A 61,376-nucleotide genomic window follows, 5' to 3' on the forward strand; every position below is an offset into this window, starting at 1 on the left:
TTTTCAATATTTAATGTATGTTTGAGTAAATCTGTCAAGTTTTTTATAACAGCCACCATTTTAAATGATAAAGTTAATTAAAACTTTATCATTTAAAAAAAATCCTTGTGTGTGTAATTTAAGTGTTTGTATACAAAGTAATTTTAACCTTCAATATTATACTAATGTAGTAGGCTACCAACTGACTTTCTGCATACTTTACAGCATTAGTAAAAAATAATCGATATTGAATTAAAACGAATTGAATCAGAATCGAATCGTTACATTTGTGTCAATAGTATAGCCTACCCAGCACCACATTTTATCATCTGCCAGGTTAAAATCATACTTCTGGTCAGTTAGAAAACCAGTTGTACATCATTCTCTCCTCAAGAAGCTATGTGATTTGAGGTATCATTCATGTCCGTATAGCACAAATGGTGTGGGTTGAGTTACATACCAAAGTTTAATACTTAGGGTTAGCTAGGGGTTTATTTTCAATTCAATAACCCTATGAGTAATAGTGAAATAGAGAAATGCGCTCACTATTCCACCGTTCGTTCATAGGTGGGTCTGGAAATATAAAGTGGCAGTCAGGCTAATAGTGAAGGTCACATCTAAACATTTATGCGTTGGTCACTTGGGTTAATTAATCTTCTGCGAATGGATCAAGTTAATGTGAGGTTTTACAGCCATGTCTAGATCTATGTGATCCCCTCACCCACCCACCCCTACAATGGCCATAATAGCCTTAAATGGGCTTTCAAGGCAGAAAACGGTGAATAGAGGTTTTTGAGTGGATCTTTGACAAGCACAACTGGGGTTTGGACTTCAGGCAGATTGGTTGCTATGGAGACAGCGCCCCTGCAGCACACTAATGGCAGGCCGCGTTGCTCAGATAAGCACAGTGCTAATCATAGACTATTGTCCTGAAATGCGTTGTGCGTCTCCCATGCCCCTGTGTGACGGACCTCGCCTGCCAAATATCTGCTGGTCTCCTCGGGTACATTTAAATCCCTCCCTCCTTAAAATTCTCCCCTTCTGCAGTTGTTTTCTTTTCTCGACCCCACAGAAATGCAGAAAGGAAGTGGAGAATTGAAAAGCAGAGATGACTTGTGCAAAGCAAGGACGCTGAGAGCCCTTTTTGGCCTGAAAACAATACAGCTATTAAATTATTAAAAGAAGTCTAGCCTATCAAAAACAGTGTATATCTGAGGGGGTGTTTTTTTTAGCCAATGAAACATCTAGTCACAGTGTACCCTCCGGAAACACACATAGCATATTCTCTGTGAGATTCATTGTACACCTGTTGTTAGGATGGCTCAGGAAAGCACTATTATATAACATTACCGTCATCATATTGAATGCAGTTGTTCGAATCACAAAGAACAACCTTGTTTACGCAGTTGTGAAAGGCTAGACATGATTAAGCTTCCTCGTCTGTGAAATAGATGCTTTTTCACTGTTAGAATGCCAATATCGTTCAACGCTTTTCTTTAATGTTATTGAAGGCAAGTTCTCGTAGCTACGCTGACAAGGCAAGAGGGATGTTAAAAATGATTTCAAAGAGAAGGGAAGGATATTAAACTTGTACGTCCCCTTGAAATTCACATCATTTCATCTTCAACTCTCTGTAATCTCACAACACACTCAGACCGCCTGGAGCTTTGGCTTTTTTCAGTCATTTTGCAGGAACATGTAGCGGGCCCTGTGGAATACTGAGAGGTATTATTCAATCATTTAGGCCAGATGTGATGGGCAGCCCACTACAGCGGGAGCAAAACGTCCTCATCTATCTCATTACATCTCTCATCACTTTCATTACGTGTCGCGGGTCGCTACCGTTGGAACTCCATCCAACGAGAAAACGCTGCAAGGACGGTCACATTATGTAGATGACGGGGCTAAAAGGATAAACTGAAAAAGAATACCGTAGTTCACTTCTGGCCCCGCTGAAAAACAAGATCCTTTCAAACACTTAAAAATATAAGTGTAACTTTAACTTCATTTGCATGAAAAATTGAAAAGATGGTAACAATGCTATATGAACACTGTAAAAAAAAAAAAGAAAAAAAAAAAAGTTTTTACGCACATACTGTGGTTAACTGTGTATAGTAAGCAAATTGTGGGACAAGACATTCTTGTAGGAAACATGCACACAATACACATAACCTAGTACATTCACCAAAATATGTGTGATGTGCAGCAAATCAAATTCGAATTACGGGAAGACAAAAGAATTACGGGAATACTGGATTCTAAACAACAAAGAAATGCCACAATTTATAAAGACCTTGAAGCATGAGGGAGAAACACAAATACCTCTTAAGTGCTGCTCCCAGTAAAAAGGCTTTCCTTGCCATTAATGCTTGGATAGCCCGCCTAGCTCTTTCTATTAAAAATAATGGCTAATGCGGTGGCTGGGATATACTTAAACCAAGTAACAGCAGTTGCCATGATTTTTGGAATGACTAATCGCGAGAGGAAAAAATTACTCGCATAACATCAGTACATGAAAACGCTGTCGTTTCGCAAAAGTTTTGCGCAAATCAGTAATGGATACATGGCTACAGTCATGTGACTAGTTGCGTCGCTTCACTGCCATTCATAAATCCTCTGCCGTGGCCTCATGGGATAGTAAAGTGTCCATCAGATGCACACTTTGCGCATATTTTAAGAATTCTTTGAATTCGGACATATTACTCTGCTTTTCGCCTTATATAGTAGGGAAGTATGCAAGCCAGAGCTGAGTGGGTGGCGGCGTGGCATATATATAACTTGACCTTCCATTTCCATTCTGAAACACTAAATGTGAACCATTTCATTGGAACACCAGATGTTATGACCCCAAATGTAATGATAAAAAAATAAAGACAATAACATGATGCTACTCAATGGCTGGTGTCCAAAATCGCATACTCTCTTGAATAGGTACTTAATTTTAATAAGTACAGTACTTCACGGCCGCTAAAAAAGTTTGTTCTATATAGTATAAATGTGTGTAGTATGAATGTAATCCTAATGTACTACATTCGCCATGTTGTCACTCTCATGTGACCTACCAGCATCAGCTTCACTGCCGTTCACAAATCCTGTCCTGTGGCCTCATGGGATTGTAAAGTGTCCATCGTATGCTCATTTCAGAATCTCGCAGGAAAAAGTAGGTCATCCGGCTACTTTTTGCTTACTCTTTTGTGACAACTGACATACTTCTGTTGTCACATACTTTTTTTTTCGGGTACGTGATATAGTACTAGGGAGGTATGCGATTTCGGATGCTGCCATGGAATGATGCATGCTGTTTCACTTACTATTTAAAAACACAGTAGGGAGTATACTGTATTCAGTATGTAGAAAACTATCAGTCCATTATCATTCCAACACAGACAAAGGGTTACTTTAAATCTACATAAAAACACAAGTCAGACAAACAAAATTCCCTCAAATATTGTTCTAACAAGTCTATTTGTTGTCTGAGAGGTCTGAACAAACAAAACTGTTGCTGTGTTTGTGAGCACCCAGCATGCATTTCCACATGAATAATTTATTAAGACAGTTGTTGAGTGAAATGAAAAATTCCAGTGCATCATGTTGCCTTGACTTTTGACTTTTCTCAATCCCTTTTGTACAGTTCAGTGACATTGTTAAATTTCCAAGTCAAGTCACCTTTATTTATATAGGGCTTTAAACAATGCAGATTGTTTCAAAGCAGTGATGAACAGGAAAATAATGCATTTCAGCTGAAGTCAGTTCAGTGTTGATTCAGTTCCGTTTTTAAGATCATCAATTATTAAATTAGTTCATCATGCACAAAAGGATGTCATCGTCCAGTTCTCTCACAACAACGTCAGCACAGTCAGATCAATAATATTGTTGAATAATAAATGTCCCCAACTAAGCAAGTTAAAGGCGATAGTGGCAAGGAACCCAAACTCCATCAGGTGACAGAATGGAGAAAAAAGACCTTGGGAGAAACACGAACACGGTGTGATTATGATTCAGGCTGCATCACACCTAAAATAAGTGAAAAAATAAAGCACGTTTTTAAACTGCAAATATAAATGACTGCCAGACTGGCAAAATACAAAATATCTGCAGTGATATTTTTTTTTCCCACAACACCACAATGTCTAACAACTCATTGGAGCAATGCACAGAAAATAAGATCGCCCTCAAATGTCTGTGTTGCATTTTCCTTGCTTTCACAGTCTGCCTCAGCAAATGTCAGCAATTATGTGCAAATTGGTCACAACAGCTCACTTTCTGGCTTTCTTGTCAGGGAAATGAAGAGAGAGGAAAAAAAAAGCATGCAGAAGGCATAAATGACCCACTTAAAGCATTTTTCACATTCATGAAAAAATGTTTTATCTTGTGATGCATTGATTATAATGACTTTCAATATATAGCTACATATAAACAAATTAACATGTGCTTGTAATGCTTATTAAACGATTGCAGTAAAGAGGAGAGAGAACTGAATGATGAATTCTATGATGCTAATAACCATTAGGTAATCAAGACTGAAGTGTTGTTTTTGTTTTTTTGGTCAAATGAAGAGCAGCCTTAAAAGCCAATTTGCTCAGCCATTCTAAACTTAAATATTAGCATAGACTTATAGATGTAATTCAAAAATGTGCAATCTGTATTTTAATTACCTACCTACTTTAATTAGTAGTAGATTAAGAACCAGAAACTACAAGACTTAAAACACTATATGAAAATAATAGCAATATATGAACTATATCGTGTAGGACTGTTCACAATTTTACATTTATAAACCAGATTTAATAAAATAATGAAGTTGTATCTTGAATATTTGAGGCAATTTTAGTAGAGAAATTCTCTTCTTTTTTTAATTCTCATCCTTACAAACAAGTGACCTCTTGTGGACACGTGAAGAAATCACAAGAACAGCTACACTTCCTGGTGGGAAGTCAGACCACCGTATGTGACATGATTTTGGCAGTTTAATAACACTCAGAGTAAATTAAAGCTAGAAGTCTGTTGTGAAATAAAACTGCAGTACAAATAGTCTCATCAATAAAGGGGAAGCTACGGTCAAAATTACATTTTTATAAAACTGATATAAACTTCCAGTCAAAGGTTTAGACCTATATTTTTATTGTTAACTAAATCGAAGACTATTTAGACAGTTTTCATAGGTTAAGGACACAGGAAACAAATCCAGTAAAGTGTGTCCACACACTTGTGACCAGTGGTGCACAGAGAATTGAATGAACCTGAATTAAAATACAAGAGGCAAAGTCAGAGTAAGCATGTTTATTAGGTGGAACCGGACTAAATGCAAAATGTACACTCCAATAATTTACGGAAATTGTTTGCTAAAATATTGCGTCCCACACCAGGAGGACAGGTTACATCCCCTGTACTTCTTTGCAAAAAGACAAACATGAATCAACAAGGTCTCTGGAGTTCTGGGATGTGACACATTGGCTCAGTGAGGAAGCTCGTGAGGCACTAGCTTGTAATGAGAGCCGCATGAGGGACAGCGCTGGGCTTCACCCTCGTGGAGCCAGAACCACACCACAGCAGTGTTGTCCTCCTCACCTGGACACACACACACACACACACAAGTATGTGCTTAATATATCCACCAAACAAAACAAAAAAACTATGGTGTGTAAAGTGTCAAGAACAGAGATGGGCAGCTTCGGTCCTGGAGATCCACTATCCTGCAGTGTTTAGCGCCAACCCTAATCAAACACACCTGAACAAGCTAATCAATGTCTTTAGGATTACCTGGCTGAGTCTGAAATCACCCCCATGCCCTTAATTAAGGCACTATTTGAGGGGACAGCCATTTGTAGTTGTGTCCGAAACCATAGTGGACATTATCGAGTGAACTCATTCAATCCCATAATGCACTGCAATAGCGAGTGTACAATCGGTGTATGCTCAATAGCTAGATAATACCCATAATGCACTGAGGGCATGCACAAATGAAGTCCTGTCACACTGGAAGATGGCGCCCGCAGCTGAATCATCCATCTATTTTACAAACTGCTGGTCTAATGTGGCTACAGTGCAATATAATACAGCTATAAATTCCTGTTTTATTTAGGTTTATACATAATTTCCATGATGGAGTTCAAGATAAATCTTTTCATTAATACTGGAGCTGCCAATTTACTAAGTTTCAAATGAGTATTAAACCGCAAGCACAAACTATGCAAAAGCAGCAGCCCTTCCGGTGCACTCAGTGTCCGAATCATTCACTCGTTTTCATTTCCTTCCTCAAGTGAACTATATTAGTGAACTAATGTAGAGAATCGTGAATGAGGACATAGGGGGTGATTATGAAAGCTACAGGCTGGTGAGTTTGATCAGGATTGGAGCTAGGCTCTTGCTGGAGAGTGGCCCTCCAGGACTGAAGCTGCCCATCCCTGGTCTAGAATCTAGAGTTAGAACTTACAGACACAGCCAACAACTCTTTTGTTGGTGATTGAAGGTACAAGATGGGGGTCTGACTTTGACCCTGCATACTCCTTGGGCTTCAGCATGCTATAAGGATCCTGGGAGAGGAAAGACGACAAGAACTTGAATGCAGCCATTTTCCATACCAGGAAAATACATTCATTTTATTTAGTTTGATGATGATAATAATAATAATATAAAAGAAGAGGAGCTTGAGTTTGTTGCCCAGCTCTATTTGTTTTGTGAGCAAGAGGCGTCTACTCTCACATAGGCTTATGCTACTCCGAAGTCATGCGTCGGGTCAGATGTCACTCTTCCAGTGTCACTGAAAGCCAGTGATTAGTTTATAAAGTTATTAATATGGATATTTTTCTTACAAAAACGAATCACTTTGCTTCAGAAGGCCTTTATTAACACCCTGGAGTCGTATGGATTAATTTAATTTTATGATGGATGCACTTTTTTGGGCTTCAAAATCTAAAGGTACCATTTAGTCCCATTATATAGCTGGGAAAAGCCAGGATATTTCTAATGAAACCGTGTTCGGCTGAAAGAAGAATGCCATATACACCTAGGATGGCTTGAGGGTGAGAAAATTATGGCATAATTTTCGGTATCAATTTGGTCACAACGTCTTTCTTCAAGTTGATACATGAGAACCATAATGTAATTTCATAATGACATTAACCAGAACATGAGACCATCGAAATACAACATATTTTAAAGTCAAATGGACAACTTATGTCTTTCTTGGAGTATGACAGACATGACCCTGAAACTAGTTGTATAGAAATAACTGTTAAAATTCTTCAAAACTCACTTTTTGTGAGGAATTTTAACAGCATGTGTGTTTGGATCAAGGATAATGATGACAGAACTTCATTTTTGGATGAATTTATCCTTATATCTATGAAACCGATGTTCTATGCAAGCATAAACATTTAGTTTGACAGCTTTGACGGTTTGTAAGACCAGAATACATACTGAGCCTGTTTTTAGAGCATGCATAATCTTCTTCTCGAGTCCAGTTGCCTGGTCTTCGTCAGATGGAATACCTGGAAGAATAAAGGTCACATTTATGTTAAAAGCCTTTTAAAAACTCCCTTGCAGACCAGCAATTCACATTAGTCACGTTTGTGTTTGGAAACTGCTAAATGCCAACACAACACATGTATGTGATTTCTTTAATACTACACAGATGTCAATAACACGCATTCAAACACTAAAACAATACAATTTCTTAGAGAAATCATAACTAAACAACTGTTTTCCTGTTTAAACTGCCGGTGCGGTCAGAGCATCGACCTCCGCGGAAGGCATTGCGTCCTTGGCACGCGTTCAAACTGACTCTCAAATGATGCTACGGCGCGTTTCGGTTATTAAAAACAGCCTGAGATAAAAGACTGACCTCCCGCCGCCATCCCTCTGCTCAGAGCGGCCACTGGAGACGGCCTGCAGGTCGTCGCGGCCCGTACGGCGGTTCTCAGCAGTAACCTTGCAGCCATATTTCCTCTTCCCCAAAACTACCAGAATCGGGCTGATGACGTCGAAGAGGCGCTTATGTAACCGTCGAGTCGCGTGCGTTAGACGTCATCCCCATATGTATTCCATACCATGGTGTGTGAAGTGGTTTTCTTCAAGCATTTAAAAAAAAAATTTGGTGTCAAGTGGATAGCGATGAATATTGGACAGAAAAGCCTTAGATACAAAAATGGTACATTTTAATTTTAGCTTTGTCCAAATTACACATTTGCTACAGCTATTGTTACTGTAATAATCATAAAAATAATTAGAGATGTTCTTAAAACAAAATAATTCTTTAATGTTTTTCAGTAGTGTCAGTAGTAGTGGCTAATTATCAGTTTTGATGTAGTAACAAATACTCTTTTTTTATATTTCATGGTTTTGGCAAGTACCTTGTAAATACAATGGTACATAGTAATGATTCAGTACCTTATGATCTGTAATTTTAGTGGAAACTGATGTTACCTTGATAAATGTTTGTGAGGAAAGTCATTACGTTTTGGTGCACCTAGGTATAGGAATATTTTCATTTATTACAATGCTGGTGTTTATTTTCTGCGCTTTGTTCGATTTGCCTTTTTGAAACAACATGAAAAGAACATTAAAGAGACATAAAACTTTTATTGAACATTATTTAGACAAAGTACGAATTTAGATTTTACAAATGCCCCGTAACATCATTAAAGCACACTAACAAACCACAATCTTTTTGTCACATAGCATTGCGTCTGATTGGTTACTGTAGACTTAAAGAAGCTCCACATAATTAGCAGGAAACATTCCGTTGAGCCCATCAGGACTGTAGCCCCTCCACCAGCCCTCATCGATCATCTCGATCCCTGTGATGATATCATCCGGGTCAAAGGAGATCTCGGTGTCATCCACTAAATGGGAAGAAAATATAATGCATAAATTGATACGTTTTCAACACCATATCTTCATTGATCATAAGAGAGTATGGAATATTCTCAAGTTCTAAATGTACAAAAATATCGTAAATCGCCACTTACACTAAATTAAATCAAATCAGAATCATTCTCGCGGTTTGGTGAATCACTAGGTTTTTTGTTTTGTTATTGACGTTTTAACCAGGCTATTGTATATTTCATGCCTCTCTCTCTCTCTCTCTCTCTCTTCCTTATAATTTTTATTATCATCAGAGCAATAGCTCCAGATATTACAGCTCATTGCAGAGATCAAGACTTTACTGCATATTGATCATTTATTGCATGAATTTTTAGATAATACAGCAGAATTCAAGCGCTCACCAGCTTGGTAGTCATATAATGCTCTTGCACAGATGTTCTGGTTATGGCCAGTCTCATCTTCGCTAGCAGGGGTTTGGAAATCCTTCAAATAATAGGATAAATAATGGCATTTAGGTGACACAACCATTTATTATAATACAAAATATCTTAAACCCAGTTAAATCATTATGATTACTACAGAAAAGTATTCTTAAAAATGTCATAAAAGGTCACGGTTGCATGGTTTGGATGACGCATATGACAAGGTACCAACCTGGCTAACTTCATCATAGAGCTTTTGATGTGAGGGGACGTTCATATAGATGCTGTTTACATCTTCATTTTTTTGGTTCCCGGCAGCGGCGCTCAATTCTTCCTCATCTGAATCTGGACCAGGATACACAGTAAATCAGATTTCAGGCATAAATATGGCACTGACTGACGTTAATAAGCATTATTGAGAGAAAATATACCATCCCATTCATCTTCTGTTCCCTCAGCTTGTTCAGATACAAATGGATCATCGGAGAAGGGGTCTTAAAGGCAAAAATAAGGCAACTTATAACTTACTGTAATATGATTTTAAACCAGAGACACATAATGGATTCTTGCTTTTATTCACCTGCATTTTTTCCAAGGAAAGCCGGTGTTTCGCGCACAGGAGAGATGGGAGCTGGTACATGTGAAACCGAGGTGGCTGCCGCGGGGCGAACTGGAGATAAGGGCTGAGACTTGCTCTCACTGCGAGGGTTTTCTGCACTGACTGCTGACTGGGACAAAAATGGGCTTCTCAACTGACCTGAGGGGAAAATACATAAGTAATGAAATAATATTGAGATTAATGGCTTGAAACTGTGCATGTTTTATAAATGAGATTTTGTCGGATGTTCTGTGTGATGAACTGTTAGATAAGAGTTTTTTGTACCTGGTCGAGAAGGTGAAGCACTGTCGACCAAGCTTCTCTCCGTCTTCATGAACAGCTCCCTGGGATTGATGGAACGCTGAGAGATGATTGACGCCGCCTCCTGGAAAAAAGGTAGAACGAATATGCTATTTTTATGTCTACTATGACCTTACTTTCTTACTGGTCTTACTTTATCTTCAACATATAATAGAAGAAAATATTAGAATTCCAGAAGTAAAATCCCATTCATTTTCTCCTTAAAAAACTTTTTTCAGAAATTAATACTTTTATTCAGCAAGAATGCATTAAATTGATCAAAAGTGACATTAAAGATATTAATACTGTTACAAAAGATTTCTATTTAATCTAATATCTAAATAAATGCTGTTTAAAAAACAACAACTTTCTATTCATTAAAAAATCCTGAGAAACAATGCATCACAGTTTGCACAAAAATATTCAACATTGATAATAATAAGAAATTATTGAGCAGCAAATCAGCATAAGAATGATTTCTGAAGGATCATGTGACACTGAAGACTGGAGAAATGATGCTGAAAATTCAGCTTCGATCACAAGAATAAGTTACATTTTAATATACAGTATATAAATAGAAAACCAACATTTTAAACTGTAATAAGAATTTACAATATTGCTGTTTTTTTTACTGTATTTTGATTAAATAAATGCCTAAAATATACTGTTTTTGTGGTTATAACCAGTTACAAGAAGTCAACCTTTTATATTTATATTTATATTATACTATTGTTTTATTTTTTATTACATCTTTCCCAATGCTTCGTTGGAAGTGTAGTTCATTTGATCAGATGATTTTCACATACTTTTTGCTTCGAGCAAGTGATTCATCTAGGAGGATTTGTAAATGACTTAGAACTCTTTACTAAAAATCTTTTGAAATCTCTATGGAGAAAATCAATAAGAAATAGTCTTCAAGGTCCAAGGACACTCGTTGTGGGCGCTCTCTGTTGTGCTGTATTTATTTAGACTCACATTGGCCTTCTGCACAGACTCAGATCGCAATATCCCTGCTTTCACAGGAGACTGGTGTTCCTTCTCCACTTTCTCCTTAACAACAAGTGAGGCAATCAAGAGTGACTAACATTTTATTATATATACAGTGTACACACACACACACAGATATACACTCACCGGCCACTTTATTAGGTACCCCATGCTAGTAACGGGTTGGACCCCCTTTTGCCTTCAGAACTGCCTCAATTCTTCGTGGCATAGATTCAACAAGGTGCTGGAAGCATTCCTCAGGGAGTTTGGTCCATATTGACATGATGGCATCACACAGTTGCCGCAGATTTGTCGGCTGCACATCCATGATGCGAATCTCCCGTTCCACCACATCCCAAAGATGCTCTATTGGGTTGAGATCTGGTGACTGTGGAGGCCATTTTAGTACAGTGAACTCATTGTCATGTTCAAGAAACCAATTTGAAATGATTAGAGCTTTGTGACATGGTGGAAGTAGCCATCAGAGGATGGGTACATGGTGGCCATAAAGGGATGGACATGGTCAGAAACAATGCTCAGGTAGGCCGTGGCATTTAAACGATGCCCAATTGGCACTAAGGGGCCTAAAGTGTGCCAGGAAAACATCCCCCACACCATTACACCACCACCACCAGCCTGCACAGTGGTAACAAGGCATGATGGTTCCATGTTCTCATTCTGTTTACGCCAAATTCTGACTCTAACATCTGAATGTCTCAGCAGAAATCGAGACTCATCAGACCAGGCAACATTTTTCCAGTCTTCAACTGTTCAATTTTGGTGAGCTCTTGCAAATTGTAGCCTCTTTTTCCTATTTGTAGTGGAGATGAGTGGTACCCGGTGGAGTCTTCTGCTGTTGTAGCCCATCCGCCTCAAGGTTGTGCGTGTTGTGGCTTCACAAATGCTTTGCTGCATACCTCGGTTGTAACGAGTGGTTATTTCAGTCACTGTTGCCCTTCTATCAGCTCGAACCAGTCTGGCCATTCTCCTCTGACCTCTGGCATCAACAAGGCATTTCCGCCCACAGAACTGCCGCTCACTGGATGTTTTTTCTTTTTCGGACCATTCTCTGTAAACCCTAGAGATGGTTGTGCGTGAAAATCCCAGTAGATTAGCAGTTTCTGAAATACTCAGACCAGCCCTTCTGGCACCAACAATCATGCCACGTTCAAAGTCACTCAAATCAACTTTCTTCCCCATACTGATGCTCGGTTTGAACTGCAGGAGATTGTCTTGACCATGTCTACATGCCTAAATGCACTGAGTTGCCGCCATGTGATTGGCTGCTTAGAAATTAAGTGTTAACGAGCAGTTGGACAGGTGTACCTAATAAAGTGGCTGGTGAGTGTATATATATATATATGATTTTAAAATGTTCAGATTTATTGCAGGAAAGATCATTTTACCCATTTTCCTTGCTCCTGTTCTTTATTTGCTGCCTCCTGTTTCTTTTCATACAGCCTGTGAGACACCAAGTAGGTAGTTATTTACTTATTCACTCTCATTCATATCCACAAACAGTGATTGACTGTCTAACAACTCTGAATTCAATGACGTCAAGGCTGTAATGTGATTGGCTATCAAGGCACACATGATCCAAGTTAGCTTTCTCCAATAGTAGAGCCACGGACCCTCGGATCTCCCAAATAATAAGACCATTGCTGCGTCCCAATTCGCCTACTTATACTACGCCCTAAAAGTATGTACTCTTTTTGTGAAGAAAAAGTACATACTTTTGAGTGTGTAGCAAAAGAGTAGGCAAGCTTTGGGACATACTACTTCGTCATCTTTAACGGACAGATCTGTCGCGTGCATCCTGTCACCGTAAACTGCCCTGTCAATCATCTCGTCACAGTTAAAATCCTCCATTCAATCTAATTTAATTTCCTACCGTTTCGGAGAGAAATGTTGTAGCACATTGATCTGCCAGTCGAGGGTCTTTCATGTGGAGACTCTCCTCATGTGTTTGCAATTTGAATGTAATGATGCATTTAAAAGTTAATGGCTTAACGTATCTTTACAAAAGTTCACAATGCTGCTGCAGATGCAATATAATGTGGACAACATTGAATAAATACATTTTCGTCAGGTTAGATATCGGTACTGATAATTAATCACTCAAACCCCTTTCTCTAAACCTCTCTACATAACGGCCGGACTCGCGCGTCCTCCATATCTGTAGTTTTTTAACACTTTTCACTCGTGGTTGTAGTTCTAATCGAATCCTCATCCAACGCGCGATGGGTTGAGGGCAATATCAGCTGTCAGAGTGTGCATCGATCTGCAATAGTATAGTAGGAAATAGTAGACCATCCGGGTCACTTTGGAACACTCATTTCAACACACTACGATTTGGGACGTACTAATTCTATTTTCGAATACTATTTAGGACGGATAGTATGCGAATTGGGACGCAGCGAAATCGCCCTTTATACCCTTAAATAGGGCTATTTGAGGGAACAGCCATTTGTAGTGGTGTCTGAAACCATAGTGGACGTTATCAAGTTCACTCATTAAATCCCATAATGCACTGCAATAACGAGTGTATAACCGATGTACACTCAACGGCTAGAAAATACCCATAATACACTGTGAAGGTCGCGCCAAATGAATTCCTGTCTCTGACCAGAAGATGGCGCCGCAGCTGAATCATCATTTCATTTTCCAAACCGCTGGTCCAATGTGGCAACAGCAATATCATACAGGTATAAATGCCTTTGTAATTGGTTATTAGATAGTTTAATTAAGGTTTATACATAGTTTCCATGACAGAGTTGAAGATAAATATTTTCATTACTACTGGAGCTTCCAGTTTGCTAAGTTTCAAATGATTATTAAACCGCAAGCACAAACTATGCAGAAGCAGCAGCCCTTCCGGCGCACTCAGTGTCCAAATTCGTTTTCATTCACTCCTCCAAGTGAACTATATTAGTGAACTAATGTAGGGAATAGTGAGTGAGGGTATAGGGGGCGATTTTGGACACAGCCCATTTCTGCTAGTAATCCCTTGATTAGCTGGTCCAGGCGTGTGTAATTAGGGTTGGGGGTAATGTATATATGACAGTGGCCCTCCAGGAGCAGGATTGGACACCCCTGATATACACAGTTCAAAAGTTTGAGGGTCGGTAAGATTTTTTTAATGCTTTTGAAAGAAGTCTCTTATGCTCACCAAGGATGATCAAAAATACAGTAAAATAAGTAATATTGTGAAATATTATTAACATTTAAATAACTGTTTGTACTCCAGTCACATGATCCTTCATAAATCATTCTAATATGCTGATTTGCTGCTCAAGAAACATTTCTTATTATTTTCAATGTTGAAAACGGTTGTGCCACTATTTTTGTGGAAACTGTGATACATTTTATTTCAGGATTCTTTGAAGAATAACTGCATTTATTTGAATAAAAAACACATTATAAATGACTTTACTGTCACTTTTGATCCAGTTAATGTGTCCTTGTTGAATAAAGTGTACAAATCTTTCTGACCCCAAACTTTTGAACAGCAGTGTAGATTCTATTTGATGATATGAATGGGACAAACACAAAATCACCTCTGTTGGTTGATCTCTTTCTCTCTCTCTCTCCGCCTTCGCTCTCGCTCATCTGCCTCTCTAGCCTCTTGCTCCCTCTGCTCTTTCTCCAGACGCTGCCTCTCCTCATTTGCCTTCCTGCGCTCCTCCAGCCGGCGGTTCTTTTCATCTTGCTGATAAAGGAGATGGGAGAGAACATGTCAAGAGCAGATGAGAAGATAAAAGAATTGCGTTTTCCTGTGACGTTTCCTCACCTCAGCCTGAGCCCAGAAGTTTTCTCTTATCGTAGCTTGGATTTCATCTAAAGCACTGATCTTTTTATAGACAGAACCCTGTGAGAACAGAGGCATTGGAGTAATTCAGAAGGCAAACATGCAGAAATTCAAAGCCCCTTTAAATATGAGATATGGACATATTTCATCACTTCACTGACCACACGTCCAATAAGTTCACAATTATTGTTCTGGATTGATTCTTTGTGGATGTTGTAGTTGACGCCCGAGCCCTTGGCCACCTTCTCCATGATGGCAGCAGGATCAACATCATCATCTGATCGAGCGTTGATGGTCACATGGGCACCCTTTTATAAAATACACATTCAAAATTCAAAATGAAGAATTATATTATGACCATCTTTAATATATGGAAGCTAGTTTTCCGGCAAGGAATGAAAAAATGTAAAAGATAATTGTGACTTTTTGTCTCACAATTCTGACATTTGAGACGATCACTTTATATGATGAACAGATTGAATTTCGGCTTTTTTTAACATTCATCAACTCACACATCAGTCGTGGTAAACAGAAGCTCAAGCATGTTCACTTGACGTGCGAGAACCAATGAGGATCATTCTCATGTTACACAGCACATTTGAGCTTCAGCAAGAGGTTTGTTCTCGCACGTCGAGCAGGATCAGTTTCTGTTTATGTTCGCTGATAAATGTTTAATTGTGAATAAAAGCATAAATTTAATCCGCTCAAGTCATAATAGTTTTTCGATCTCTTTATTAACTTTTTGAAGCATCAAAGTAATAGTTGCGTAGCTGTCAATGGAGGGTATAGAAAGCTCTCAGATTTATTCAAAAAGATCTTCATTAGCAACTTACATATATTCTATTTCTACTCTATTCTATTCTAAATCGCGCAGGTCTAAAATAATAGCTGCAGTTATTAGTTTGATCGCACGATGCCGCTGTTCTCGTGATGTCTCTTTTTTCAGCAAGGATGCATTAAATTGATCAAAAGCGACAGTAAAGATATTAATACTGTTACAAACGATTTCTATTTCAAATAAATGCCGTTTTTTTTTAAAACTTTCTATTCATTAAAGAATCACGAGAAACAATGTATCAGTTTGCACAAAAATATTGAGCAGCACAACTGTTTTTAACATTGATAATAATAAGAAATTATTGAGCAGCAAATCAGCATATTAGAATGATTTCTGAAGGATCATGTGACACTGAAGACTGAAGAATGAGGCTGAAAATTCAGCTTTGATCACAAGAATAAGTTACATTTAAATGTCAATAAATAGAAAACCAATATTTTAAACTGTAATGATAATTTATATTATTGCTGTTTTTTTTACTGTATTTTGATCAAATAAATGCAGCCTAGGTGAGCATATGAGACTTATTTCAAAAACACTATATATATATATATTCTAAGAATTTTGCAATAAACCTAAAATATACTGTTTTTGTGGTTATAACCAGTTACAAGAAGTCAATGTTTTTTTTTATATTATACTATTGTTTTATTTTTTATTACATCTTTCCCAATGCTTCATTGGAAGTGTAATTCATTTGATCAGATGATTTTCACATACTTTTTGCTTCGAGCAAGTGATTCATCTAGGAGGATTTGTAAATGACTTAGAACTCTTTACTAAAAATCTTTTGAAATCTCTATGGAGAAAATCAATGAGAAATAGTCTTCAAGGTCCAAGGACACTCGTTGTGGGCGCTCTCTGTTGTGCTGTATTTATTTAGACTCACATTGGCCTTCTGCACAGACTCAGATCGCAATATCCCTGCTTTCACAGGAGACTGGTGTTCCTTCTCCACTTTCTCCTTAACAACAAGTGAGGCAATCAAGAGTGACTAACATTTTATTATATATACAGTATACACACACATATATATATATATATATATATATATATATATATATATATATATGATTTTAAAATGTTCAGATTTATTGCAGGAAAGATAATTTTACCCATTTTCCTTGCTCCTGTTCTTTATTTGATGCCTCCTGTTTCTTTTCATACAGCCTGTGAGACACCAAGTAGGTAGTTATTTAGTAGACATGTATATCCAAAGCAACTTTTAAGTATTTGGTGAACTATATACACCAGTGGTGTCCAAACTCAGACCTGGAGGCCCACTGTCCTGAAGAGTTTAACTCTAACTTGCCTCAACACACCGGCCTGGAAGTTTCTAGTCTGCCTAGTAACAAAGCCACCCTGCAAGATTAGCAAAACAAAACTGTAATGTCTGCTAACGCTGCAGGATGCAGGGAGGGAGACCAGATGTCGTTTAAAATAAATAAATGGATGTCAATGGAGGAGAGGCAGAGGCTGAATAAACTGCTTTTGTCAGAAAACAGCTTATCATTTAATGAATCGACAGCATATTTGTAGTAGTGTCTGAAACCATAGTGGATGTTATTAAGCTCACTCATTCAATCGCACAATACAACCAATGTACACTCAACGGCTAGAAAATACCCATAATACACTGTGAAGGTCGCGCTGAATGAATTCCTGTGTCTGACCAGAAGATGGCGCCGCAACTGAATCATCCATTAATTTTCCAAACCGCTGGTCCAATGTGGCAACAGCAATATCATTCAGGTATAAATGCCTTTGTAATTGGTTATTAGATTGTTTAATTAAGGTTTTTACATAGTTTCAATGACAGAGTTCAAGATAAATATTTTCATTACTACTGGAGCTTCCAGTTTGCTAAGTTTCAAATGTTTATTAAACCGCAAGCACAAACTATGCAGAAGCAGCAGCCCTTCCGGCGCACTCAGTGTCCAAATTCGTTTTCATTCACTCCTTCAAGTGAACTATATTAGTGAACTAATGTAGGGAATAGTGAGTGAGGGTATAGGGGGCGATTTTGGACACAGCCCATTTCTGCTAGTAATCCCTTGATTAGCTGGTCCAGGCGTGTTTAATTGGGGTTGGGGGTAATGTATATATGACAGTGGCCCTCCAGGAGCAGGATTGCACACCCCTGATATACACAGTTCAAAAGTTTGAGGGTCGGTAAGATTTTTTTAATGCTTTTGAAAGAAGTCTCTTATGCTCACCGAGGATGATCAAAAATACAGTAAAATAAGTAATATTGTGAAATATTATTAACATTTAAATAACTGTTTGTACTCCAGTCACATGATCCTTCCTAAATCATTCTAATATGCTGATTTGCTGCTCAATAAACATTTCTTATTATTTTCAATGTTGAAAACGGTTGTGCCACTATTTTTGTGGAAACTGTGAGACATTTTATTTCAGGATTCTTTGAAGAATAACTGCATTTATTTGGATAAAAAACACATTATAAATTACTTTACTGTCACTTTTGATCCAGTTAATGTGTCCTTGTTGAATAAAGTGTACAAATCTTTCTGACCCCAAACTTTTGAACAGCAGTGTAGATTCTATTTGATGATATGAATGGGACAAACACAAAATCACCTCTGTTGGTTGATCTCTTTCTCTCTCTCTCTCTGCCTTCGCTCTCGCTCATCTGCCTCTCTAGCCTCTTGCTCCCTCTGCTCTTCCTCCAGACGCTGCCTCTCCTCATTTGCCTTCCTGCGCTCCTCCAGCCGGCGGTTCTTTTCATCTTGCTGATAAAGGAGATGGGAGAGAACGTGTCAAGAGCAGATGAGAAGATAAAAGAATTGCGTTTTCCTGTGACGTTTCCTCACCTCAGCCTGAGCCCAGAAGTTTTCTCTTATTGTAGCTTGGATTTCATCTAAAGCACTGATCTTTTTATAGACAGAACCCTGTGAGAACAGAGGCATTGGAGTAATTCAGAAGGCAAACATGCAGAAATTCAAAGCCCCTTTAAATATGAGATATGGACATATTTCATCACTTCACTGACCACACGTCCAATAAGTTCACAATTATTGTTCTGGATTGATTCTTTGTGGATGTTGTAGTTGACGCCCGAGCCCTTGGCCACCTTCTCCATGATGGCAGCAGGTTCAACATCATCATCTGATCGAGCGTTGATGGTCACATGGGCACCCTTTTATAAAATACACATTCAAAATTCAAAATGAAGAATTATATTATGACCATCTCTAATTTATGGAAGCTAGTTTTCCGGCAAGGACTGAAAAAATGTAAAAGATAATTGTGACTTTTTATCTGACAATTCTGACATTTGACACGATCACTTTGTATGATGAACAGATTGAATTTCGGCTTTTATTCACATATAAACAATCATCAACTCACACATGTTGTGGTAAACAGAAGCTCAAGCATGTTCACTTGACTTGCGAGAACCAATGAGGTTCATTCTCATGTTACACAGCACATTTGAGCTATCCCTTTAATATCTCACAATTCTAAAGGGATAAAAGTGTAAGATGAAAAAGTTACAATTTGCTTTGCTTTCTTTTTTTATTCCATTGCACAAAGAAGCTTCCATACTAATGGCATTACATAGTCATTACATAGGTATTTTTCCTTGAAATTTCTCACTTGTGAGACGAATAAAGGCAATATCATCATCATCATCATAAGGACCCTAATGTAACAAAAATGTAACTAATTGAACTAATGAACGGATTTTTATAAGGCTCTATTTTGCACTCACCCTCAGAAAATTGGCCATTGAGTGAACATGATTGGCGCAAACACCCTTTCTAACGTCCTTGACTCCCTCGCCGGTCTGAAACCAATTAACAGTACTAAGATTATTTCTATAATGGATGTTGAGAGGTTAACACAATAAAGCCTTTTTCATTAGTACATTCGGTTATTTGTGTTCTGTTCATACCCAGTTAATGAGCACAAACTTGGGGACTCCAGAACTGGGGTCCAGCACTTTACAGAAGGCGTACATGATTTTACCGCTGTTCAGTTCCTCCACCATTTCTTCAAGCCCACCATCTATGGCACATTCACAGAAAAACAAACAAGCAACAGGCATTGTTGACAGCTGACTCATTAAATAGGACAAAAAGAATGACATCACTCTGTTGGCATTCTTATCTGATTTTAAAGCATTCACTCACCTCCCTTTCCTGCAAGCCGAATGTCATTACTGTTTCCTTCGTATGTGAACAACACCCTATAATCAACAAATATGGTTCATTTGTATGCAGGATCCTTCTCAAAATGACTGAAGATATAACCACAAAAACTGACCAGTTATATTCAAGTTATATCTATGATGCACAACAATAGTTACAAAATTCCCACGTAACCAGCTATTATCTTTTGAGCACATGAGTTATGTAACGTTAATATGCTAACTTACCTCGCAAGTCTCGAAAAGTAGCCTAGTAATTTGTATGTTATGAAAGAGTTAAAGGACCTCGGTCATTTTTAATGTTATGAATAATATTTAATATCGTAAATAAATATGATGTTTAGCCTGCAATTGATTAATTGTCATTCATTCATTCATTTATTTTCGATAATGATTTGCGATTCTTAATACGTAGATGTCTTACCAGTTTGTGTCCGTTTTCCCGTTCACCACGTCATTGTATGCGGCTGTAAGCGCGGGTCCGTTTTTACTCAGGTTTACTGCCATAGTGGGTCATGAAACTTGCAAGAACTTGTGGAGAACTTTAAATGGAGATGTAATCATAACCCCGTCTTCCTCCTCCAGTGAACCGTCGTGTTAAATACGCACCTCTCCGGTGAGATCAGGTTCGGCGAGTTTTTTGGGAATTGAAACGAGGAAGAGAAAGAACTTGTATTTTTCCAACAACAGTCTAATAGCCCTAACTTTTTTTTTTTTTTAAGAAACCAAATTATATGTTATATGTGGTTAGGCAAAATATATTACGTCTGTCTTTCTATCAATATCAACTTAGCATTAGGAATCATTTTAGCGAATCGGTTTGTTCGGACAGTTTCCTTTCGCTGAATCGGTTAAAACGATTCACTGATACTTTTTAGTCAAAAGTATTCCACGCACACCATTTTATGTTTAATTTTATGTTTAAAACGATAGATTGATTCAAATAAGTTGTTTTATTATTCAAACAGTATTGTAAACAATCTAAATGAATGGCAGTGTTGTTCAGACTAGTTTTACTGCTTAACAAATTCACCATACAAACAATCGGTTGGACTGAATCACGTTAAAATAAACGTTTGTTCGCGAATCAAACATGACTTGCATATTGATCAATCTAAAGGCATGTCAAGGAAGGTCTTACTTGGAACTAGTTGGACTAGTAAAATCACATTTCTGCAATCACATGAACTATAGACTAAACATAATGAAATGCTTATGCTTTGGTTCAGAGTTTGTAGCTGTAGACTGACAGAGCAAGAGAAACTGGACGATCTGACATACCAATGTCATGTGTTGAACATTCATTTGTACTAGCAGTTCATGTAAATTAACCATTATAATTCCGTGCCAAAATTCAGCATATAATGGGAGTCATGCTGTGCTGTATTAGTGCAATTATAGATAATGATGCCTCCATTTTGTACAGATACCAGATGTTATATTTTTCCATGTAGTTCTATAATTCAAAAACAAATCCAAACCTTTGATATAGGCCTGGCAATTGTATCTGCAAATGCTTTTGCTAAATTAAATTGTAATGTACCTTTTTTTAATTTGTTTTAGCAACATACATCTATTCTATTCTATTCTATTCTGTCTATTCTATTCTATTCTATTCTATTCTATTCTATTCTATTCTATTCTATTCTATTCTATTCTAAATGAAGCTCGTGTCTGAAATAATAGCTGCGGTTATTATTTTGACCGCACGATGTCGCTATTCTCACGATTTTGGCCCCTCACCTCGATCACGCCAGAAGACTCATTATGCAAGTGGTCAGTTTATTAAAACAAAATGAAGGGGGAAAAGGGAGAGTTTGTAGAGGGAAAAAAATCTTCAGCCATCATATTGTAAAAATAAATTTGAGTGAAGCCCACATGTTTTCCCCATGTGGTCTCCAAATCTTCTCTATTTTACACTATACATTTGAAACAAATTAACTCAGTGCTTCAATCTTCTCGAAGGATTCGAAATCAGTGTATACCTCAGAAATTCAACCACATTAATAGTATGCCAGAGAAAATCATATGTGTGCAATTAAATCGCAATATTTTGTGTGACCACATGTGCGGTTTGAGCCAAGATCATCTTTGAATGAATTAATCACAGATTTTCTCACATGAAGGCACAAAACAGATGATTAGCAGTGCTGAGATTGTGTCACGCAGCCTTCGATGTGAAAGGGGAACTGTGCTGCTCTGTAACGTCAGCGTTTGGCTTCGGTAAGAGTTTCAATAGCATATTCCCATTTCCCATCCTTAAAGTGATTTGAGTAACTCATGTGTTTTTTCCATACAGAACGGTCATGGGTATCATTATGACCCTCCCAGCGTCCGACTGTTCGTGATATGGAACTGCCAATGCCTTTTGGGCAGATTTCATCTCCTGCTGTCAACTCCAGAGTCTTTGTCTGGCTAAGATGGCCCAGTTTCGCCGTCGGTGTCGTGTTGCAGGCTCCGGCCGTGTGTGTCTGTGTACGCAGGTCTGTGCTAAGCGCGCCTGTTGACAGGTATGATATAGAGTGCATCTGCCCCCAGAGCCCTCTCACACACAGCAGACAATTGAGTGCGAGATCGTAATGGGAGCGGGGCCCCTAGGGGCCGGCCGTGGGGCTGGGAGGGCCGCGGCTCCTGTGTCATGGCTAGGCTGGTGTCAAGGTTTGAGTTTACGAGCAACCCCCAGCCTCTCTCTCTCTCTCTCTCTCTCTCTCTCTCTCTCTCTCTCTCTCTCTCTCTCTCTCTCTTTCTCTCCCTCTCTCCACACACACACACACACAGCATTACTAAGCCATGTGCCTCACAGAACTCTGAAATTTCTCCCTTGAGGCCAATCCCTCGTAATCAAAATTAATTGCCTGTCCTTGAAACTGTAATCGGGTTTCACTTTCTCTCTTTTTCACTTTTGAGCTCAACAGGCTCAAATATTTCACATACATTGTGTTAATTTGTCAGTTTAATGTGAGTAGTAGACTGGCTGCTCGCATGAATGCATGGTTTGGTAGCATGTTGATATAACATGATAAAATAGCTTTACTGTCTGTTTTTACAAAAGGTGAATCTCGTGAAAAACTATCCATATCATGTTTCTCCCCAAATCCAGAAGAAAGAAATATTTTGCTGTTAAACTATGTTGCAATGTCCTTATCTTAATAGTCCTAATTTTTATTTTAATGTTATATATATATATATATATATATATATATATATATATATATATATATATATATATATTATATTATATTATATTTTTATTTATATTTATTTATATTTATTATATTTTTATTTAATGTTTCTGTTGGGAAATTTTCCCCAACTGCTATAGGGCTGCTTTTCAAACTTTTTTTTGTTTTGATAACTTGCATCTTATATAGGCCCCTAAACATATAGTACATTTAAGGGCCTATATATCACCTTAATTTTGCATTAAAATAAAAAATAAAAATAAATATACAACTTTGCAAACTAAGTATAACGTTAAAAAATATATTTAAATTTAAATACATTAATTAGCCATTTCAAAATATAATTAGACAAAATTTTAAATCAAATATTTTTAGCCATTTAAAAAAAAAAAAGATTGATTCCAACATTTTCTTTTTCAGTTCTCCGGTTTTGATTAGATTTTCCTAAGTGCTTCACCTCCTGTCGAGACGTGTTTTGCCCTTATAACCCTTTTTTTGGGGGGGATTTTTCTAAATTAGGAGCTGCATTATCTGCTGTGCAAACACAGCTTTGCGCTCCATTTCCTCCAGACTGGTTTAAGACGGTGTGTCAACATTAGCAGTCAATTGGGGGATCGTATCTCACACAACCGAGAAAGAAGCTCAATTTAAACTTTTAAAAGGCTTTTCGATATACTTTGTTAGATTTATTCCACTTCTAGTGTTGCATGATGTCAGACTGACTCTGGGACTTTTAATTTGAATTTTCAGTGGCAGATCGCTGCAAACCTATAACGGCATAAGGGCCTGGGGGGCTTTTTTTGTTAAATGTGTGATTGTTTGTGCCTCTTTCCCCACTCAAACGTTTAGAATAAATAATCGCCCACCCCCTCTCATTGCTTACTTCTCCCACGGACACGCACACACAGTCCCATTAGCATCTGATTTGATACACATCATGTTAGTAAATGAATGGCAAACTAGTGAGTCCCCCCCTGCCAGGACAATCGATGAAATGCTCCTCAGGTGCAAACATCTCTCCAGGGCTGGTACTCAAACCTCAGTGCTCCCCCCAACCTCACCGTACCTCCTTATCAGAGCCATCCTTAATTAAGAGCCATTAACATTCTCTCTCACACCTTCCTTTCAGCCGGCTGGCTCGGCGGGTTCCAGACCCCTTGCTGTCAGGCTTGAATGAGCAATGCGCACATTTATTCACTGGCCGGAGTGCAGCATGCTGGCCCTGAGCCGAATAGTGCCAGACCCCCGGCCCGCCTGCACGTGCAGCCCAAACAGAGCGACCGAGAGAGGCGCTTTATTGTGTACATTGTGGGCATGTAATGTTTATTAATGCTTTGGCCATGTAAACCTTTGTTTGTCATGCCAATAAAGCCTGTTGTAATATTGAATTGTGACAGATGATGAAGTGAGAGAGGAGAGTGTCCATTGCTCTGGGACAGCTGCTACAGCACTTCTCAGCACAATACAGCTGGTGCGCTCTAATTACCTCAGCCGTGAGCTTTCAGCCCTGGTCATCTGAGAAAAATGTAAACCATCCAGTAGGAAACAGTGAGACGGGGTTCAGAGTGAGTTATTGATAATGTGGCGTGGAGCACATCATCTGGAATTCATGCTGCTTCCTGCACATAAATTCATTTGGAGTCAAGTGCGTTTGCATGGGCCATTTCACCTAGGTTGCATTATAACTGATCATGCACATTATGTGGCCATTTCAAACAGACAAATAATACAGTTGTTGGTCATTTTAATGGAAATGACTGTAGAGAAATGCTTTATTGAGATGATTAGTTGAGCATATACAGTAAATAAAACTCAGAATCAACACGCACCAATGCTACATTTTTCTTAATGTCATAATCATTTGTTAACAAACAAGTATTCATTACTTCAATGAGCTCATTGTTTCTGCCTTAAATTATTACATTGTTTAAATGAATACATTTTTATCTAACTGTGATATGTACATTTCTGAAATGCATAACTTAGACAGTTACGTCTGATAACAGATCACTCTAAATTGTAATGTGGACTCATGCATTTTTTGTTAAGCTGCTTTGAAACGGTGTGTATTGTGAAGAGCGCTATGCAAATAAAGGAGAATTGAGTTGAATTGAATTTTAAAAAAAACATTATCTTTAACAAGACGGAAATGTAAAATGCTAAAAGATAATTTTTTCAATTTATGGTAGAAATACATGCATTTGTTAAATCATATTTAGCACAAAGAGACTGAATCTATTTTTAGGACAACAATTTTGACTATTTTCAATACAATATTAAGGCACATTTACTCCCATTTCTCATTATTGTAATGCGAAAATAACATTATTTAAAAATATTTATTATGATAGTATTTGTTGCACTGCCTTTAATTTATGTTGATTTTAATTTGGTTAATTTACTATACACAGTAAAACAATTATTTATATCTTTAACAAGACAGTGCTGTAAAATGCAACAAAAAAATGCAATAAAATATTTTTTCATTTATGGTGAAATTCTAAATTTTAACAGGAGACACATGTACAGTACTTGTTAAGTCGTATTTTTAACACGAAGAGGCTAAATGCTATTTTAGGACTATTAAGATGTTGCCATTGTTTTGACACAATGTGACATTATTTTCATGACAATCAAACACATTTACCACTATTTCTCATTATTGTAATGCAAAAAAATCTCATTATCATTAAAATGTAAAAAAAAAAAGTGAGATGATTTAAATTGGAAAGTATTTATGTAATATGATAATATTTGTTTTATTTTATTTGGATTTTTTATTTATTTTAATGAGTTGGTTAATTTACCCTTTACAGTAAAAAATATATATTATTTTTAACAAGACAGCACTGTAAAATGCTGTAAAATGTTTGTTTGTTTTTTTATGGGGAAAATGAATACATGTTCTTGTTAAATCATATATTGAGGATAAAATCTCTTTTTTGTAAAATATAATGTATGAATCTTTCAAAAAACACGATCAAGCGATTTTTCACTCTAAAATGATATTTAGCAAAAAGAGACTGAAGACGTATAGCTTTGACACAACATGACATTATTTTCATGACAATTAAGCACATTTACCATCATTTCTCATTATTGCAATGCAAAAAATATCATTCTCATTATTAAAATGCGACGCATTTTGACATTATTTAAATTGTATTGCATTGGTCCGAAAGGAATGATTCTCAGTGCTGTATTACGTGCAAAGCACAACTGAACCTTTAAGACTTGTTTTCAGAGAATGCTTTGTGAATATAACACTACTATATTTTGCAGATTTATTTTGAGCAAAACCTTTCTAAATGTCTGATTTTACAGTAATTTTGCAGTGTTCGGCTCTTTGTGATTTGTAGTCAGACACACTCAGGTGGCCATTAGCTGTGACCGTATCACACAGTCTTGATGTGCACTCCTGGGGCGTAAACTTCACCTCGGTTCGGTCTGACACATTTCACAGGGGACTTTTACAACTGTGGGTTGCGGTGGCCTAAACAACATTGTTTGCTTTGACTGTGGTTAGTGCAGTCGCCACAGCTTTTAATGGTCTATTTGGTGTGCTGAGAAGAGGCTGTTTTTGAGAGACTGTCTGGGTTTTTTTTACGGTGAGAGTCCTAATAGTACCTCATTTCCTTTCCACACTATAGGCTGACCAAAACAGAAGCAAACTGATGGCACGGTAAAGCCAAACACCTCAGATAACACCTCTGTTGTCCACATGTCCTACTGAGGGTAATCTTGAGTTATGCTGTAAAAAATGGCTCTTAAATGTCATTTTTAATGGGGAGAAAATGTAAAAGTACTATAGTAAGTCACTATGGTAAAAATAAATAAATAAATTTAACAATACAACAGGGTTCAAGGTTCTTTATTAATTGTCACAAATACATGTGATGCAATGTAGTGAAATGGTTTTCCCTAGTTTCTCATCCCTCAATGCAAAAATACTCTAGGAACGTCTAGGAAATTTCTCATTAGTGCTGTCAAATCGACTAATCACATCTAACATAAAAACAAAAAGATTTTTATATATACAGCATATATATATATATATATATATTAGTATTTTATAGTTTTTCAGTATATTTTAAGTAACAGTCGTTGTCCCTGTTTTTTATTATAATTTTTTATAGAGAATTTCTGGCAACCACAAAATTTGTCTGATATTTACTTCATGTTCCCTTAATAGGCAATTCTATGTAGAATATATTTTTTATATATATTGTAAAGTACAAATATGTTTTCTGGTAACCACATTTTTTTTATTTATATCCCCTGGATTTTAAATTGTATTGATATTGATGCTTGAGAATGACATCAAATATCAAATTCAGTATTATTCAACAAATAGCATTAATACTTACTTCAGGTTCTTTAAAGGTAATAATGCAATCATATTTTTATGTGACTCTTAATTGGTGTAATATGATTCCAGTGATTATTGTCCACAGGGGCATTTTTTTCCCTGGTCTCAGAGGGCAAAATCTGATGTGGGGATAAATCAAATCAAGCATGAAGTGTGCTGGTGGTCAGACCTCTTGTCCATTGTTCGACTGACCCATTGATTCCCCAGGGAGCTCAACATGGTGGCAATTAGTCTGAACCCTTCCCCTCCCATCCATTAGTCAGTCCAAACAGCATGCAGCACACCAGGACTCCCCCGTCCTCTTAATCATTAGCCTCTGGTTCAAACAGAAATCAAAGTCAGATCCTACACACTTCCATTAGACAAGGCTATCTGGTTGTGTTTAGTGGCCTAAATCCACTTTCTGGAGGGCATTTGTTCCTTTACGACATTGTGAGGAACCCACTTGATCTGTGGCTTTCTCCAGGAGATCTGACACAACAAGTGGCTGGCGCTATCCAAACAGGTTTATCACACAGCAGCTTCGGCAGGCACTCTCCAGCTGTTTGAAATACTGTGACACATCCTTCCGCCTCACCCCTTCTCTCGGTTTCCTTGAGGAACAAAAGAGGGATTTCCTTTTGGACTGATATATGGCGTGGCTGGATGAGTAGGAGTGTAACGGCGGGAGTTATAACGGGAGATAGAATGTCTTTGCGTTATATGCTTGTCTCATCAGATTAGCCCACTGACCGCTGACAGACAAAACGAGACAAGGTGATGGGGATTTACTTCAGTTTTTATCCCCTTCGATCTGTCTCTGCCATCATCCAGTTTGTGATCTAATTGCAGTGATTCAGTCTCATTTACCAGAAGCTTTGTGACTGGTTTAGTTTTTCCGTGTTCACTGCAGGTCTGAAGGCCCATTGGAAGAGCTGAATACGCACACAAAGAGCCCGAGAGCGGAGCTTGTGGGGCCCCGTGGCCCCGTGGCCCCGTCCTCCCCCAGCACCAAGACCAACTGCTACAGTCCACGTAATTCCAGTCCGGTTTCCACTTCCTGTAGGGTGTGTGAGGGATGGGTGGTCATTGCATAGACACTGACTTTTACGCTAACTGGCTCATAAATATTGATCAGGGAACTCCTGGCTGTGAATATTTCGCAGGACACATAGCATTCTTGTGCCTGCAATCAGTTATTAAAGCCTACATGTCAACTGCAGTTATGCTAATAGAATAAAAATGGTCTGTTGGAGTCTGTCCACGTGTAAGTTAGTGCCTAGATTCAGATCAACTGGAGTAGATTCCATTATGTTTATATTTGTGGCAGATTTCAAATCAATATTTAGATTTTTATGAGTGGTTTTAGTGTGTTGCTTTTATGCATAGTTGCTAGATACTGCAGGGCACATTGGATTTTTCGTCATGTTTCATCATTTACATGGTAGCACTTTATTTTACAGTCCTGCTTTTCCATGTACAGACTATGCAGTTATAGTAATTACAATAACTGGGTAATAACTCGGGACCAACCCTGAACCTACACCTAAACTTAACCTTAACACATGTAGTTATCTTATAATACCCAGTACTTTCTTCAGTAAGTACACTGTAAGTACACACTAGTGCAACTTAAAGTGCATCCATTCACATTTATGTACAGTATTTGTCAGATTATTATTATTATTTTTAATCCAAACCTACAATATTGATGTTGTAAAAGCCATGCTCTATCATTTTTAGCTAGGAATGCCCAGCAATGAACAATCACTTTTAAAATGTTTGGAACAAGTTTCAGATTAATTGCAGTAAATAATGTGTTTACACTTGTGGCAGATGGAAAACGTATATTACCGTTTTTCCCGGTTTACTGTTTGTGTCAAAATGCACAGACATCATTATAAGCAAAACGTTGCAGTGAAGTTTGTTTGAGTCATCTTTCTGCTAGTGGCACAAGTTTAGCTCACTGGAATGTGAGGTCAGCAAATGGAGAGGAAGGGATATGACTATGGCCTCCGCTGGGATGAACGGGGAAACAGAGGGTTTGTATTTATATACAATGGGCACTCACCAGCCGTTGCACGCTGGGACTGAGAGCTTTCACCACTGTGTGGGGTTAAAGGTTAATAGCCTCTTGGAGTTACATGCATAGAGCATGGGTGAGAGGTCACAATAGGGAGATGAAGACAAACAGGTCCAAAGTTTCACTAAAATCAGATTGGAACTTTAGTAAGGTATAACCTGTGCCTTAAAGTGTTAGTTGTCAGTGTCAGTAAAATTCTGTCATTAATTACTCACCTTCATGTCATTCCAAAACCGTAAGACTTTCGTTCATCTTCAGAACATCATCTTATTGATGAAATCTGAGAGCTTTCTGTCCCTCCATTGACAGCTAAGCAACTACCACTTTGACACTTCGAAAAGTTTTTAAAGAAATCGTTAAACTAATTCATATGAATTGAGCAGTTTAGTCCAAAGAGACTCGATGACTTTATGTGGTGAACAGATTGAATTTGGCTTTTATTAACATATAATCATTGATCAGCAAACATAAACAGAAGCTCAACCAAACCTGCTTGACACACGAGAACAAGCCTCTTTCTGAAGCTCTAACGTGCTGCGTAACACAAGAATGAACCTCATTGGTTCTTGCTGAAGCTCAAACGTGCTGCGTAACATGAGAATGAACCTCATTGGTTCTTGCTGAAGCTCAAACGTGCTGCGTAACACGAGAATGAACCTCATTGGTTCTTGCAGAAGCTCAAACGTGCTGCGTAACACAAGAATGAACCTCATTGGTTCTTGCTGAAGCTCAAAGATGCTGCGTAACACGAGAATAAACCTCATTGGTTCTTGCTGAAGCTCAAACGTGCTGCGTAACACGAGAATGAACCTCATTGGTTCTTGCAGAAGCTCAAACGTGCTGCGTAACACGAGAATGAACCTCATTGGTTCTTGCTAAAGCTCAAACGTGCTGCGTAACACGAACATTAACCTCATTGGTTCTTGCTGAAGCTCAAACGTGCTGCGTAACACAAGAATGAACCTCATTGGTTCTTGCAGAAGCTCAAATGTGCTGCGTAACATGAGAATGAACCTCATTGGTTCTTGCAGAAGCTCAAATGTGCTGCGTAACACGAGAATGAACCTCATTGGTTCTTGCAGAAGCTCAAATGTGCTGCGTAACATGAGAATGAACCTCATTGGTTCTTGCTGAAGCTCAAACGTGCTGCGTAACACGAGAATGAAGCTCATTGGTTCTTGCTGAAGCTCAAACGTGCTGCGTAACACGAGAATGATCCTCATTGGTTCTTGCTGAAGCTCAAACGTGCTGCGTAACACGAGAATGAACCTCATTGGTTCTTGCTGAAGCTCAAACGTGCTGCGTAACATGAGAATGAAACTCATTAGTTCTTGCTGAAGCTCAAACGTGCTGCGTAACACGAGAATGAACCTAATTGGTTCTTGCTGAAGCTCAAACGTGCTGCGTAACATGAGAATGAACCTCATTGGTTCTTGCTGAAGCTCAAACGTGCTGCGTAACACGAGAATGAACCTCATTGGTTCTTGCAGAAGCTCAAACGTGCTGCGTAACACAAGAATGAACCTCATTGGTTCTTGCTGAAGCTCAAAGATGCTGCGTAACACGAGAATAAACCTCATTGGTTCTTGCTGAAGCTCAAACGTGCTGCGTAACACGAGAATGAACCTCATTGGTTCTTGCAGAAGCTCAAACGTGCTGCGTAACACGAGAATGAACCTCATTGGTTCTTGCTAAAGCTCAAACGTGCTGCGTAACACGAACATTAACCTCATTGGTTCTTGCTGAAGCTCAAACGTGCTGCGTAACACAAGAATGAACCTCATTGGTTCTTGCAGAAGCTCAAATGTGCTGCGTAACATGAGAATGAACCTCATTGGTTCTTGCAGAAGCTCAAATGTGCTGCGTAACACGAGAATGAACCTCATTGGTTCTTGCAGAAGCTCAAATGTGCTGCGTAACATGAGAATGAACCTCATTGGTTCTTGCAGAAGCTCAAATGTGCTGCGTAACACGAGAATGAACCTCATTGGTTCTTGCAGAAGCTCAAACGTGCTGCGTAACATGAGAATGAACCTCATTGGTTCTTGCAGAAGCTCAAACGTGCTGCGTAACACGAGAATGAACCTCATTGGTTCTTGCAGAAGCTCAAACGTGCTGCGTAACACAAGAATGAACCTCATTGGTTCTTGCAGAAGCTCAAAGATGCTGCGTAACAAGAGAATGAACCTCATTGGTTCTTGCTGAAACTCAAACATGCTGCGTAACACGAGAATGAACCTCATTGGTTCTTGCTGAAACTCAAACGTGCTGTGTAACACGAGAATGAACCTCATTGGTTCTTGCAGAAGCTCAAATGTGCTGCGTAACACGAGAATGAACCTCATTGGTTCTTGCAGAAGCTCAAAGATGCTGCGTAACAAGAGAATGAACCTCATTGGTTCTTGCTGAAACTCAAACGTGCTGCGTAACACGAGAATGAACCTCATTGGTTCTTGCAGAAGCTCAAAGATGCTGCGTAACAAGAGAATGAACCTCATTGGTTCTTGCTGAAACTCAAACGTGCTGCGTAACACAAGAATGATCCTCATTGGTTCTTACAGAAGCTCAAACGTGCTGCGTAACACGAGAATGAACCTCATTGGTTCTTACAGAAGCTCAAACGTGCTGCGTAACACAAGAATGAACCTCATTGGTTCTTGCAGAAGCTCAAACGTGCTGCGTAACACGAGAATGAACCTCATTGGTTCTTGCTGAAGCTCAAACGTGCTGCGTAACACGAGAATGAACCTCATTGGTTCTTGCTGAAGCTCAAACGTGCTGCGTAACACGAGAATGAACCTCATTGGTTCTTGCTGAAGCTCAAACGTGCTGCGTAACACGAGAATAAACCTTATTGGTTCTTGCTGAAGCTCAAACGTGCTGCGTAACACGAGAATGAACCTCATTGGTTCTTGCAGAAGCTCAAACGTGCTGCGTAACACGAGAATGAACCTCATTGGTTCTTGCTAAAGCTCAAACGTGCTGCGTAACACGAGAATTAACCTCATTGGTTCTTGCTGAAGCTCAAACGTGCTGCGTAACACAAGAATGAACCTCATTGGTTCTTGCAGAAGCTCAAATGTGCTGCGTAACACGAGAATGAACCTCATTGGTTCTTGCAAAAGCTCAAATGTGCTGCGTAACATGAGAATGAACCTCATTGGTTCTTGCAGAAGCTCAAATGTGCTGCGTAACACGAGAATGAACCTCATTGGTTCTTGCAGAAGCTCAAATGTGCTGCGTAACATGAGAATGAACCTCATTGGATCTTGCTGAAGCTCAAACGTGCTGCGTAACATGAGAATGAACCTCATTGGTTCTTGCAGAAGCTCAAACGTGCTGCATAACACGAGAATGAACCTCATTGGTTCTTGCAGAAGCTCAAACGTGCTGCGTAACACAAGAATGAACCTCATTGGTTCTTGCTGAAGCTCAAACGTGCTGCGTAACACGAGAATGAACCTCATTGGTTCTTGCTGAAACTCAAACATGCTGCGTAACACGAGAATGAACCTCATTGGTTCTTGCAGAAGCTCAAAGATGCTGCGTAACAAGAGAATGAACCTCATTGGTTCTTGCTGAAACTCAAACGTGCTGCGTAACACGAGAATGAACCTCATTGGTTCTTGCAGAAGCTCAAACGTGCTGCGTAACACGAGAATGAACCTCATTGGTTCTTGCAGAAGCTCAAACGTGCTGCGTAACACGAGAATAAACCTCATTGGTTCTTGCAGAAGCTCAAACGTGCTGCGTAACACAAGAATGAACCTCATTGGTTCTTGCAGAAGCTCAAACGTGCTGCGTAACACGAGAATGAACCTCATTGGTTCTTGCTGAAGCTCAAACGTGCTGCGTAACACGAGAATGAACCTCATTGGTTCTTGCTGAAGCTCAAACGTGCTGCGTAACATGAAATGAACCTCATTGGTTCTTGCTCAAGCTCAAACGTGCTGCGTAACACGAGAATGAACCTCATTGGTTCTTGCTGAAGCTCAAACGTGCTGCGTAACACGAGAATGAACCTAATTGGTTCTTGCTGAAGCTCAAACGTGCTGCGTAACATGAGAATGAACCTCATTGGTTCTTGCTGAAGCTCAAACGTGCTGCGTAACACGAGAATGAACCTCATTGGTTCTTGCTGAAGCTCAAACGTGCTGCGTAACACGAGAATGAACCTCATTGGTTCTTGCTGAAGCTCAAACGTGCTGCGTAACACGAGAATGAACCTCATTGGTTCTTGCTGAAGCTCAAACGTGCTGCGTAACACAAGAATGAACCTCATTGGTTCTTGCTGAAGCTCAAACGTGCTGCGTAACACGAGAATGAACCTAATTGGTTCTTGCTGAAGCTCAAACGTGCTGCGTAACACGAGAATGAACCTCATTGGTTCTTGCTGAAGCTCAAACGTGCTGCTTAACACGAGAATGAACCTCATTGGTTCTTGCTGAAGCTCAAACGTGCTGCGTAACACAAGAATGAACCTCATTGGTTCTTGCTGAAGCTCAAACGTGCTGCGTAACACGAGAATGAACCTCATTGGTTCTTGCTGAAACTCAAACATGCTGCGTAACACGAGAATGAACCTCATTGGTTCTTGCAGAAGCTCAAAGATGCTGCGTAACAAGAGAATGAACCTCATTGGTTCTTGCTGAAACTCAAACGTGCTGCGTAACACGAGAATGAACCTCATTGGTTCTTGCAGAAGCTCAAACGTGCTGCGTAACACGAGAATGAACCTCATTGGTTCTTGCAGAAGCTCAAACGTGCTGCGTAACACGAGAATGAACCTCATTGGTTCTTGCAGAAGCTCAAACGTGCTGCGTAACACAAGAATGAACCTCATTGGTTCTTGCAGAAGCTCAAACGTGCTGCGTAACACGAGAATGAACCTCATTGGTTCTTGCTGAAGCTCAAACGTGCTGCGTAACACGAGAATGAACCTCATTGGTTCTTGCTGAAGCTCAAACGTGCTGCGTAACATGAAATGAACCTCATTGGTTCTTGCTCAAGCTCAAACGTGCTGCGTAACACGAGAATGAACCTCATTGGTTCTTGCTGAAGCTCAAACGTGCTGCGTAACACGAGAATGAACCTAATTGGTTCTTGCTGAAGCTCAAACGTGCTGCGTAACATGAGAATGAACCTCATTGGTTCTTGCTGAAGCTCAAACGTGCTGCGTAACACGAGAATGAACCTCATTGGTTCTTGCTGAAGCTCAAACGTGCTGCATAACACGAGAATGATTCTCATTGGTTCTTGCTGAAACTCAAACGTGCTGCGTAACACGAGAATGATTCTCATTGGTTCTTGCTGAAACTCAAACGTGCTGCGTAACACGAGAATGAACCTCATTGGTTCTTGCTGAAGCTCAAACGTGCTGCGGAACATGAGAATGAACCTAATTGGTTCTTGCTGAAGCTCAAACGTGCTGCATAACACGAGAATGATTCTCATTGGTTCTTGCTGAAACTCAAACGTGCTGCGTAACACGAGAATGATTCTCATTGGTTCTTGCTGAAACTCAAACGTGCTGCGTAACACGAGAATGATTCTCATTGGTTCTTGCTGAAACTCAAACGTGCTGCGTAACACGAGAATGATTCTCATTGGTTCTTGCAGAAGCTCAAACGTGCTGCGTAACATGAGAATGAACCTCATTGGTTCTTGATGAAGCTCAAACGTGCTGCGTAACATGAGAATGAACCTAATTGGTTCTTGCTGAAGCTCAAACGTGCTGCGTAACATGAGAATGAACCTAATTGGTTCTTGCTGAAGCTCAAACGTGCTGCGTAACATGAGAATGAACCTCATTGGTTCTTGCTGAAGCTCAAACGTACTGCGTAACACGAGAATGAACCTAATTGGTTCTTGCTGAAGCTCAAGCGTGCTGCGTAACATGAGAATGAACCTCATTGGTTCTTGCTGAAACTCAAACGTGCTGCGTAACACGAGAATGAAACTCATTGGTTCTTGCTGAAGCTCAAACGTGCTGCGTAACACGAGAATGAAACTCATTGGTTCTTGCTGAAGCTCAAACGTGCTGCGTAACACGAGAATGAAACTCATTGGTTCTTGCTGAAGCTCAAACGTGCTGCGTAACATGAGAATGAACCTCATTGGTTCTTGCTGAAGCTCAAACGTGCTGCGTAACACGAGAATTAACCTCATTGGTTCTTGCTGAAGCTCAAACGTGCTGCGTAACACGAGAATGAACCTCATTGGTTCTTGCTGAAGCTCAAACGTGCTGCGTAACACGAGAATGAACCTCATTGGTTCTTGCTGAAGCTCAAACGTGCTGCGTAACACGAGAATGAACCTCATTGGTTCTTGCTGAAGCTCAAGCGTAATGCGTAACACGAGAATGAACCTCATTGGTTCTTGCTGAAACTCAAACGTGCTGCGTAACACGAGAATGAACCTCATTGGTTTTTGCTGAAGCTCAAACGTGCTGCGTAACACGAGAATGAACCTCATTGGTTCTTGCTGAAGCTCAAACGTGCTGCGTAACATAAGAATGAACCTCATTGGTTCTTGCTGAAGCTCAAACGTGCTGCGTAACACGAGAATGAAACTCATTGGTTCTTGCTGAAGCTCAAACGTGCTGCGTAACACGAGAATGAACCTCATTGGTTCTTGCTGAAGCTCAAACGTGCTGCGTAACACGAGAATGAACCTCATTGGTTCTTGCTGAAGCTCAAGCGTAATGCGTTACACGAGAATGAACCTCATTGGTTCTTGCTGAAGCTCAAACGTGCTGCGTAACACGAGAATGAACCTCATTGGTTCTTGCTGAAGCTCAAACGTGCTGCGTAACATGAGAATGAACCTCATTGGTTCTTGCTGAAGCTCAAACGTGCTGCGTAACACGAGAATGAAACTCATTGGTTCTTGCTGAAGCTCAAACGTGCTGCGTAACATGAGAATGAAACTCATTGGTTCTTGCTGAAGCTCAAACGTGCTGCATAACACGAGAATGAACCTCATTGGTTCTTGCTGAAGCTCAAACGTGCTGCGTAACACGAGAATGAACCTCATTGGTTCTTGCTGAAGCTCAAGCGTAATGCGTAACACGAGAATGAACCTCATTGGTTCTTGCTGAAGCTCAAACGTGCTGCGTAACACGAGAATGAACCTCATTGGTTCTTGCTGAAGCTCAAACGTGCTGCGTAACATGAGAATGAACCTCATTGGTTCTTGCAGAAGCTCAAACGTGCTGCATAACACGAGAATGAACCTCATTGGTTCTTGCAGAAGCTCAAACGTGCTGCGTAACACAAGAATGAACCTCATTGGTTCTTGCTGAAGCTCAAACGTGCTGCGTAACACGAGAATGAACCTCATTGGTTCTTGCTGAAACTCAAACATGCTGCGTAACACGAGAATGAACCTCATTGGTTCTTGCAGAAGCTCAAAGATGCTGCGTAACAAGAGAATGAACCTCATTGGTTCTTGCTGAAACTCAAACGTGCTGCGTAACACGAGAATGAACCTCATTGGTTCTTGCAGAAGCTCAAACGTGCTGCGTAACACGAGAATGAACCTCATTGGTTCTTGCAGAAGCTCAAACGTGCTGCGTAACACGAGAATAAACCTCATTGGTTCTTGCAGAAGCTCAAACGTGCTGCGTAACACAAGAATGAACCTCATTGGTTCTTGCAGAAGCTCAAACGTGCTGCGTAACACGAGAATGAACCTCATTGGTTCTTGCTGAAGCTCAAACGTGCTGCGTAACACGAGAATGAACCTCATTGGTTCTTGCTGAAGCTCAAACGTGCTGCGTAACATGAAATGAACCTCATTGGTTCTTGCTCAAGCTCAAACGTGCTGCGTAACACGAGAATGAACCTCATTGGTTCTTGCTGAAGCTCAAACGTGCTGCGTAACACGAGAATGAACCTAATTGGTTCTTGCTGAAGCTCAAACGTGCTGCGTAACATGAGAATGAACCTCATTGGTTCTTGCTGAAGCTCAAACGTGCTGCGTAACACGAGAATGAACCTCATTGGTTCTTGCTGAAGCTCAAACGTGCTGCGTAACACGAGAATGAACCTCATTGGTTCTTGCTGAAGCTCAAACGTGCTGCGTAACACGAGAATGAACCTCATTGGTTCTTGCTGAAGCTCAAACGTGCTGCGTAACACAAGAATGAACCTCATTGGTTCTTGCTGAAGCTCAAACGTGCTGCGTAACACGAGAATGAACCTAATTGGTTCTTGCTGAAGCTCAAACGTGCTGCGTAACACGAGAATGAACCTCATTGGTTCTTGCTGAAGCTCAAACGTGCTGCGTAACACGAGAATGAACCTCATTGGTTCTTGCTGAAGCTCAAACGTGCTGCGTAACACAAGAATGAACCTCATTGGTTCTTGCTGAAGCTCAAACGTGCTGCGTAACACGAGAATGAACCTCATTGGTTCTTGCTGAAACTCAAACATGCTGCGTAACACGAGAATGAACCTCATTGGTTCTTGCAGAAGCTCAAAGATGCTGCGTAACAAGAGAATGAACCTCATTGGTTCTTGCTGAAACTCAAACGTGCTGCGTAACACGAGAATGAACCTCATTGGTTCTTGCAGAAGCTCAAACGTGCTGCGTAACACGAGAATGAACCTCATTGGTTCTTGCAGAAGCTCAAACGTGCTGCGTAACACGAGAATGAACCTCATTGGTTCTTGCAGAAGCTCAAACGTGCTGCGTAACACAAGAATGAACCTCATTGGTTCTTGCAGAAGCTCAAACGTGCTGCGTAACACGAGAATGAACCTCATTGGTTCTTGCTGAAGCTCAAACGTGCTGCGTAACACGAGAATGAACCTCATTGGTTCTTGCTGAAGCTCAAACGTGCTGCGTAACATGAAATGAACCTCATTGGTTCTTGCTCAAGCTCAAACGTGCTGCGTAACACTAGAATGAACCTCATTGGTTCTTGCTGAAGCTCAAACGTGCTGCGTAACACGAGAATGAACCTAATTGGTTCTTGCTGAAGCTTAAACGTGCTGCGTAACATGAGAATGAACCTCATTGGTTCTTGCTGAAGCTCAAACGTGCTGCGTAACACGAGAATGAACCTCATTGGTTCTTGCTGAAGCTCAAACGTGCTGCATAACACGAGAATGATTCTCATTGGTTCTTGCTGAAACTCAAACGTGCTGCGTAACACGAGAATGATTCTCATTGGTTCTTGCTGAAACTCAAACGTGCTGCGTAACACGAGAATGAACCTCATTGGTTCTTGCTGAAGCTCAAACGTGCTGCGGAACATGAGAATGAACCTAATTGGTTCTTGCTGAAGCTCAAACGTGCTGCATAACACGAGAATGATTCTCATTGGTTCTTGCTGAAACTCAAACGTGCTGCGTAACACGAGAATGATTCTCATTGGTTCTTGCTGAAACTCAAACGTGCTGCGTAACACGAGAATGATTCTCATTGGTTCTTGCAGAAGCTCAAACGTGCTGCGTAACATGAGAATGAACCTCATTGGTTCTTGATGAAGCTCAAACGTGCTGCGTAACATGAGAATGAACCTAATTGGTTCTTGCTGAAGCTCAAACGTGCTGCGTAACATGAGAATGAACCTAATTGGTTCTTGCTGAAGCTCAAACGTGCTGCGTAACATGAGAATGAACCTCATTGGTTCTTGCTGAAGCTCAAACGTACTGCGTAACACGAGAATTAACCTAATTGGTTCTTGCTGAAGCTCAAGCGTGCTGCGTAACATGAGAATGAACCTCATTGGTTCTTGCTGAAACTCAAACGTGCTGCGTAACACGAGAATGAAACTCATTGGTTCTTGCTGAAGCTCAAACGTGCTGCGTAACACGAGAATGAAACTCATTGGTTCTTGCTGAAGCTCAAACGTGCTGCGTAACACGAGAATGAAACTCATTGGTTCTTGCTGAAGCTCAAACGTGCTGCGTAACATGAGAATGAACCTCATTGGTTCTTGCTGAAGCTCAAACGTGCTGCGTAACACGAGAATTAACCTCATTGGTTCTTGCTGAAGCTCAAACGTGCTGCGTAACACGAGAATGAACCTCATTGGTTCTTGCTGAAGCTCAAACGTGCTGCGTAACACGAGAATGAACCTCATTGGTTCTTGCTGAAGCTCAAACGTGCTGCGTAACACGAGAATGAACCTCATTGGTTCTTGCTGAAGCTCAAGCGTAATGCGTAACACGAGAATGAACCTCATTGGTTCTTGCTGAAACTCAAACGTGCTGCGTAACACGAGAATGAACCTCATTGGTTTTTGCTGAAGCTCAAACGTGCTGCGTAACACGAGAATGAACCTCATTGGTTCTTGCTGAAGCTCAAACGTGCTGCGTAACATAAGAATGAACCTCATTGGTTCTTGCTGAAGCTCAAACGTGCTGCGTAACACGAGAATGAAACTCATTGGTTCTTGCTGAAGCTCAAACGTGCTGCGTAACACGAGAATGAACCTCATTGGTTCTTGCTGAAGCTCAAACGTGCTGCGTAACACGAGAATGAACCTCATTGGTTCTTGCTGAAGCTCAAGCGTAATGCGTTACACGAGAATGAACCTCATTGGTTCTTGCTGAAGCTCAAACGTGCTGCGTAACACGAGAATGAACCTCATTGGTTCTTGCTGAAGCTCAAACGTGCTGCGTAACATGAGAATGAACCTCATTGGTTCTTGCTGAAGCTCAAACGTGCTGCGTAACACGAGAATGAAACTCATTGGTTCTTGCTGAAGCTCAAACGTGCTGCGTAACATGAGAATGAAACTCATTGGTTCTTGCTGAAGCTCAAACGTGCTGCATAACACGAGAATGAACCTCATTGGTTCTTGCTGAAGCTCAAACGTGCTGCGTAACACGAGAATGAACCTCATTGGTTCTTGCTGAAGCTCAAGCGTAATGCGTAACACGAGAATGAACCTCATTGGTTCTTGCTGAAGCTCAAACGTGCTGCGTAACACGAGAATGAACCTCATTGGTTCTTGCTGAAGCTCAAACGTGCTGCGTAACATGAGAATGAACCTCATTGGTTCTTGCTGAAGCTCAAACGTGCTGCGTAACACGAGAATGAAACTCATTGGTTCTTGCTGAAGCTCAAACGTGCTGCGTAACACGAGAATGAAACTCATTGGTTCTTGCTGAAGCTCAAACGTGCTGCGTAACATGAGAATGAAACTCATTGGTTCTTGCAGAAGCTCAAACGTGCTGCGTAACATGAGAATGAACCTCATTGGTTCTTGCTGAAGCTCAAACGTGCTGCGTAACACGAGAATGAAACTCATTGGTTCTTGCTGAAGCTCAAACGTGCTGCGTAACACGAGAATGAAACTCATTGGTTCTTGCAGAAGCTCAAACGTGCTGCGTAACATGAGAATGAAGCTCATTGGTTCTTGCTGAAGCTCAAACGTGCTGCGTAACACGAGAATGAAACTCATTGGTTCTTGCTGAAGCTCAAACGTGCTGCGTAACACGAGAATGAAACTTATTGGTTCTTGCTGAAGCTCAAACGTGCTGCGTAACATGAGAATGAAACTCATTGGTTCTTGCAGAAGCTCAAACGTGCTGCGTAACATGAGAATGAACCTCATTGGTTCTTGCTGAAGCTCAAACGTGCTGCGTAACAGGAGAATGAAACTCATTGGTTCTTGCTGAAGCTCAAACGTGCTGCGTAACACGAGAATGAACCTCATTGGTTCTTGCTGAAGCTCAAACGTGCTGCGTAACACGAGAATGAAACTCATTGGTTCTTGCTGAAGCTCAAACGTGCTGCGTAACACGAGAATGAAACTCATTGGTTCTTGCTGAAGCTCAAACGTGCTGCGTAACACGAGAATGGGCCTCATTGGTTCTTGCTGAAGCTCAAACATGCTGCGTAACACGAGAATGGACCTCATTGGTTCTTGCTGAAGCTCAAACATGCTGCGTAACATGAGAATGAACCTCATTGGTTCTTGCTGAAGCTCAAACGTGCTGCGTAACACGAGAATGAACCTCATTGGTTCTTGCTGAAGCTCAAACATGCTGCGTAACATGAGAATGAAACTCATTGGTTCTTGCTGAAGCTCAAACGTGCTGCGTAACACGAGAATGAAACTCATTGGTTATTGCTGAAGCTCAAACGTGCTGCGTAACACGAGAATGAACCTCATTGGTTCTTGCTGAAGCTCAAACATGCTGCGTAACATGAGAATGAAACTCATTGGTTCTTGCTGAAGCTCAAACGTGCTGCGTAACACGAGAATGAAACTCATTGGTTCTTGCTGAAGCTCAAACGTGCTGCGTAACACGAGAATGAACCTCATTGGTTCTTGCTGAAGCTCAAACGTGCTGCGTAACACGAGAATGAACCTCATTGGTTCTTGCTGAAACTCAAACGTGCTGCGTAACATGAGAATGAACCTCATTGGTTCTTGCTGAAACTCAAACGTGCTGCGTAACACGAGAATGAACCTCATTGGTTCTTGCTGAAGCTCAAACGTGCTGCGTAACATGAGAATGAACCTCATTGGTTCTTGCTGAAGCTCAAACGTGCTGCGTAACACGAGAATGAAACTCATTGGTTCTTGCTGAAGCTCAAACGTGCTGCGTAACATGAGAATGAAACTCATTGGTTCTTGCTGAAGCTCAAACGTGCTGCATAACACGAGAATGAACCTCATTGGTTCTTGCTGAAGCTCAAACGTGCTGCGTAACACGAGAATGAACCTCATTGGTTCTTGCTGAAGCTCAAGCGTAATGCGTAACACGAGAATGAACCTCATTGGTTCTTGCTGAAGCTCAAACGTGCTGCGTAACACGAGAATGAACCTCATTGGTTCTTGCTGAAGCTCAAACGTGCTGCGTAACATGAGAATGAACCTCATTGGTTCTTGCTGAAGCTCAAACGTGCTGCGTAACACGAGAATGAAACTCATTGGTTCTTGCTGAAGCTCAAACGTGCTGCGTAACACGAGAATGAAACTCATTGGTTCTTGCTGAAGCTCAAACGTGCTGCGTAACATGAGAATGAAACTCATTGGTTCTTGCAGAAGCTCAAACGTGCTGCGTAACATGAGAATGAACCTCATTGGTTCTTGCTGAAGCTCAAACGTGCTGCGTAACACGAGAATGAAACTCATTGGTTCTTGCTGAAGCTCAAACGTGCTGCGTAACATGAGAATGAAACTCATTGGTTCTTGCAGAAGCTCAAACGTGCTGCGTAACATGAGAATGAACCTCATTGGTTCTTGCTGAAGCTCAAACGTGCTGCGTAACAGGAGAATGAAACTCATTGGTTCTTGCTGAAGCTCAAACGTGATGCGTAACACGAGAATGAACCTCATTGGTTCTTGCTGAAGCTCAAACGTGCTGCGTAACACGAGAATGAAACTCATTGGTTCTTGCTGAAGCTCAAACGTGCTGCGTAACACGAGAATGAAACTCATTGGTTCTTGCTGAAGCTCAAACGTGCTGCGTAACACGAGAATGGACCTCATTGGTTCTTGCTGAAGCTCAAACATGCTGCGTAACACGAGAATGGACCTCATTGGTTCTTGCTGAAGCTCAAACATGCTGCGTAACATGAGAATGAACCTCATTGGTTCTTGCTGAAGCTCAAACGTGCTGCGTAACACGAGAATGAACCTCATTGGTTCTTGCTGAAGCTCAAACGTGCTGCGTAACATGAGAATGAAACTCATTGGTTCTTGCTGAAGCTCAAACGTGCTGCGTAACACGAGAATGAAACTCATTGGTTATTGCTGAAGCTCAAACGTGCTGCGTAACACGAGAATGAACCTCATTGGTTCTTGCTGAAGCTCAAACATGCTGCGTAACATGAGAATGAAACTCATTGGTTCTTGCTGAAGCTCAAACGTGCTGCGTAACACGAGAATGAAACTCATTGGTTCTTGCTGAAGCTCAAACGTGCTGCGTAACACGAGAATGAACCTCATTGGTTCTTGCTGAAGCTCAAACGTGCTGCGTAACACGAGAATGAACCTCATTGGTTCTTGCTGAAACTCAAACGTGCTGCGTAACATGAGAATGAACCTCATTGGTTCTTGCTGAAACTCAAACGTGCTGCGTAACACGAGAATGAACCTCATTGGTTCTTGCTGAAGCTCAAACGTGCTGCGTAACACGAGAATGAACCTCATTGGTTCTTGCTGAAACTCAAACGTGCTGCGTAACATGAGAATGAACCTCATTGGTTCTTGCTGAAACTCAAACGTGCTGCGTAACACGAGAATGAAACTCATTGGTTCTTGCTGAAGCTCAAACGTGCTGCGTAACACGAGAATGAAACTCATTGGTTCTTGCTGAAGCTCAAACGTGCTGCGTAACACGAGAATGATTCTCATTGGTTCTTGCTGAAGCTCAAACGTGCTGCGTAACATGAGAATGAACCTCATTGGTTCTTGCTGAAGCTCAAACGTGCTGCGTAACACGAGAATGATTCTCATTGGTTCTTGCTGAAGCTCAAACGTGCTGCGTAACATGAGAATGAACCTCATTGGTTCTTGCTGAAGCTCAAACGTGCTGCGTAACATGAGAATGAAACTCATTGGTTCTTGCTGAAGCTCAAACGTGCTGCGTAACACGAGAATGATTCTCATTGGTTCTTGCTGAAGCTCAAACGTGCTTCGTAACATGAGAATGAAACTCATTGGTTCTTGCTGAAACTCAAACGTGCTGCGTAACACGAGAATGAACCTCATTGGTTCTTGCTGAAGCTCAAACGTGCTGCGTAACATGAGAATGAAACTCATTGGTTCTTGCTGAAGCTCAAACGTGCTGCGTAACACGAGAATGATTCTCATTGGTTCTTGCTGAAGCTCAAACGTGCTGCGTAACATGAGAATGAAACTCATTGGTTCTTGCTGAAACTCAAACGTGCTGCGTAACACGAGAATGAACCTCATTGGTTCTTGCTGAAGCTCAAACGTGCTGCGTAACACGAGAATGATTCTCATTGGTTCTTGCTGAAGCTCAAACGTGCTGCGTAACACGAGAATGAAACTCATTGGTTCTTGCTGAAACTCAAACGTGCTGCGTAACACGAGAATGAACCTCATTGGTTCTTGCTGAAGCTCAAACGTGCTGCGTAACACGAGAATGATTCTCATTGGTTCTTGCTGAAGCTCAAACGTGCTGCGTAACACGAGAATGAAACTCATTGGTTCTTGCTGAAACTCAAACGTGCTGCGTAACACGAGAATGAAACTCATTGGTTCTTTCTGAAACTCAAACGTGCTGCGTAACACGAGAATGAAACTCATTGGTTCTTGCTGAAGCTCAAACATGCTGCGTAACATGAGAATGAAACTCATTGGTTCTTGCTGAAGCTCAAACGTGCTGCGTAACACGAGAATGAACCTCATTGGTTCTTGCTGAAGCTCAAACATGCTGCGTAACATGAGAATGAAACTCATTGGTTCTTGCTGAAGCTCAAACGGGCTGCGTAACACGAGAATGAAACTCATTGGTTCTTGCTGAAGCTCAAACGTGCTGCGTAACACGAGAATGAACCTCATTGGTTCTTGCTGAAGCTCAAACGTGCTGCGTAACATGAGAATGAAACTCATTGGTTCTTGCTGAAACTCAAACGTGCTGCGTAACACAAGAATGAACCTCATTGGTTCTTGCTGAAGCTCAAACGTGCTGCGTAACATGAGAATGAACCTCATTGGTTCTTGCTGAAGCTCAAACGTGCTGCGTAACACGAGAATGATTCTCATTGGTTCTTGCTGAAGCTCAAACGTGCTGCGTAACATGAGAATGAACCTCATTGGTTCTTGCTGAAGCTCAAACGTGCTGCGTAACACGAGAATGATTCTCATTGGTTCTTGCTGAAGCTCAAACGTGCTGCGTAACACGAGAATGAAACTCATTGGTTCTTGCTGAAACTCAAACGTGCTGCGTAACACGAGAATGATCCTCATTGGTTCTTGCTGAAGCTCAAACGTGCTGCGTAACATGAGAATGAACCTCATTGGTTCCCGCACGTCAAGTGAACATGCTTGCGCTTCTGTTTACCACAACTGATGTGTGATTTGATGATTGTTTATATGTGAATAAAATAATTCAATCTGTCAAAGTGTCAGTTGCGAAGCTGCAATGGAGGGACAGAAAGCTCTCAGATTTCATCAAAAAGATCTCCATTTGTGTTCTGAAGATGAACGAAAGTCTTACGGGTTTTCTAACAGTCTAACAGAATTTTCATTTTTGGGTGAACGATCCCTTTCAGATTTGTTTTTAAGTGTGTACACTTAGGCATTTTTTATTACCTTGCAACACATTTTAGTTGTGCATTATCAATTTTAAAGATGCAATACAGCAGATTCTATCACAATTATGCTAAACATAAACTGTGTGTAACTATGATCAATATACACAAGCAAGATGTTATGGTTTTACGATTATGTCTCCTTTTCATTTCATGAAAGCAACTATTGAAGTATAGAATCTGCAAAGTAAATTCTGCTTTGATTAAAGCCAGTTGTAATGATGTCACTGCGTAGGCTAAACTTAAAATAAGAGCATTCTGATTTTATTAGTCAATGAACAGTCATTAGTCAAGATCAGCTGCTGTACAGGCTGCATAAAATGGCTAATTTTAGTTTAATGGGACGTAATGGTCGCATATATTAAATCTATTGAAAACTGGGCTGTGTCAAGCTCATTTTTCTACCTAATTGCAGCCATGTCATGTTAACAAATAAGTCTGTCTTTGCTCTACACCCTTCCTTACTAGATTTAGAGATCTATCGGTGTGATCACTGTCCCTGTCATAAATAGCACCTTCCCTTTTCATGGATCGTGAGTATCGTACGAGACTATGATGAAGGCTTTGTCTTACATTTGTTTTAAGGAACCAATTTTTTTTGCTAAAGTGGGCTCTTCCTTCTGCTTTTAGCCATCAACGAGTGAAACCGCAAAGATTTAATAGCTTCAAAATGTTCCATCAATCTTTGTCTTTAGCAGTTGGCATTGAGTCTAGGTTAATGTCACTGCCTGTTTTGGTATGTGGTTATCCTCCCTATTTGGATCCACTTTTTGTGACAGTGAGCGAATTACTCAATGTTACATTCCAGATGTGAGTTTTGTTAAAATTTCCATATGCCTGTATGCTTTCAGTGCATAAAACTCACTCAGATTTGACACCTTGGCCCTCAAGATGTACGACCACTGTGAAATTAGCATAACAGACGCTGCAGAAAACAATTAATCATTGCTGCCAAAACAACATGATGCCTGTAAGAGAATTGAACAGCAAAAATACAAATCCGGGGATTCTGTGTCGTCGCTGAGGGGAGATGAGATTATCTGACCTGTAATTGCTTATCGCAGCCCTTGAAACTCAACTATATCTTCATGGGCACCATATATATAGAGATCTGCAGAAAGATTTCGAACTGACAACATTCACAAAGTTCTATTTATTTTCCACTCCCTTGCGCGATGAAACAGAGGTAGCAACAGATCTTTTCTTCCGTATTTTGACATGCATTCATTCAGTGTAACAGATCCCAGACAGCAACATAGCATTGGCCCAGACCCGGCCCACATGGATTCCACACATCCAGATCTGGGCCAGATCTGGGCCGACACTATGTGGCTTTCTGGTATTATTGAAAACCCCCCAAAAATGTAGGTCTTCAGGACTTTGCTCTATGCATCGGTTGTTGATTGGATGTTGAGATGTGGGCGTGGCACTCAAAAGTGAACGCAGATAAAGCTCAATAGCATGCATTTAGAAAAGGGTTAATTTTCATTTCATGCCAACTTTAACTTTTTAAGATAATTTGCTAATGCTTTTAGCTATGATATGCGTATACTCTCACGCCTATTTAACACATTTTTACCATGTTCAAATTGGAATTTTGTTGCTTTTAGTCCATAGGTCTATTTGTTAGCTTTATCGCGTTCTACGTATTTTTTTACAAAGTGTGTGCTAGTGTGGTCGCAAAAGTTGACAAAACTAATAGATTATACACATTTACTTGATTAAATTTGGGTATGTCCAATATTTTGGCATGTCTAATATTTTGACAATTTATTTTTAAAAAGGGATCCCTTTGATACTTCCTGTTGCAGTAGGAAATACACCCAATTTCGAAAAAATGTACCCTATTAGTTTTTAAATGCATATTATTGATCTTATTGTGAACGATTAATCTGTGCATATTGTTCATTTTTTTACCCCCGCATTTTTTTTTACCACATAATGATTAAAAAATGCGATAATCGTTACACTCCCATGCATGTCGCAATACACAAGAAAGGATCTGTGGCTACTTCCGTTTTATCGTGACTTTAAATCCATTCCAGACATTTTTGCTGATTTTCCACAATAAGTGCAGAAAGCGTGGGGGAAAAAGCCCAATGTCGCAAAGCGTATCATCCATGCTATTCCTGTCTCACAGGTGCTGGAAAACAACCCAGAATATGAAAATATCCTGGCCAAACCAAGAAAATGGACATTATGATGCTGTACGAATTAATCACCTCATGTTGTTCCATCTTCTCGTATAGTGTGCAGAGAGATTGTGTGGAAAAAAATACCCTAAAGGATTAACATTCTCTTCTCACAATGTTTCTAAGCAGCTGTGGGTTTGTGTTAAAGAGCCGAACTGCAGCTGCATTCGCTGTGCATTCTACGAACAGAAATATCCACAATGATATGAAACAGACCGTTCGCATGGCTTGCATACTTTAATGGCTCCTAAAAACACAGATCCATACTTTTGATTTGATGTTACTTGGCTGTCTTCGGGTCTGTGATAAGCAATCAGATGCCATCAGTCTCATGAACAGGAAAAGCGTGTCTGTGATCAGGTGTATATGATTCTCGGCCCAGGCCTGAGCCGGGTGATCTGTTAGCAGCTATTATTAAGATCAATGCTGTATATTTGTCAGACATAAGGACTCCACATGTGGTGCTTTTGCAATATTTGTGTAATGTTGTGGCAACATGAATATGACTGAAGAGCTTTATTTGAATGTCAAGTGTCGGTTGCATGGTGCCAATCTGTCTAGAGATGTGTTTCTTACTAGAGAACATCATTTTCCCAGTGGGGCGCGTTCTGTGATAACCAATCAGATCTGCTCTGTTGAATACTAGTGCATACATTAATGTGCTGTTGCGATTGCGAAATGTTATATGTTCTAATCTGACAAGCATTTGAGACCTCTAGGACAATTTATATCAAAAAACATGTTACAAATTCCTAAGTACTTAAGATAATAAATCAAGCACCGAATAAATCCCACAGGAACGTTTTATTGCTCAGAGTTTTTATTTATTTATATATATATATATATATAACTCATGAGCAACTCATGTCTTTTTCAGTGTAGTCCAATTCCCAGACCAATGACTCTGATGAATCATTTCTTGAATCGTTTCTATTTAACCTTTTATTTAACCAGGAAATTACATTTTTGAGATTTAAAATCTCTTTTACAAGAGGGTCCTGGCCAAGACAGGCAGCACATTATAGTTAAACTTGAAAACATTTAAACATTAATTTACATGTACAAAAATGTTCACATATCAATCAAAACAATTACAGTCAGGAAAATCCAAAACAAAGTCTTGGATAATTTAGAGAGACCAACTCTTTTTATCTTGTAATTGATTCTAATCAAATGGAGCAGCATAACTAGATGCCCTTACCCATGACTTTCAGGATGTTTAAAAGAAAATAATCTTGAGAACGAAGACCATAATTCGTTACACCTTTTTTGAATGATATGCTGGTGTGAATAAGAAAGAAGCAAACCCATAATAATTGTATATAAAAATGTACCAGTGCCTGAGTCTATGGAGTGACAGCGTGTGCCATCCAACCTGAGACGAGAGTACAGTAAACAATGATGGATAAGGGCTTTTGAATTAGTAATAAACCTCAATGCTCCATGATAAACAAAATACAACGCCTGTCAACAATGTCAGGCGCCTGCATATAGATAATATCACAATATTCTAACACTTAAGAAAATAAATAAGAAAATAAAATCTGTATGTTTTTATTCCTCATTGTTTAATAAAAAAATACAGCAAAACCAGTGTAGTAAATTTCCTGAACAGAAGCATCTTATGAGTCAGTTCTTTTCAATGAATTAAAAATACTGCAAAACCAGTGTAGTCTGACTCCCGATTGAATGAGTTCAATGAATCGATGCTTTTTACTGAATCAAAAACATACAGTGCAACCAGTGTAGTGCAATTCCCGAATGACTGACTCTAATGAATCAGTTAGTTTTACTGAATCAGAAACATACAGCAAAACCAGTCTAGTCCAAAACACAAACCAATGACACTTCTGAGTTGGTTCTTTTCGGTGAATGAAAAATATTGCAAAACCATTAGTGAAGTCTGATTCCCAAATGACTGACTCTTATGAATTGGTTATTTTTACTGAATCAAAACATACAGTGCAGCCAGTGTCTGATTCCCGAATGAAAGATTCTTATGAGCCAGTTGTTTTCAGTGAATGAAAAATACTGTAAAACCAGTATAGTCTGACTGCTGAATTAATGACTCTAATGGATTGGTTATTTTTACTGGATCAAAAGCATATAGTGCAACCGAGTGCAACCAGCGGAGAACGATTCCCGAATTAATGACTCTATTGAATCGGTTATTTTTACTGAATCAAAAAACATACAGTGCAACCAGTTCGATTCCCGAAAGAATTACTCTAATAGAATAGTGTTTTTTTGTTTTTTGTTTTTTTACTAAATCAAAAACATACAGCAAAACCAGAGCAGTCCAATTCTTGAACCAATGACTCTTATGAGTCGGTTCTTTTAAGTGAATGAAAAATACTGCAAAACCACCAGTGTAGATTCCTGAATGAATGACTCTAATGAATCAGAAACTTACAGCAAAACTAGTGTTGTGCAAATCACAAACCAATGACTCTTCTGAGTTGGTTCTTTTCGGTGAATGAAAAATATTGCAAAACCACTAGTCTGATTCCCGATGAATGACTCTTATGAATTGGTTATTTTTACTGAATCAAAACATACAGTGCAGCCAGTGTCTGATTCCCAAACGAAAGATTCTTATGAGCCAGTTGTTTTCAGTGAATGAAAAAAACAGTATAGTCTGGCTGCTGAATTAATGACTCTAATGGATTGGTTATTTTTACTGGATCAAAAGCATATAGTGCAACCGAGTGCAACCAGCGGAGAACGATTCCCGAATAAATGACTCTATTGAATCGGTTATTTTTACTGAATCAAAAAACATACAGTGCAACCAGTTTGATTCCCGAAAGAATTACTCTAATAGAATAGTGTTTTTTTGTTTTTTGTTTTTTTACTAAATCAAAAACATACAGCAAAACCAGAGCAGTCCAATTCTTGAACCAATGACTCTTATGAGTCGGTTCTTTTAAGTGAATGAAAAATACTGCAAAACCACCAGTGTAGATTCCTGAATGAATGACTCTAATGAATCGGTCATTTTTACTAAATCAGAAACTTAGTCCAATTACCAAATATGACATTTTTTGTGAATTAAGCACACACTAATCAGTGTATTTTCTGACTGATTATCAGAGGTGGATAAAATACACAACTTCCTTACTTGAGTGAAAGTACAGATGTTCAAATATTACTGTTCAAATATAATATGTCAATGCATTGTTTTATTATTGTTGCATTGTTGCTGCCCTCATATCAATATCAAATTTATTTCTAGAACACCGTTCCAGTAGTGAGATTGAATGTGAGATTGAATAAGTGCACTCAATAACGTCCACAATGGTTTCGGACACAAATGGCTGTTCCCTCAAATAGTGCCCTATTTAAAGTTTTTTGTCTTTTATGAATGTTAGCCTTACTGTTATCTATAAGCTTATGTGCTCCAAAACAATGACAAAATTCGCATTTAGAAGACCAAACCCAACATTGAAAATGAAAATCATGTTGATGTCAGAATCCAACGTCAGATTGACGTTAATCTCCAGTGTTGGACAGACGTTGTATTGTGGTTGAAAGTTAAAATCGGGTTGACGTCAGAAAGCAACATCAGTCGGGTTCTAACGTCAATCCGACTTTCATTTCCAACCAAAATACAACCCCTGCAACCAAAATCATCCCCTGACTGACGTTACAAGTTTCTACTCAAGGACCTTGACAGAAATGGAGTGGAGTAAAAAGTATGATATTTATCTTTAAAATGTAGTTAGAGTACAATTGTTTCCAGAAGTTTCCAGAAAAAATAATACTCAAGTACAGATACTCAAAAAGTGTACTTAAGTACAGTACTCAAGTAAATGTACTTTGTTTATGTCCACCTCTGCTGATTATTCATATATATATATATATATATAAATCTGAAAAGAAATGCTACCCTGAAAAAACGATTGAGATTGTAAAATGCATAATGCTCCTTACACGCAATCAGCTGTCATTTTGTTTCAACCAGAGAAGAACATTTCAAATTTATGTAGCATTTTTATATGTGCAACACCCTAATGTTTTAACAGCTAAAAATAAAACCGAACGATCGAGTCTGAAGTCATGTTGTGCTGACGGTTCCTTCTCCGTCTCATTAGAGTTTTTACTAGTGCCTGTGCAGAAGTAATGTTCACGTCTCCTGCGTGCCCAGAAACGTGCTGTGGTGTGCGCAGGAGGGGCTTTAATGGATGTTTAATGCCATTGTATTGCAATTTTATTTCTGTGCTTTTTATGAGCTAGCACACGATAATAACAGCAAATCAGCAAAAAATAACCTGGATTATGATATACACCTTTTTAATGCAATCTAATCTATTTTGTCCTAATGATCATGCAAAAAAAAGATTGAATCATTTTAATCTCATTATTTGTTCACAGTTATGCTAAACAGACCACCATCGTTTGAAAGCAGCCATATCAGCTGGTCATGGTACTGGAAGTTAAACACATCTGTTGAATCAGGGTACCCACAGCGCTGGAAAATGTTTCTGTCTACGGCCCAGATGAGGAGAGTCTCCAAGCCACAACATGACATCCATCTCAGGATATTTAATGAGGATGTCTACCGCTGGATTCATGTGAGGCCCACATCACTGAGGACAAAGGGTGAATTCTTCCCCGGCCGAGCACGGCTAGAGGAAGTAGTGCAGATGCCAGTGGAGATAACTGAGTGTGGGTTCGAGTTTCAACCAGCTGGACAGGCATACTTCTACTGTGCACAGAACTGGGTGGAATTGAGAGTGGAGTGTGTGAACCAAAAAGTATTACGCAATGTTATTTTTTGTATTTTTTTTAATGGCTACCATGTCATTAGTATAGAGAAATGCTTGAAAATGAAAATGACAGTGGTGGAAGAGAGCTAAAGTGTGTGTGTGTGTGTGTGTGTGTGTGTGTGTGTGTGTGTGTGTGTGTGTGTGTGTGTGTGTGTGTGTGTGTGTGTGTGTGTGTGTGTGTGTGTGTGTGTGTGTGTGTGTGTGTGTGTGTGTGTGTGTGTGTGTGTGTGTGTGTGTGAAGCAGTGACAAAATATACATTCATTCCAACATATATATATATACTGTATATATACTGTATATATATATATGTGTGTGTGTGTGTGTGTGTGTATAAATTATATATATATACTAATTTAAATTACATTTAAATATATAATTACATTTACACATTTATATACTTTTATATTTATTTATTTACTATAATGTCATAAGAAATAAATACAATTTCAATCTTAATTACATTTAAAATATTTCAATATTAAATGGGAGTGTATGAGGGGTTATGCTTTTCTCGTTCCTCTGAAAAGGTTTTAATCTTCTTTTAGCAATCATTTTGGACTTTACCCACCTCTGTACAAGCAGATTAAAGTGAAGCCATTGCAGTGCACTTTAACTGCTGACTAACATACCTGGCATACTTAACTAGTGTGACAGTACTGTCTTTGGCCAACCAGCTTCACCATAAAAACCATTCTGGTCGAGTACTGTAAATGTTGGTTATATGCTGATTCACCACCTGTAGACCAGCATAAACCAGCCTAGACTAGCATGGAAATGAGTTTTTGTGAATATCTAAAGTCAGTAACAGTGACGGGCAGTTAAAAAGACACCACATGGTACATGAGATTAGTAAAGAGCGCTGAAGTGTAAAATAATCTGATATCATGACTAATTGTTTTAATAAGGCTTAGAATTCCTTAAAGATTTTAATCCAGACCACATGAGAACTGGACCACTGTAAAATACGTCTACGCCTTTGAACTTTAATCCACGGATTCAGAAAATGTCTGTTCATTCTGAGGTTTTTCTTTTCGATGTTTTCCTGTAAAGTGTGTCCTATAGGTCAGAAGTGAGTGTGAAATTCAACAATCAAACCTGACCCTGTTTACTTCCTCAATGCACATTCCTGGTCTTAGTGTGAATGATTCATCTGTGCACAATCTTTATAACCTTTAATCAAAATGTTTTATTGTGTTCTTGCTTTTTGCAATGACATTTCCCGCTGACATCACTTTGCATTGATTGGCTAATACACTGTAAAACGTGATGACTTAACTCAAACTTAACTTAAGTGAGGAATTCCGTTGACTTAAAATGATTAAGTAATAAACTTCATTTGAAAAAATTAAGTTATGTGAACTTGACAATTACACATAACTTAATTTTTTCTATTACGCATGAAGTTTATTTACTTAATCATTTTAAGCCAACGGATTCCCTCACTTTTTTAAGTTAAATCAACTGATCACTTCTATTTTTTGTCTTTTTTATTTATTTAGCGCAGCTAAATATCACCTAAAAATCCTTACAACAAGATAATAATTTATAATAATAATAATGAGATATAATAATAAAATATAAGATGGATGTACTTGAGAAGCAAAAATAAAAAAGATTTGTTTTGTTTTGTTTTTACTGAAAAACAATAAAGAGTCATTAACAAGTAATTTTTAACTATATTTGTTGTTCTTTTATATACCCACTATATATGAACCAATCATATTCAAATCATATATTCAAAAAGTTGAATATCCAACATTCTTCGTATTAAACATCCTGTTTTATTTGGAAACTTGTCTCATTAGCGAAGTAAACAAGTAATATTGATTTTATCTCATCTACAATTTATTCGCTGGCAAATACTTCTTAGAAAAACGCCACATCCATACTTTTGCAACTGATGTTGTCAGGCCTGAGAGTCATTCACTGCCTCTAAAAGTGTTACCTAAAGACTCGTACTCTATGATTATGCAAACACATCTTCCTCACGAATGGGGAAAGTGTCCTAACCGTAAAATATTAAACTGCAGCGTCCACAGATGGTATGAATATTATTCCCTTTTGCGTTCTAGCTGTTTTGTGTTTTTTACAGCTTTGGCTTTTTTTACATCCTGTCCAGGTGAAACTGCACTCCATTATTTATGGCTCGTATAAAAACGTGCCTGTTCCCACGTACTGCCGAAAGTTTTATTATGTTAATTATACATTGGCCCGAGTCTGGAGGCCTGCTTAGAAAGTGAAGGTAATTATGTCAAAAAGGAGGTTCAACACGTGTGCAAACGCTTTAGAGCATTTGCATCTTTTTTCCGCTGTTTTACAGTTGCCCGGATTGTGCATGACGAAACATGTTTTGAGTGATGAACAGTTCTCATTGGTGGTATTGATGGCTGGTTAATGTGTACACAATGTCTCCATTTTAACTGTTAGATCTGTACTTTTAATAGTAGGGATCAATGGCCATTAACAGCAGAAAAGCTAAGTGGAATACAGAACAGCAATGCACAACAAAAGTGTGAATCTACAGACACCGATTCACATTAATCAAACAATGAACCTGAGCTTTTCAGACTTACCTGATACAAAAACACTAAAAGTGGCATATATAAAGGTAAGAATTTCTGATTCACGATCAGTTTTTTTGCCTTCTATATCCTAATCTTTCTTGATTAATTCGATTTTACTTTAGGGGCACATTTCAAAGTTTAATGCACTTAAAAATATTTATCATTATGAAAACAGAATTTTTTTCTGTAGAAAATGTGAATGCTATCATGCAAGAATAGCAAAACCCCTCAAACACTCCTTTTTAATAAAAATATTTTGAATATAATTCACATTTAAATAAAAATGTTAAATCAGTATATAAAATACGATTTATTATCTTTGACACTATTTTTATAGCTACTATATAGCTATATTTTGTACTATATCTAAATATATATTTTAATTCAATTAATTTATTATTTTTGCTAATATTGTAGATAGTATTTAAATAAGTATATACATATATCAATTTAATTATATGTTTAAATATAATGTTACAATTTTATTATTTATGATAGTATTTATTATTTGTAATATTTTTAGTATATATAATATTAAAAGTAATAAAAAACAGTATTAAACAATATACATATAGTTTTTAAAATCTATAATATTTTTTATAATAAAAATAATAAGCCAAAATATATTTCAAATATATTTTAAATATTTATGCTGTGCTAAATATTTTTAAAAAAAATGTTTGGACAACATACAATTATATATAGTATCTAATAGCATATGTATAAATATATAAATGAATAAATATAAGAAAAAAATATTTACGTCAATATGTTTTAAAATTGGTATCAGCCATGTATTTTTGGGTTATTTTTATATATGAAAATATGTTTTACATGATGTGGAGGATTACATGATTTTTTTAGTACTTGGAATTATAGGTTTGTTCAAATCATTAACTCTTAGTTTGAGCAATAGCATATGACTTAGCATAATTATACAACTGTATATCATGTGACAGTTCAGCTGAAACTGTAAAAGTTGATTATGTATTGTCATAAGGCCGGGTCACAGATGAAAGCGGAAGCAGCCAGTACTGACCCCAGGATTGACCTCTCACATTTGCAGAATGAGGGAAAGCTTTGTTTCAGATTGTCTTAAAATAGGAACTAGTTCCTCATTTTTCTCTTGGATTATTCAAAATATAACAGTCAACAATTTGCTGGTGGGAAACGAATTTTGTCGGCCCTACGAAACCGAGAATCATCTCACGTCTTGGGTTATTTCATGCATCTCTGATTTGGCTCATCACTTCTCATTTGGCTTTGATTACACAACAAAAGGAAAGAAATACACATTCAGGCAGAAGGTGTTAAAACATGAAAGCACCCGGATTTTGTGGCACAAAAAAGTAGGGTAGGATGAGACAGAGAAGAAATGGCAGGTAATGCAATATTCATGCGCACGAGGCAGATTTCCCTTTAGTTCTCATGATTAGAGGAGGAGAATCTGAGCCCAGCCCGTCGTCTTAGTTCTCGGGGAAGAGGATGGATGCATTAATGGTAAGTTGTTGGGGTTTTTTTTTTGTACTTTGAGCGAAGAGAGAAGATGTGGCTTAATCAAGGAGATGCACTTCTCCTTTCCCTGCTCTTTGATGTTGTGAAAAGACGTCCACGGTTAACCCTGAGTGTGCATCCGCTGGGTCCTTCTCTTTCAAACCTGAGATGATGAAAGTGGTGGCGTTGTATCAGGGGGTGTCCAGGTCCTCTTGAAAAAGAGATGTGACCCTGATTGAAATGAGGAACATATTTGATCTTGAAATGAAGTGCTTCCTTGCTTTGGACTAATGCACTCATCTTTGATCATCAAAAGTAATTGACATAACCACATTGCCTTTAAAGCTTATTGAACGACAACCAAGCATATTGTCCCGAGAATATTGGTGTCATTGGCGGAAGGATGCACATTTTGTAGGCCATTTTCAGATGAGCTCAGTATTCAATATATGAAATAGACCAAATTGTGATGAATGCAAATGCAATGTAAAAAAAGAATAATTAAATTCTATGTATTGAACAAAATAAAGTTTTAAAAGAAAATGTTATTTCAGACGTTCTACTTCAAATGCATGTTTAAATGTGTTATTTGCCATTTCATTGTCTAATTATATATGAAATTTACTAGCCTTTTCTGAGTGAAAATAGTTTCAAAATAAATCCTACACTAAATCCTATTTTTTTTCAGCGTGTGTATATATAAAATAATGGTAACACTCAAACGGTTCTATTTGTTAACATTAATTAACGTACTGAGAATGACCAATACTTGCAGCATTTATTCATTCATTTCTATACGTTTACTAAAAGTTGCATCTATAGGCCTAATAGTTGTATCTGTTAATGTTAGTTGTTAGTTAATGCATTGAACTAACATGAACCAACAATAAACAGTTGTATTTGTATTAACCAAGGGTACGTTAGCACGACAACAATGAATTGAAAATGAATTACATAATTGAAAAGTTCTGCGTACAGACGACAACGTTGTCAAATCGATCCCAGTTCACACGGATCTGCGAAAACGATAAAAAACGCTGTATTCTGCTGGCAGGCATAGTTGGCGATGTCACTTTGTAAAGAAACACCACGCACCTATAGACTGAACACGTAATACACATGCGCATGACGTCAATGTTTTCATAAATTTGAAAAAAGTTTACAAAAGTTTGCATGTTCAGGCCCCCAAAACGCTGTTGTTGTGTAAATGAACGGTCAAAACCATATTTTTTCCCCCATTTTTAGTTGAAAAGAGTGTGTAATCAGCCTCAACACTGCATAAAAACTGAAAACCTTTTACACATTTTGGCCTTTCATTTACACGACAATGGTGTTTTGGTAGCCTGGTTAAAACCAGACCATTCTCAGTTGTAACTGAGTTATGGTCTGGCAAAGCGTCATAGACAAATCATTTCCAGAGGGGCGTCACCAACGGACGTCGCGGATAGAGCTAAACCAATCAGAGCGATGAAGGAGATGACGTATGCAGAGCGGCGGAGAAACCTCTCCGAGTGTTGTTCTTTGCTCGGTTTTTAACAAAAAGGAAACGTTCAAATCGCTTAAAACAGACGCGATAGGTGATTCGAACGAGTGATGTTCGACGGCGGCATCCATCTTTGTAATGTAGGCTACAAAATCTGCTTCAAAATCCCAGCGCTGTCGTCATCGTGTAAAGCCCGCCCCAACGTTTCTGATTGGTGCCTCGATTTCGGCGGATTGGAAATGGGCTTGAATGAGCTCTTTGCCAGACTAACTTTCAGAGCAAATCTAAATTTGCCGGAAGTTGTCTGGGTTTTCCCAGGCTAGTGTTTTGGGGGACTGAAAACTGCTTTCGAAGTGTACATTTTTTAAAACGATACATTATTGTTTCCATGTAAACTACAAAAACGCAAATTTGTGACGTCATGCACGTATTAGCCTACTGTCTATTACACGTGACACGTATTACACGTGTTCAGTCTATTGACGCATAGTGTTTCTTTACAAAGAGACATCGCCAACTACTGGCCTGGCAGCAGAATACAGCATTTTAAATCAATTTCACGGATCCATGCGTGAACAGGGATCGTTTTGACAACGTTGACGTCTGCATGCCAAAAATGCAAAGGACAATTTTTTTCTGTTTAAGTACATCGTTGTCATGTAAACGTGCCTGAAATTGCTCATAGTTTATGTTAACTAATGCATTAACTAATGTTAACAAATGAGACCTTATGGTAAAGTGTTACCAAAATAATAATTTATGTCTACTTTTTCAGGTTGCTTGAGGTTATTCAGGAGCTGGTATATTAAATTCAGGAGTTGTGCCAGTCATGCAACTGTTTAACACACACCTGTTCACTGCTCGTTTTTATTAACCCCTTTCATTTTATTTATTTGGTTTCAAATCTATTCAAATTTTTGGGCTGGATGCATAGATGGGGCTGAAGATGTGTTATTTATCCTTGGTCAACAGAGAGGAAATCTGAGCGGGAAAATTCCCATGTCACTGATAACCACACAGTCAACATGTCAATAATTCATTGCGAATATGATTTAATATATCAGCATTTGAATTATTTATTTTCTCTCTCTCTCTACCTGACAATCTACATCCGAGTCTCTCAGTACTTTCATATTCATTTCAATCGGATTGCCGCTGAATGATTTATGGGCGGCTGACTTGGCCATGCACTACATGTAAAAGGCCATCCGTGTTGATGGAAAAAACAAACATGGACACAGTCTGGAGTATTTGAGCTGCTCTCACCGGCGGCCCCTGAAGAGGAGCTCGGGAGCCAATGAACACTAGATGTGCAGGAGGAAATCGAAAACCACACAGGAGAGTCAAAATTTCATACAAGGCTAAATAGAGCTAAATCAGAGACAAACATGCAAAGATTGTGGATTGCATACTTGCATGGACAGATAAAGCAAGGTTTAGCTCACAATATAGTCTTAAGCCACCTATGGGAGACAAAACCCCCGCAAGATGATGGAAGAATGGACCGCCCGAAGGGTGGGGGCGCTTCCTCTATCTATATATTAACAACTTGCACAGTTCAAAACAGGATACGATTAAAAGAGAATGTAAAATAAAGACAGAATATGAACTTCTGTAAACCAACTGCTTTATAAGTTTGACCGCCACTGAAGTGTGCAGGTAAACAAAGCAGCTTGACCAGTTGCAAATCAGATCAAGCATTGTAAAACTGTTTGTTTCTATATAAAGTTTTGTTGTGTATTTGCATCAACCATCTCCTCCCCTAATTATCTGCCAACATGGAAAATGTCCCGTATTGTAGCATAAACCCGCACACAACAAGACGTGGGCTGAGGTGGCCTTGGAGTTCCTGCAACATCTGAACAGACTGCATCTAAGATCATCTCCTGATTAGAAATGTTATGAAATAATATACATTTAAACAGTTGAAATATGATTATGATTAATGTGTCTGTCAATTGATATATTTTGAATATTGCAGACAGATAGATAGACAGGTAGAGGGAAGGATAGATAGATAGATAGATAGATAGATAGATAGATAGATAGATAGATAGATAGATAGATAGATAGATAGATAGATAGATAGATAGATAGATAGATAGATAGATAGATAGATAGATAGATAGATAGATAGATAGATAGATGGGATAGAGGGAAGGATAGATAGATGGATAGATAGATAGATAGAACAATAGATAGAACGATAGAATGATAGATAGAATGATAGAATGATAGATAGATAGATAGATAGATAGATAGATAGATAGATAGATAGATAGATAGATAGATAGATAGATAGATAGATAGATAGAAGGATAGATAGATGGATAGATAGATAGATAGAACAATAGATAGAACGATAGAATGATAGATAGAATGATAGAATGATAGATAGATAGATAGATAGATAGATAGATAGATAGATAGATAGATAGATAGATAGATAGATAGATAGATAGATAGATAGATAGATAGATAGATTGATTGATGGAATAGAGGGAAGGATAGATAGATAGATAGATAGATAGATAGATAGATAGATAGATAGATAGATAGACAGACAGACAGACAGACAGACAGACAGATAGATAGATAGATAGATAGATAGATAGATAGATAGATAGATAGATAGATAGATAGATAGATAGATAGATAGATAGATAGATAGATAGATAGACAGACAGACAGACAGACAGAGAGACAGACAGATAGATAGATAGATAGATAGATAGATAGATAGATAGATAGATAGATAGATAGATACACTCTAAACAAAAATGGTGCTAAATAGCACTAAAAGTGGTTCATTGGCTTGTAATCATAGGGGAACCACTTTAAGTGCCATATAGCACTTATCTTTGTCAAATGGTGCTATGTAGAACCTTAAGAGGTGCCATAGAGCACCTTAACCACCCCAGAGAACCACTGAAGAACCGCTGAAGAACCAAATTGGGCTTAACAGGTTCTTTAAATGGTAGTGGTGCTATATAGCACCATGACCACCGCAAAGAACCCCTGAAGAACCGCTGAAGAACCATTTTTTTTTAGAGTGTAGATAGATAGATAGATAG

At 39.0% G+C, this 61,376-nt stretch overlaps 2 protein-coding genes and 1 long non-coding RNA gene across 5 annotated transcripts; 1 reads left to right on the top strand and 2 right to left on the bottom strand.

Moving 5' to 3' along the window:
* Positions 1 to 5,244: 5,244 nt before the first annotated feature.
* On the bottom strand, positions 5,245 to 7,980 carry LOC130079069 (cytochrome c oxidase subunit 5B, mitochondrial). The gene is made up of 4 exons (XM_056244577.1): positions 7,823 to 7,980; positions 7,399 to 7,469; positions 6,413 to 6,512; positions 5,245 to 5,547 (listed from the first exon to the last, which is right to left on the bottom strand). The coding sequence occupies exons 1-4, from the start codon at positions 7,917 to 7,919 to the stop codon at positions 5,435 to 5,437; spliced, it is 381 nt and encodes a 126-aa protein (XP_056100552.1). The 5' UTR covers positions 7,920 to 7,980; the 3' UTR covers positions 5,245 to 5,434.
* A 559-nt stretch (positions 7,981 to 8,539) lies between these two features.
* On the bottom strand, positions 8,540 to 20,609 carry dbnla (drebrin-like a). 2 transcript variants are annotated; one of them, XM_056243474.1, is made up of 20 exons: positions 20,360 to 20,609; positions 19,919 to 19,974; positions 19,681 to 19,793; positions 19,498 to 19,572; positions 18,775 to 18,921; positions 18,596 to 18,673; positions 18,363 to 18,514; positions 16,874 to 16,928; positions 16,648 to 16,722; positions 15,082 to 15,228; positions 14,903 to 14,980; positions 14,670 to 14,821; positions 12,519 to 12,573; positions 11,101 to 11,175; positions 10,111 to 10,210; positions 9,808 to 9,984; positions 9,659 to 9,721; positions 9,460 to 9,572; positions 9,207 to 9,288; positions 8,540 to 8,822 (listed from the first exon to the last, which is right to left on the bottom strand). In XM_056243474.1, the coding sequence occupies exons 1-20, from the start codon at positions 20,440 to 20,442 to the stop codon at positions 8,686 to 8,688; spliced, it is 2,013 nt and encodes a 670-aa protein (XP_056099449.1). In that variant the 5' UTR covers positions 20,443 to 20,609; the 3' UTR covers positions 8,540 to 8,685. The 2 variants fall into 2 exon arrangements, with proteins under 2 accessions (XP_056099449.1, XP_056099454.1); XM_056243479.1 differs by lacking the exon at positions 16,648 to 16,722.
* Positions 20,610 to 21,816: 1,207 nt separating this feature from the next.
* Positions 21,817 to 52,856, top strand: LOC130078031 (uncharacterized). 2 transcript variants are annotated; one of them, XR_008805872.1, is made up of 3 exons: positions 21,817 to 22,158; positions 22,235 to 22,445; positions 52,366 to 52,856. It is a non-coding gene; the product is annotated as an uncharacterized LOC130078031 (long non-coding RNA). The 2 variants fall into 2 exon arrangements; XR_008805871.1 differs by lacking the exon at positions 52,366 to 52,856 and adding an exon at positions 28,379 to 28,720.
* The last annotated feature ends 8,520 nt before the right edge of the window (positions 52,857 to 61,376 follow it).

Source organism: Rhinichthys klamathensis, unplaced genomic scaffold, assembly GCF_029890125.1.
Source record: "Rhinichthys klamathensis goyatoka isolate OS25496 unplaced genomic scaffold, OSU_Roscu_1.1 h1tg000027l_1, whole genome shotgun sequence".
NCBI lineage: Eukaryota > Metazoa > Chordata > Actinopteri > Cypriniformes > Leuciscidae > Rhinichthys > Rhinichthys klamathensis.

Excerpts from the sequence above, each read along its gene's own strand:
- dbnla (XM_056243474.1), bottom strand. The coding sequence starts at position 20,442 with ATGGCAGTAAACCTGAGTAAAAACGGACCCGCGCTTACAGCCGCATAC. Across the intron at positions 18,922-19,497 it reads CAATGGCCAATTTTCTGAGG|GGTGCCCATGTGACCATCAA; the intron begins GTGAGTGCAAAA and ends ATTTTATAAAAG. Across the intron at positions 12,574-14,669 it reads AAAGAGATCAACCAACAGAG|GCTGTATGAAAAGAAACAGG; the intron begins GTGATTTTGTGT and ends GGTGTCTCACAG.
- LOC130079069 (XM_056244577.1), bottom strand. The coding sequence starts at position 7,919 with ATGGCTGCAAGGTTACTGCTGAGAACCGCCGTACGGGCCGCGACGACC. Across the intron at positions 7,470-7,822 it reads CAGAGGGATGGCGGCGGGAG|GTATTCCATCTGACGAAGAC; the intron begins GTCAGTCTTTTA and ends TTATTCTTCCAG. Across the intron at positions 6,513-7,398 it reads ATGCTCTAAAAACAGGCTCA|GATCCTTATAGCATGCTGAA; the intron begins GTATGTATTCTG and ends TTCCTCTCCCAG.